The 72,089-nt window shown below is 36.7% G+C and overlaps 1 pseudogene; it reads left to right on the forward strand.

Moving 5' to 3' along the window:
• Positions 1-26,328: 26,328 nt before the first annotated feature.
• LOC144368620 (autophagy-related protein 16-1-like) lies at positions 26,329-54,567 on the forward strand (annotated as a pseudogene).
• The last annotated feature ends 17,522 nt before the right edge of the window (positions 54,568-72,089 follow it).

Consider the following 72,089-nt stretch of genomic DNA (forward strand, 5'->3'; position numbering starts at 1 on the left):
GATCTGTAGACCTTCCTTGAGGAAAGATCTTTTGTGCTACTGATCAAACAGAATAATTTCTATTAAAAGAAGTGGAGTGTGTCAGGGTTCAGTCCCGGCCTTAAGGAATAATTCTAACACATTCATGAGGGACCATACAAACAATATCTCCCATGATACAATCAAGAGCACTAACTTATTTGTACACTCACCAATCCTCAAAGTAGACTTACTGTTCAGGATCAAAAATTAGCAAGGACATTATAGGAGAGATCACCTGTTACAGCTTGGAGGAACGAGACCATGTAGATCTCTGCTCCACACATGAATCAGTAGTGCCTGTGGGACTGTTGCAGTCTCCACAACCACCCCACTCTGGTTATTCTTGTGTTCACCATCCTGAATTTTCACTGAACCCCAACAGAAATCTGACTGATATCAGTATAATTCTCTTTTAATGAACTACTCCCAAGCTGCATCAAGAGAAGTGACTTCATACTCACTAAGAGGTCAACACTGGAGCAGGAAAGTTGGTGGATATCAGGCAGTTCACAGTAAATGGAGGATGTCTTATGGGTCTCATTAATGAGTCCTTCAGGGCTTCTTCCACTTCCTCCTTTTCCTCCTGTCCCTCTTTTTCAGTCCGGTGTGATGAAGTGTATGGTTAAATAAAGAAAGTCAGATGCAAGAGTCCCAGGTGATTCTCAAAGAGGCCTAAGGGAGTGGTCACAGAAGGTCAGGGGAACTACCTTCTAAAAGAAAGAAACTGGTCCACCTAGGATAATGGCAGAGTGCTGCTGCTTTCATGGCAGAACATAAAAGAAGATGCACTGACTAGAAAATGAGCTGAGGATGATGGATTCTCAATGCTCCCTATTTGATACAAGCATGGCCCACAGCACACACAGAGAACACAACAGTGGCTCCAACTTTTCTGTAAATTACACTGATTTTTACATACTTCAGAAGTCAATGCACTTGAGACACTGCAGAATCCAAGAGGTTTTGTGCATTCTAGAATTCTTTCTCTCTATATTGTGAATAGATATCATTTTTTCTGGTTCCTTGGCATGAAATCCCTGCCAATATGCTACAGCCAACCATGCATAAACTAGATATACATTTCATCCTCAATTTATCCACAGAGAGTATAGACATAGATTCTGAGTTTAAAAACTTTAGTAAAGCTGATTATTTCTACCCTCATAAAGCCCAGCATAGGAGAGTTCCCCCCTCAAAAAAATCTTCTCAAATAAATGGGTGAATTTAGTGTGTTACTTTAAAGCTGAAGAGGATAACTTGGGCTGTAGCCATAAAAAAGACTTGGCGAAACTAATAAGAGCAAAAAAATTACAGCAAATTGTTGGAAATTGGCTCTTAAATTAGAAGTAATAATGCAATACCTTTCTTCCATCAATCACTCAATCAATGTACCTATATTTATACATAGGTGCAAGTGTATACATACATATACACAAATACACAGGTATTATATTTTATATCATATTGTGTACTTAGTTTTCAAACATGAATTAAAGCCAAATTCTGTTTTATAGATTTTGTTGTTAAAAATGAAAGTGTATTCTTTATTTCTCATTTGAAAAAAACAAATAGAACTTAAATCATATTAGATAACACATTATCCTTTACTTACACTTATCCTTATCCTTTACTTACACTTATCCTTGTCCTCTACACCAAGTGAACTATTAGGTAGTAACCAAAACATCTCTATTACACTTAACTAATTTTTCAACAATTATCTGTAAGAAAGACATTACACCAAACATAGCTACAAAAAGGAAGTTATATAAGCGTAATCTTGAATAACTACATTAAGAATGAGATTTATTTATGTATACAGTTATTCAAAACAATTGTTTAATATTTTTTTCATTTTATATATGGTTGTCCTTGATGTGTACAGAATGGTTCCTGGAATTTTACTAATGTGAACTGATGCTCAAATCCCTTAAACCATATGGAATAGTATTTCCATATAATATACACACACACTTCCTGGTACTTTCAGTCATCTATGGATTCTTAATAAATCAAATACAATATAAATGGTATATAAATAGTTTTCATACTGTATTGTTTGAGGAATGACATATAAGCCTGTACATATTTTGTACAGCTGCAGCCATGAGAGGCCTGACTACATACATAGTAAATGATCTGCAGTTGATTGCAGCCACAGATGTAGAAACTGCAGATACAAAGGACTCAAATTGCTTTAAGACAATTTGGTTTCTGGCAGTTATATAATCTCTCATATTTCTTTGAAGGACTCACAGACATATACTACACAGTATTCACACCAAACTAGAATGCACTGAATGCAAAGATTATTGTTTTATGAAGAACTAAAAATTCAGTTTGTCAACAAAACATTGTTCTATGTGTGAATGCGTATTTTATCTATGAAAGTACACAGCACCACTTTTATTAAAACATGCCGCAAACTAATTAATCTACTTTAGTGCTCCATACCAATCTTATCAAAGTCTTTGTTTAACACTATCTTCTTTCCTTGGTAAAGTGACTAGATCAATTGGATTGAGTGTTCCAAATAATCAATTAACATTATGACAAATCAAATTTTTACAGTAATGTGAAAAGAATAAAGTGTGGACTGTATCCATTTTTGTATTTTTCTTTTTTTGGTCTTGTCTTGACAATGAGTCTCTGAATATTATTTAATGACATTAGCAATCATGTTATATCTAGAATGAAATAGTCTGGGCTTAAGCCACTTCATGAAGGTTAAAAAGACAATTTTAAAATAACAACTTGAATAAAATGGATACTAAGATAATTAAAAAATAGTGTAGGCAGATCTTAGAAAACTTATGGAATATTCATGAACTATATGCAATTATAGTTTATAAAACCAATTTACATGGCATAAAATTCAGGCCATGACAAACAGTAGGTAATATGATTGCTCCCCAAGGGAGAAATAGGAATGAAGTTTAGCATCATAATAATTGACTGAAACAGACTCATAATATTATTTCCATTGTGAAAATAGAATTGAACTATTTTATTGAGGGAGATTAATTAAGCATTGTGAAGTATATAGAGCACCTGTACTTAGTTTTAACTAAGTATTATTGATTTGAAGTTTACCTGGTGAACTTCCAAGTACAAACTCCAGGAAAATGAGGAATTTAGCAATACAATCTTAAACAACTTAGTGTATACAATGTGGGAGAAATGGTGAAATAAAATCTAATGGGCCAATTGAGAATTTTGGTTATTGCACTGATAAAATATATAGAAAATTTTTGGCTCAATTTAAAATGATTTGGCAAATAGTAGAGCAGAGGTCAAAACAAATTGCTTTACAAGTCCTCAATCAATGCTTGTGACTCTGAGACAATAGAAATCAGGGACATAAATGCTAAATAAATGTCAAAGATGACTTTTTAAGTTTGCCAGAAATTGTAATTGTAGGTCAAGAGTTTGGAACATTTTTCTTATGCCACACACAATTAATTAGATATCCTTAACAGTTTGCTATAAATGCTTTGGGCAGGGCATTATGCATAGGAGTAAAAAGAGGAGAATTAATGATGGTAAGTGATTTATATTTCAGACAGAAAACCTGTCACTTCTGTTGTTACTAAGAGATAAATAGCATAAAGTTTTTAAATTATGAATTTAGAATACACCTTAAGTTGCCAAACAGTAAGAAGAGTTTAGGCTTAACTGTTGCCCATTTTAGGAAACTGCCAAAAACTTTTGCTCCCTCTGAAACAAATATTTTTATAGTCCTATAAAAGTAAAAATGTGTAACTTGATGATTGATCAAATAGAACGTTAATCTGGTTTAATTTTACTGCTTTAAATACTAAAATGAAAACAAATAATTGTCATTCAGTCAGAGATATGCTCCTTTTTTAAATAATTGTTTTAATATGTAAATAGATGTGTATATGTGTGACAATATGTATATGTGTGTGTGTATATATATATGCATGCATGTAGGCATATAGAAATATGTACCTATATTATCACACTAGTAATATATTCACTTATAGATATTGTATCTGTGATGGCTCTGCACTGGCTCTGATCTGTCTTTCATCTTTCATTCACTGTTGTATTGAGATGTTCAGGATATCTGGGCAGGATTAGTCCAATGTTTGTCAGGAAGAGAGTCAAAGTAAACTCCCTGAATCACAAAGAACACAATCCTATGATCCTAGCTATTTTATCTTAATGCTGGAATGAAATAAGAGAAGAAACTTTACATATATTTATCAAGTACATAATATTTTGCCTTCAGTCCTTTATTGAATTAATTACAGCTTGTCTAACAATTTTATCTTTTGTTTAAACTATGAAATTTAGAAAGCCAAATTATTTTTCAGTAAAAATTATTGGCAATTTCCATTATATTTAGAAAAGAAAAAAATGTAGCTACCTGGAAATCCTTTCAGAGTCTGTATGTTATTCTAATAGCTTTCTTCAACTCTTAACATTCTAAGTTTTATGTCAAAAATTTGATAAAATTGAGAAAAAAGTTTGGGCTCCAATCATTCAGGTCAACTTAATGTTCAGAATTCATTAGTAACATAGATTGTATATCCATGTATTTGAAAGACTGAAAGCTCTTGAGAAAGATTTCACCTGTGATAACTTTAAATACTTTAGAAATGAGGTCACTTTCAATCATAATTTAAGAATTTCTAGTTGATAACAATACTGAGAAGCAATAATATGGAAAGAACAAAGAAGGAGCAGAATCAGAAAGTGGGAATTAAAATTTCTTTATATGATCATTCCAATTATATCTGTCAATTGAAAAGTGGTTTAATAAATTAATGACAAAGATTTCCTTTATATGGCATGAAATCCTAACTTTCTTAGTTCGAGGGGTACAACCTGGACTTGATTCAAATTATTCTTTCCCATCTAAGTCTTTCTGATGTGGAGGTTTGAAAAAAAAATGCAATCATTGAGTTACTGCTGAAATGGATAGCTACTAATCTGTGGAGAAATATACAATTTGTTCCTTTAGATGATGCAAAATTGATTTAGGGAATAATAAAACTTAGCAGGAGAGGCAAGCCTGGATGAGGGGTGAAAACAGACTGTAGACAAGAGAGCTTTAGGGCCGACTTTTTCTTCTATTAGATGCAGGGTCTCTGGTTTATTTCCTAGGTGCTTGATCCATTTTGAGTTGTGTTTTGTGCATGGTGAGAGATAGGGGTTTAATTTCACTTTGTTGCATATGGAGTTCCAGTTTTCCCAGCACCATTTGTTGAAGAGGCTATCTTTTCTCCAATGCATGTTTTTGGCACCTTTGTCTAATATAAAAATTATAATTGTGTGGGTTAGTTTCTGTGTCTTCTATTCTGTACCATTGGTCTACCAGCCTGTTTTGGTGCCAATACCGTGTTGTTGTTTTTTTAACTATTGTTCTGCAGTATAGTTTAAGTGGTCTGGTATAGTGATGCCACCTGCTTTACTCTTCCTGCTAAGGATTGCTTTAGCTATTCTCGGTCTGTTATTTTTCCAGATGAATTTTATGACTGCTATCTGTTTCTATGAGGAATGTCATTAGAGTTGTGGTTAGAATTGCATTAAATCTTTATAGTGCTTTTGGTTGTATGGTGATGTTGATAATATAAATTCTGCCTATCCAAGAGCAAGGTAGATCTTTTTATATTCTAAGTCTTTGATTTCTTTCTTTAGGGTTCTGCCATTTTTATTATATAGATCTTTTTCATCTTTCATTAGGTTGATTCCCAGGTATTTTATTTTTTTAGAGGCTATTGTAAGTGGAGTTCCCCTGACTAAATCCAATCCCTAGTAACTCCTCCCTGCCAAAAATAAAGTATTTAACTTGCATTTGGGCACAAAGTGTGATTATGGCTGATTTAGACATATGTTCCAGACACTGTTCTGAGCATAGAACTAAGAGGCTCCAAGAGGAGTGAGGGCACATGAGAAATGCATTTTATTAATGGAGCATTTTAACTTGCTGCTGCTCAAAGCAAAGTGATGTGGTATTAGCATTTTTTTTCAGGAATTAAATTAAGAAACCAAATTTTTGCTCTGGATGTTTCTCTTTATCCATTGCATTATTCTAGAAAAAGGTAATGATCAGTTGAGTGGTATAGGGAATAGAACTCTAGAAATTTAGCTAAATTCTTCATTTAAAAGTTAACCAGACTTTTAATTGGCCTTACATTTGCAATCATTATTTTAAAAAAAATCAGAAAGAGCTAAATGCATATCAAAAGAACCTGCTAGTTGATACCCATCAGGGTACAGGCAATAAGTGGAGTTTTCACTGAAACTGGTCTGAATGTGGCTTTGAAATAAGAATTTCAGCATACAAAAAATAAAAAGGTCAGAATATCAAGGTAAATAAACAAAATGGAGACATTAAGAAAAACAAAGAGAATATGTAAAACTAACAGATGAAAAGCGTTAACTTTTTTAAGATATGGAAAACTGAACAAGAATAAGGTAAATAAAAAACATATTCCTGCAATGATTACTTTTGGATTTGTAATCACAACCACTTTTGTAAAGTATCTTTTGATTTTTTTCTGAAAAACTATTTCTTAGACTTAATTCATATTTTTATGAATTCCATGAATTCTCAAACATTTTTCTTAAGTACTTTATAAAATTTCATATTGCTCACATTATACTGTAATAGTCTTCAAACTTGATATCTCAATAATTTTGTTTGTTTCCTATGGCCCTTTGGTTTTATGTATGTGAACAGGACAGAGGTAACATAAACATTAAAGCATATAATCATATACTAATAAGGGCTACAATGCATGACAAGTTGAATCACAGCATATATAGTGAATGCACTGGGGCAGAAAGAGACTTTGTTTCAATAAGCTAGTCAAGAACAGTCTCTTTTTAGAGGTAAATATTGAGCACAGCATACAGTAAATCAGGTAGCAAAAAAAAAAAAAACACTAGAGGAACTAGCAAGTTGAAAGCCACTGAAGTAGGAATATTCTGGAAGATTTGAGGCACATCCAAGTAGATAGCCTTACTAGAATGGAACAGGAAGGCGGAGAGGAAGAGATTGAGAATGTGATGGTAGGGCATTGTAGGTACACAGCATAATCTAATTGATGTTTTTAAAAGACACATAGAAAGAACGGAAAGAGAAAAGCTAGGAGATTCTCCCAGTAGTCCACTGATGTAAGATGAAGGCCTGCATGAGCTGGCCTGCAATGCAGACTTAGAAGGTGACTAGAGATATATTGGCAAACAAACTTGATGATGAATTGTGTTTGGAATGCAGGGGGAAGGGAAGAATCAGGGTTGAAAGTGAAGATTTTATAAGAACAGTGAAGTAAAAGGGATCCCAAATATAATGAGAGAGAAGTTTGGGGTAAAACAGGGTGGGGTGTGGAAAATTGAGAATTTTGTTCTAACATGCCTGCTGAATATCAAGAGTAGATGTTGTGTAATAATCAGTTTGAGATGTGAATCTGGACAGCAAGAGATGTTTGGGACTCACTGATATATTGATTGTATTTTTCCATATGGGAGAAAACATCTAAGGATTATCTAATTTTTATTCTTTCTTGTACATTATTTATGAAATATTTTCTCCTGTCTTGCAATTTGACTTCAGACTATATTATTCTCTCTGAAAAAATACAATTTTATTCCTTGGACATTAGGCACATATCTGATTATTGTACATGATTGAACACATGTGATATATAACATTTCTACATATATAGAAATGAATAAGTTACAACATGCCTTTTCCAGTTCCACAAAGTTTGTTTCCTTTTACTATATTCTACTTCTTCCTTCCCAAAAATAAAAACAGGAGATTAAAAAAAAATAGCTACTCTGAGCAAATATTATAATATGAAAAGTTATTTTACTTAGTCTATAGTTTCCTGGAAAATACCATTTTAAGGAAAATAATGTTATATGTAATGCAAATTTATTATTTGCCTGGTTCTGCTAAGGTTGGTAGAAGTAACACATATTTCAAAGGAGCACAAGTTTGCACAGAAAATATGATAAATACATACAAAACAATGAGAAAAAGAAAACAACATAACTATATATTCAAGCACCATGATTGGTTAAAAAAAGATATTATGGTGGTTCTGGGTTTTCAAAGAGGAAACTGTATGAAGATGTGTGCAGAGAAAACCTACTGTGCAATCTGAAAGTGAACATGGTTTACTGAGTGGTTGATCCTGGATGATCCTGGCATTTTCCCCAGCCACTGCAGCTCTTGCATGCTGCACCCTCCTCATGTACTGTACAAATGCATAACCTCTGTGAACTGAGCATCCAACTATTTTCCCATACTTTGAAAAAAATGGCTTCAATGTAAAATTTCTTGACAATGGCTGAATTTAAATTGCCAATGAAAACACCGGAATTGATGGACCTGAGGTCATTATTGTTGGTGATGCTACTAGCCTGTGTGTTGCCAGTCATGGTTAGCTCACCTAGTTTTAATCCTTAAACAAAGAAACAAAAGAACACAGTCATAAAGGAAACAAGTAGATACACAGGTATCACTGGCTTTTTTAGCTTTTCAATATTATACTTAGGAAAGCTCAAATCCCAAATTTAGTAATATAAAAGGTATACATTGCATGGCTCAATGTAACAAAAAATACTCAACATATAAGTTTGAATAAATAACTGATTCACTTATCCAAAATTTATTTCTGAAAAAATGACCAATTTTTTTTCTTTTTCAGTTAGCCCATTCTTTGATCACTTATTCTATATTTAATTCTATATTTAATTGACTTTAAATTGTTTTCATAGGTAGAAAACAATAAAGCTCTGTGCACCTTCTTTTGCAATTTCCAATCATTATCAAATGCAGAAAATGGTGAATAGAATACAAAGCAAGATGTACATGTACAAACAACTTGACAATTCACTTGAAAAATTACCCAAGCTTTTGGTTTTACTTTGATACGTAAATTAATACAGGATTTTTTTCTTCTTTCCTACTGTAGGATACATTGCTATGTAGGTAAAATAGACATAACATAGAGAATAAGAAAGAATGGAGGAAAAGAGGAAGAGAAAGAAATTTCATTAATTTGAAATTACATATGGAAATTGTCATCTATTTATTTTTTTCTTCCAAACAAGTAATAATACTTCCATTGTTGTAGATATTTACCAACTAAAAATATATATCCTCAGAACTTGCAGAGAATGAGTACAATCTTTCCAAGCTTGAGAAAACATAGCCAGTTTTTCTTCTACATTTGCCATCATGTAATTAATATTATGAAGAGGTGGTCAAACATAAAGATGGTGGAATGAGATGGACATCATTACCCTAAGTACATGTATGAAGACATGAATGGTGTGACTTTTCTTTCTATACAACCAGAGTAATGAAAAATGTGCTCTGTATATGTAGAATATGAATCATAATGAATTCTGCTGTCATATAAACAAATTAAAATTTAAAAATATTTTTTAAAGAATGTGAAAGTATAAAAAAGAAAATACTACTGTAAGATTAGGCTCCACTTAAGGGTCTTTGTTTTCAAGTAGAAATTTGTATGGCATAATCCTACCTGAAAGTGTCAATGGTGCCAATCATTTATTACACTCTTCCTTTAACTTGCATGTTTACAAAGAGTTTCCTTTTTCTATAAATTTAGGGGCTAATGGAAAGGTTCAGTGATATACAGACAGATAATTATTATAGTCCTTATGGGCAAGGAGAATATCTCTACTACAAATCTTCTACTATAATTTGCCTAGGCATTTCCTTCTGGTAAGAGTACACAATTTATCCAGCATTTTTCTTCTATCACAACTTTTAGTCTCATTTCAGAGCCACTTCAGTCTATAACATAGATACCTCCACTTTAGATCCACATTGATTTACTTATAAACACAAGAGGTCTTGTATCCTAAGAAATATGGTAGGTATTTTCCTTTGTCAGGATGCCAAAGCAAATTTAGCCCATATTTGCTACAAGAATTTCAGGAATAAACTGCCTTTTTGTGTGAATGAAAAACAACTTCCATAACAGATAAAATCTGATGAAATATGGAACATAGCAATGTAACCTCCAATTACTCCTTGAGAACATGCATTTTTATTTCTCCATTTTCTAAAACAGGTATACATGTTATCTATTTCAATATCAAAACCTATTATCAGAATCCAACAGTTAATTACATTAAAGGCTCTGGAAGCAAAAAAATAAATAAATAAAAGGTATTAAAATCAGAAGTTCAATTAGAAAGTTTAACATAAAAACAATAATTTTGAGAATAAGAGATTTAATTAGAATTAATTCTGTACATGTTATTTAATTAAACCAATAGCATATGTCAATTACAAAAAGGCATATGTAGTCAGTGTCCATAATAATCAGCAAATTAACAGACTTGGTAACTGTTGAAATTTTATTCTCAACCTCACTTTTTATTCCTTAAATAAGAGGCCTCTATGTTGCCTGAGGACTGCTAATATTTTTAAAGATTGTTTTCTGAGCTTGGGAGAAGGCTTAATTGTGTTTAATCAAACTCAATTAAACTTCTATTTCAAAGTACTGTAGCACTTAAAGTTTTAGTTTTAAGGTCTTAAAAGCTCATTTAACTCCTATATTTATTAAGCACATATATTCTGCCAGACATCTTCTATAGTACCTACTGATTTAAAGAAATCCTTATGGTAAATATGAAATGTTGACAAACACACTCTCTGACACTGATGATCACTGTTGAACATTAGCTAATTGATATACTTAATCAGCAATGAATACATATTTATATGAAGATTCTTAAAATATCACAGCTACCAAATTAATAAGTGCATTTGATCTATAAGAACCATTTTAAATGACATTTCTAAATTAATCATTAAGGTAGAAGAAGTCTTAAAAGCATGTAAATTGGATATGCCTAAAAACTTATCTACTATGCATTTAAACCAGGTACTCCCAAATCAAAAGCAAACAACCTGAAAATGTTTTGAATAAAACTGTTAATTATTATTTCTGTGGTTATTAAAGCTTTACGTCAAACTACGCCCCTCAACATTATGTTTGTCTATAATGAAGGCCTATTTACTAAACAAAATATTAAGCCATTTACATAAAAATTAAGAGTAAGTCACCATTAGAATCAAAAAGTATTCCACAGCCTTGTATTGTTTCGATTTAGCTACATTTAAATGGCTTCTTTTAAACTAATCAAGCTAGGACTAAAGAAAGAAAAGGTAATAATTTTTTGAAATTTTGGAGTTTGAGCTATTGTAATCCTCAAGAGAAATGATCCAAGAATCAAGTGAAACAACAACAAAAATCAAAATATGGGTATATAACAATGTTAGCTGTGTCACCTAGTGTCAGGTTCCATTTCTTACCAGTAGAGGTCAAAGTTAGTAAGATAATCCATGGATATCATATTACTTTCTTTTTCCTGATATTCGATAAATATTTTTTTAAATATCATAGTCATTTTCTAGACTAAATATTTTTTATGGTTGACATTTTATTTCCTGGAAAGCGATATAGGGTTAAAATGCAAACACAAGAAATGTTAGATTAGGTTGGACCCGTGGTTTACACAGCCCCCTGTTCTGGATTAGACAGTGATCCTCATTCAGATTTATTAAGAAGGTACATTGGTACTTTAGAGTTCTTACTTTAAATGTCAACATGTGACCTTTGACAGGATCCTTTTACCATATGAGTATGACTCCCTCGTGAACTCTCAACTGTAGATTGTATAATTGTAATCAATGACTACTAGGTACCCTAAAGTCTATATGCATATAATCTCTCTCACAAAGACTCACTTGCAAGTTTCTGTCAGCATTGAGGAGAATGAATGATTTGTTTTGGTGTTGTGTAAATTGGATATGCCTGAAAACTTATCCACTATGCATTTAAACCAAGTACTCCCAAATCAAAAGCAAACAACCTGAAAATGTTTTAAATAAAACTGTTAATTATTAATTCTGTGGTTATTAAACATTCTCTGAAAATCAAGCCTCAAGTCTGTTACTATTGTGCAAATACTTGATTATTAGTGTACTGGTTGGCTTGTACATTGAATCAATATGAATGAATTTTCAATTAGGTGAGGAAGGACTTCCACTTTCAGTCATGATAAAATGACAGGGACTAAACTAACCCATCTGACTCAAACAACTAGACAACCCAGGCAAACACAGATGAAGCAACGGTTTTTCAGACATTAAACTACAAGCAGTACAAAGCCAAGACATCTAAGAGAATACAAATTAAGTCCTAGGGTAGCCCCAGCTTTCTGCCTAGAAAGCATATTTTAGATCACAGAAAATAAAGAGGGGCTGGGGGAGGTTTTACAAATACAGACAGTGACCTGAGTTGAGGAGCTAAAGAACAGAGCTCAGAGTGCCTAAGAAGGCAGGACTTTGTGAGGCTGTGTGTGTGTGTGTGTGTGTGTGTGTGTGTGTGTGCGCGCGCACACACGTGCACACGACGGAGGACTGAACCCAGTGCCTTGTGCATGTTAGGTAAGCACTCTACTAACTGAGCTATATGCTCATCCCTTTGAGGCAGTTTTCATGAGAGAAAAGAGCTATGGAGAAGAGGAACTCCAGAAATCTGCTTCAGGGTGTCCCTTGAATCAGTGCTGATCTCTGACATGCATACAATGAGGAAAATTGCATGTGTCTGCTTAAAAAGCTATTGGAAAGCTGTGAACTATTTATCACAAGATCCACAGTGGGCCTATGAGAAAAATTGGAGAGTCCTAACTGATTCCTGAGAGCATCAAATTTAGACATCAGAAGAAGTGGACCTTAGTTAATGGGGATATATGATACCTAGGCCAATCCTGGTAAAACACGAAAACCAGATGATCAAACTGAAGAAATTAAAATGACTATCAGAAAAAAGCATAATATTTCTTTTTAAAAATAGCAACAGGACACACACCATCTCCAGCATCTGGTTGAAACTTCCTAGTCATCTGAGGCATTTGAAAAATATGACCATGACCAAGAGGGAAATGAAAGATACACAAATGAATCAAATGAAACTTTTAAAGAAAAAAAGTTAAATATATAAAAGTTTCTTTTTTTAAATCACTGGAGAGATAACACAGGAGATAAAACTTTGCAGAACAGGTAAGAAAATCTGAAGCTGTACCAATAGAGAATAACCAAAAATGTAAATGAAAAGCAAACAGCCTCACGCATCAGTGAAGAGTAAAATGCCTCTAGAGTCCCAGAGAAGCCAATGCAAAAATATTCAGAAACAGAATGCAAAAAACTTCTAACTATGACAAAAATGATAATCCTAGAATCTCAATTAATAAATACAAGCAGAGTAAATACTCAGAAAACCATACGAGATACATCAGAATCAAATTATTGAAAAGCAGTGATAAAGAGGAAAATTGGGGCTGATAGGCATTAACAATGTTAGGCATTAGGAAAATTTTTCTGACAGAAAAATGGGAGTAAGAGTCAAATGCTGCAACTACAAAACAAATGACAAGGGAAATATGATTTTTTTCAGTAAAAACAGCTTATATTTAATTCAGAAGGTTGGGTGAGCTAAATTGTCCATATGAAAGCTACCATAACAGACAAGCTGTAAACTACTGTTGCCCCAAGGAATTTTCTGTGATGATGTGAATATTCTATATCTGTAGTATCAAGAAAGTATTTAATATTCATGCATGGTTTTTGAAATGCAGCTAATACTATAGCTAAGGAACTGATTTTTAAATTTTATTTAATTAAAATAAGATCATTTTCTAAGGGCTTGCTGTATCCAAAAGGTTAACAGGGTTTTAGCCCCCTAAAATACAGTCAATCAGAAAAATATCTATTTCTATCTAATAGAGAATATATACATTTTTGGTCCTGAAAACTTAGCAAAGATACAATTGTGTTAGTTATGTTTAAGAACCATAAATAAGTTTAAGTAGCTGCCATATGAGAACTAATTTTAAAGATTAAGGTTTTTATTCTGAAAAATATCAGCAGAGATAGTGAACCCTCTGTAATATCATACAGAATGTGTTTAGAATGAATAAACCTTTTCATTTTTACTCAAGGGAGATTTTTATCCTTGAATCCCAATAGGATATATTAACTATGAATTAAAGGCAGCTCTAAAGTGTACTTCAGAGGAAATATTTTGTGGAACACATAAAATTAACAGAGAGTAATTTCCAGCCTTATCCCAGATTTGGTGGTCCTGAATTTCCAATGTAAATATTAGAGGCATTCAGACTCAAATAAAGAATAAATGACAGAATAAAGAGTAAACAGAAAGAATAAAATGCCCAGGTATTCCAGAGAACCATCCAACAATATTGTTACATACCATATTTAAGAACTCAGAATAATAATTAAAAGAATACAGAAAAACATATATTATATCCTGAAAGCAGTATTCAAATAAAGATCATAATGTTAATTAAAAACATAGCAAATATGCTAAGATATAAAAGATGCAAGATATAAAGTCTAAAGTTGTTGTCTCTGAGAGAGCATGCACATAATGGAGTGAGATGACATTCAGTTGAGAAGACCACAGAAACCTTCTTAAAACAGGTAATATTTAAATTAATTACTGAAAAATGTAGGAATTCAACGGACATAGAGTAGTTTTCCAAATATTTTTAATTCACCTCCATGTAACAAAATAATTTTCTTAAACAGGTTATGGGCACATATATGCATAATTACAAGAAGGGGAAACCAAAGACAAACTAATGTGTTTAAGTCTCTTTTCTTGGAAAAAGTAAGTCAAAAGAATCCCATAAAAAGTCTGAATTTATTCTTCAAAAAGCATCAATAATTTAGAAAAATATAACTTATATCAACCACAACAGTGACAAATTTTCAATAAATTTTAAGAAAAAACTACCTGTCAAAAATTTTAAAAATTGGGGCTGGGATTGCGGCTAAGCAGTAAAGCACTCCCCTAGCATAGGCAGGATCCGGGTTTGATCCCCAGCGCCACATAAAAATAAAAGGCATTGTGTTGTGTCCATCTACACCTAAAAAATAAATATTAAAAAATTAAAAATCCATTTGTAGAACTATTTTGTGAAAAAAATGTAATTTTCATTTTGTAATGGAAAAATCACTACAGTATATTTGTTATTATCCCACTTATTTAAAATTATGATAAAGATTGAAGTCTTGAGCATTGAACTGCTTTCTGAAATAAACTAAATGTAAGCTTTTGAAAGTTAAAATTAAGGAAATATGTAAATTTGAAAAATCTGAAGGGTCATATATACACATGTAAGAAAAAATATAATCCCATCCTGAAGACATTTTGCAATTAAAATTATATTTTTTCATCCTTTTTTAATACTTACAAACTAAGTTATAATTTAGAAACAAAAAAATTATCAAAATCTACACACCAAGCATCATTACTTATTGTTTGAACACCCGTTTTATTATATTGTTAAATAACTTGCTTCACACAATTTAAATTCATTCATACTAATAAAGTCACACCATCATATTCTTTGTGTGCTTGATGCACATTTGTCTTATTTCTAATTTTATTAGGTCATAAATTACCTTGAGATGAACTCTGAAAATTTATTAATGACAAGTCCCAGCATTGAAATTCCTTGTTCAAACAAGATGGGGAATATTAGTTATCAATGCTCAACTATATTCCTGAAAGACTGAACATTTTCCAATTAGCACCAGCAGGGTAGAAACTACCTCTTTGAAAAGCATGCTCAATGCAGATTTCTCACCTGCCAGCTGTTCCCTAAGACAAATTTCAGATTCATTAGGTTGAGTAGGAGGAATGGACGGATCATAACAGATCTTAACAGGGCTTGGAGCTTCCCAGGCATATATTCAGTCATTATTATTTATAAATGTAAAAAAAGTTATTTGGGTTTTGTTTGTTCAATGTGTGCTTTGTTAAAACTGCAGATTACCTTTTCAATAAGTTGGTTTTACAATAGAATGTGTAAATGATTACTGAACAATTCAATACCTGATTACGAAGAAAGAAAAACACAGCTGGAAAAAAATAAGAATAATTGAAAAAAAAATTCACAACTAAATAATACAATCAACAATTTGTACTAAATAGAAATATATGGAATATTTCATCCATCAATGAGTAAATATACTTTCTTAACAACAATAAAATTCAAAGAGCTAAAACCACATTATAGTGACTATCAGAAGTATTCATTTCAAAAAGTTTAAAGAACATTCATATTCTCTGTAATATAATCAAACTGTATACTTCTAGGAAGTTTAGTGCATGTGATAGTCTTGAACAATTTCTCCTCTGCAAATGAAACTTTCTGTAGCAAATCAGCTGTCAAAGATACTAATTATAATTATGTCTTTATGATAACTTTCCATTGCTTAACATGACCTAGTCAGAAAAGTGTTTTGAGTTATATAAAGAAGTCTAACCAACAATCATGAGACTCTCTTACTTGACTGGGGGAAATGGGTCATTCAGGGTCAGTATCCACTTGTGATAAAGGGGTCTTAGAAAATGGAACTAGTAAAACACAAGCTTCCTCTGAATCATTGAAGATTTTGTGATTGGTACTATACCTACACTATCAGGGATTGTGCATTAAGAGCAGACACAACCCTATGGCACTGACTATTGTTTGAACATTTATTTGTCTGAGAGTCATGAACCATGAGACACCATTATCTCAGTTTGTGACTGTCAACAACATCCAGTAGAAATCACAACCTGGTGAAAAGCCCCTTTCCTGGGCTGGGAATAGGCAGTCAGCAGAAGTGCAGAAGAAGTAATCAATGGTACATTGATTCTTTGTTCATATCACATTTTTAAATGCCTGTTTTAGAAAATGCTTGAAATTGTTTCAAGTAGAAGACTATGAATTTTAAAAGACTATCTATAAGTCATTAAGTCTATATTTAAAAAGTTGTACGACAATTTCTATTTAATAACCAGAGAGCACTTATGCTTGAAATTGTTTCAAGTAGAAGACTATGAATTTTAAAAGACTATCTATAAGTCATTAAGTCTATATTTAAAAAGTTGTACGACAATTTCTATTTAATAACCAGAGAGCACTTATTATTACCCACCATTGAGCTAGGTACTTATTAAGTATTCATTTGCTGACACTAGTTTTTCCTTTTTCCCCACTTATTTCCTCTGGGAACTGGAGTATTTCTAGGTAGGTGTTCCAAGTTGCTTAATGAAGGTATCAATCACTATAATGCACAAGAACTACACATTGAGAGGCCTTGTCACCACCATGACTAATGTCACCTTGAGGGAAATAGCCACAAGCTGCCAGGACACACTTTATAATTTATATTGAAACAAATGCCTGATAAAGTATCTACAGAATTCCCAGAGATTGTTCTTCTGATTTTTCTTAATAAATTATAAGACCCACTGAACAGTAGACTCCTGAAATCATATAAAATGAAGTAGAAATCACGTAAGTTTGTATTCAACTTTTTCTGAGTCACCTGATAATGAATACTATGACATAGTTCACCTTAACAAAGTTCAATAAGACAAATATGGGGAATCAAGGCAGACACATGATTGTCATTTCTAAGTGCACATTATAAGTAAGAAGATTACCCTTGTGTACACACTGAAATAAAATCTGCTTTATCTACTACATTCACTCACTGAATAAAACATCTTTCTCTTTTTAAAACTCTTAGGTCACTTAAAACTAAAATTCCAAAGGTAAACTTTACTATGTCCACAGGAGAAATTCACTCTGAGTTAACAGGTGCATTCCATTCTTGTTCACCTTTTCAAACTGGAATTAAATTTAGACCACTAAGTGATTTCATGTAGGCTACTAAATGGCCCACAGAGACAAATAACTGTCAATCATGATTGATGTGGCTTTGGCAGGCTAGTTCTGGAGTGAAAGGTCTTAAATCCCACAACCACTGCTCTGAAATTTCCTGTTCTCCCCTAAAATATAAATAAAATAAATGTCCACAAGAGGTGCTGTGGTGAATTTCCTTCAGCAAACTGAAATGTCTGAGGTTGCATTAAGTAGCAAAGAAAAATGGTATAGTGAAAATTCCTTTGTATGTATACATCAGATAAAGTCCCTATTTACAAATTTCTTAAATTCAACTGCTACAAATGTAGATATGGTTTCATATATGATACCTTCTAGCAATGCAGGTGATGCAAATAACTGACACAGAGCATAATGTCTCAGTGGAAAATATCCTATCTTTGTGGATGCAATAGTCCATTATGAAATAAAGACTTTCCACATCTTTCAGAGCCTTAGCTACCACATAAGATAGACTCTGTAAAATACTGGAAAATTCTAAGAAATGAAGAAATTAAAGATTGCATATGCCCTCTTCTGGATAATAACTACAGAGTTGCAATTAATGTTTATACCTTCCTTTGCTTAGTCAAGTTTAAGAACTGAAAAGATTGTACTCCAGAAATAATAGCAAGGGGAGTGACTACAGGTATGAGATAATTAAGCCATTTAAGTGTCTTCATTCACTGGACATTTGTAGTCCCCACACAGACTTTGCAATCATTTTAACATCAGCATAACTAATATAACATAGGAGATTTTCCAACTTGGAGACAAAAATCTACTTTCCTATTTTTTTTAAAGAGAGAGAGAGAGAAAAATTTTTAATATTTATTTATTTATTTTTAGTTTTCAGCAGACACAACATCTTTGTTTGTATGTGGTGCTGAGGATCGAACTGGGGCCACATGCATGCCAGGTGAGTGCACTACCACTTGAGCCACATCCCCAGCCCTCTACTTTCATTTTTAAAAAGGGATGTCAATAAAGGTTATGCAAATAAGGATTCCAATTCCAGCTCTGCCTCTTGCTGAGTAACTTTGCGCACTTATGTAGCCTCTCTGATTCTGTTTTCTATATATAATTTAGAAATGGCAATAGAAACTGCTGATATGACTTTGAGAGGTTTAAATGAGATGTAGTATAACATTATGCACAGTATTTGGCATATAGGAAGTGATTGAAACTCTTAGTTATTATTTAGAATATATGCACAAGTAAGAAATTCATGCCCTAGATTATTTTTCTTCAACAAAAATGATATTTACCCACTTTCAGGAATACTGAGTCAATTCAAGTATGATTCACATTTCTCCATTGACAATTTCCACATTCTCAGGCAGTTATCTGATAATCTGATGACTTTTATGAAACTAGATTTAGATAATGATTCTTATTGTTTTACATCTATTTCCTTCTAAAAGGATTAGCAGAGTTCTTTGGAGATGTGGCACGCAACCTTCAATAATATTTTGTCTGAGGTCACTGCAATACTGAAGTTAGCACATTAATCTCAACAGAAATTTTTGTAAATCAACATTACCAGAGGGTGTTTTAATTTACGGACATGTATCACAGCACATTTGTGTCTCTGAGAATGACCAGTAACCTAGATCTCCACTCAGAAGAGTTCCCCCATCTGCACAGAATATCTTATATGTACTTGAAAACCAGAGACATTTATTTACCTCAGTGAAGTAGAGAAAGGTGTTGAGTCTCCTACTTTCTGTTGGAGTCTTCTTTCTTCACATTTAAAGAGGATTATAACTTTACCTTGACTTATTGACATCAATTTTGGTTTAATTCAGTTGTCTCTGAGAGTTTCAAAATGAACTTTACATATAAATTAATCTCAGAGTATATTATTTAAAATGCTGAAAATTGGAATGCTGAGATTGATCATGCAGTTTCAAAACAGAAGCAAGAAAATAGCTCCTCCGACCAAGCCTGCACTTAGGAAGTTTAAATATGTGGTCAATGAGCTCTACAAATCTTGCAAATAGGGATAAACTGATTATACATTTGATTTATTCAGAAGATAAATAAGCAGGAGGATAGATGTCTAGCATTCTTTTTAGTTCTCACTGATATTAATAACTGAATTCAATGGATACCTCCATATCAGCACTGCCAACCAACCTCCACCCCTACCAATCAAGAAGATAGGAATAAAATTTTCTTTTCAGATTTTTGAAATAATTTTATAACAGCATTCATTGGCAAATCCATTGCTTTTAATGATAATATGATGAATTTTGTTGAGAGTCAAACTCTTGACAAGAAGTAGTCAGATTCTGCTACAGGAGAAAATCTTTCTGGTAAGTTAACCTTTGTAAGAGGCTTTGTCATACCATATGAGTAGGAAATAGATTTTTTCCCCCTTGTGTCAATTCAAAATTTATTCCATCTTATAGACTGTATATGGAGAATTTTTCTTGTCCTTTATGTGCAGAGTGATTGTTACCCTTTCTGTCATGACCTAACAATCTAAACCAAATAGAAGGATCTATGTACATTAAGTAGGCTGGATTATACAATATGGCAGAGATTATCACATTTACAAAAGGAAGAGAAGCACAAATTTGAGAAACACAGATACTCAGTAAATAATTTGAATTACATAGTTGATAATGGTATGCTTCAAATCTCTCATAATCTTTAAGAACAATGTTAAAAGGAATATAAACTCAATAACAAATTAAGGGTTATGTAATTCTTATTTCAAATGGAATTCAGTATTTTATGATGGCCTATAAAAACATTCCTTTAGGGCTGGAGTTGTACCTCAGTGGTATAGCACTTACCTTGCAAGTTTGAGGAACTGAGTTTGATCCTAGCACTACATAATAACAAATAAAGACATTGAGTCCATATACAACTAAAAATTTAAAAAATATATATATATGGTAGCACTACTATACATGATAGATTCAAACATAAAAGTAAAGCTATGGACAAGGAGTGGTTTCTACTGTATGAGGAAAAAGCCAGTTTTTTACTAAAGTATATTTAGAAATAATAGCTATCACTATGTAGGTATTGTTTAGTTGATAGCTGTGGCTTATTCAGTAAGACAAAACTGAATAACATTTTGGATTATAAACACAAACACTAATGCCCTCAATTTTCCCCAAGATTTATACAAAAAAACATAGGTATTAAAATATATATAAATAGGTTTTGTGGGCATGAAAGTGCAGAACCCCAAATGATTTTTAAAGAGTGCTAATACTCTCTTACCTACTGCATATTCAGCAAGCATTATTTATAGTATTGTCTGATTGTCCCCAAGGTTCTGTAAAATATTTACATATAACAAGTACTTCTAGGGAACCATCAGTAGAACTACAAGGACTCCCTAGAGGACTTTCTCATCTATAATAACACCTCCACTTGCAAAACCATGTCTTCAATGTAGTCCACACCTGCAGGCCACAATCTACACACAACACAAAGCCTATTCAGAATCTGGACTAAAGTCATGCAATGCCTATTATCAGACTGAGGCAAAACTGGTGCTACTCTGGTTTTAAAGTATGCGTCCCTCCAAAATGCCTATGCTGGAACTTATGCCCCAATGTGACAGCATTAAGAAGTGGAAGCTTTCAGAGGTGATTAAATCACAAAGGCAGAGCACTCATGAATGGGATTAGTGACCTTAGAAAAGACCTAGAAGGAAGTAGCTCAGCCCCTCAGGTTCTCCAGCCTGCCCTCCCTGTCAAACCTGCTGTCTTGGAAGCAGAACCAGGTCCTTACCAGAAATCAAACCTGCCAGTACCTTGACTTGGACTTCCCAGACTCGAGAAATAAATTTCTGTTCTTTATAAATTACCTGATCTCTAGGATTGCTGTATGTATACACATGGATGTATAACCAATGTGACCCTGCAATCTGTACAGGTGGAAAAATGAGAATTCATACCCTATTTGAATCAAATGTATGATATGTCAAGATCATTGTACTGTCTTGAGCAATAAATAAATAAATTAATTAATTAATTACCTGATCTCAGATATTTTGTTATAGCAGAGGAAATGGTCCAAGGCAGATACCTACTGTTACATTTTAAACACAGTGCAGGTCAAATGAAATGTAGCATTTAAAGACCTTAACGCATTGAAAATTCTTGTGATACTTTAATCAAAGCAGAATCCTAAGTCCTAAATCAGAATGGTATAATGAAAGTAGTAGCCTGAGAATCATGATCTAAGGCAAAATGTGTAGCATTCTTGATTTCCTCCAAGTAGAATGGATTGCCCTTTTAATTGGACCAAATAATAAAGCAAACTTTGAAAATTTCTTTTTGTGTCAAAAAACAAATTATAGATAGCTTTCACAGTACTTGACATATGGTAATCATGCAATAAATGTTAATTATAAGCATATATCTCATACTGTGGTTCCTTTTAAGTTTTTTTATATAAATAACATTTTATATTTACATAGGAATTTGAAGTTCACAAAATGCTTCATTATTATTATCTCTTTGATTCTTATATAAACCTTGTGAAGAAGATGGGACTTATTATACTGGTTTTGGTTTACACAGAAAGCAACTAAGCTGAAAGTCTGGTGACACTGATCATACATCTACAGTGCAAAATCCAAGATCAGTAACATTTAACTCACCACTAAATGTAACTCTATCTGTGTTTCATCTTACTACAAAACAACTGAGTTAACTTTATCATTGTATTAGTGTTACCTTATTAATTAGAGGGTCTTATTTTCTTCTCAAGGTGTGTTAACTTGAACATCACATGATATTCTAATTCCTGTGGGAATAATAATCTCTGAAAAATAGTGTTTGGGAAGTACTGAAGGACCTTTTCATCTATCTAACACAACTTTCCTCCATTTTTCCTCTGAATCATTTCCCTTTACAATGATAGCAACAAGAGTATATTGATTTTAATGCATCAGGTTAACAAGTTTTTATTTTAATTCATCAACACAGACTCTTAGAAATGTCAGTCATCAATCTATTGCCAGGTACCAACTGGTGAAATATATATCCCAAATTTTCCTCCTTCAGAAAAGATTAGAAATGCATATAAGGCCTACCAAAGAGGAAAATCAACAGCACAGTTCAGTTAACTGAAATATACTGTCCTCGGGATCTAATAATTATTGAGCAAAACATAAACTCAAATAAGCTGCTTGCAATTGCCTACAACAATGTCCAGAACCACAGCTGTGAGCTATCCACTATGGATGCAGGGTGAGACCTTCTCTGTGCTAAACATCTCCCCTGCTGTTGGAGAAAAAATAAACTTCTGGGAGCTATAACGTCACTCAGGCTTATCTCCCATGTCACAGAGCAACAAGGGGCAAACAAAAACCTTATGCAATTAATGAGACTTGACAATCCATCCTTGATAGCAAATTAATATACTTCATAGTTTCATTTCCTTCTGATTGCAAGATGCTAACCATATGCCACGGTCTGAATTCTAGACTGACAGCCTAATAGTATATCTTACCCAGCCACAGTTTCTATGCATTGTTTCCTTGGAGAGCTGCACACTTAGAGAATGCATAATTAGACTTTGGTAGTTGATACTTCAACAATTAAACAGATTAAATAGGGTCCTGCATGGGACAATAATAGCTGCATTTAATGAGCTGATAATGATTATTAATACAATTATGCGCACCTGCAGTCAATAAGGAAAAATCTAAGCAAAACTGTACATTCAAATAATCATCATATATAAATGATGGATGAATGAGCTCTGGGAATAGTCTCCTGATCACTGTAGAATTTGTTGCAGTTGCTTACTTTAAGAAAAGGAGATGGGGCAGGGAAAGGCAGAATAGAAACATAATGAGCAATGGAAACTCCCCATCATTAACTTACCAGGTGATGAAAAATTAACCTAATTCTATAATATGTTCTAGGTATTTTGTCAAAGTACAGGTAGCACTTTCAAGGTAAATACCAGCTAGGTGACAACCCTACTCGGATTGCATAAGTATGTACAATTGAGGGTTACGTTGAGCTCTGCTGTGTGACAGATTTCACATATAGAAACTTAAACTGGTTTTTGGTTCCTTGAGAAGAGAATAAAATATCCATTATCCTGAAAATTTAAAAAGCAGATTGGTTTAGGCTAAACAAATTTTATCCAAAAATGATATTTCAACTAGGAAAAATTCAACTAGACTATTTAAAAGTAAAATTGCATAAATGTGGAATTTATAAAATCTGCTAAATAAGATGCATTTTAAATAAAATACAAAGTCCATTGTGACCCAATATAACATACGTATTTTTCTTAAATTTGAAAATTGGTTTTTATACTAATGATAATTGTGAAAACTAACCATAAAGTTCCTTTTCCTAAAAAAAGTTATTTCACTTAAAATAACTAAGTATATTTATAGAATATCAAATATATAATAACTGGTATTTCACAAAATGTTTAAATTATTAGTATTATAAAAAATAACAATTTGAATTATACACTTCATCTGGACAATGAAAATTGAGGCCGATCATACTTAGAAACACATCAGAAAACCCAGAGAATGGTGTCATTCTAATGTCATGGTGCATTTGTCAGTGCTACCATTACAAAAGTAATTATGGAGTTGTACATCTCAATATGCTAGTAAATACAGAGAAGATTTAAAACACAGAAAAACAAACACTGTAGCTCAGAGGTAGAGTGCTTGCCTAGCACATTTGGAGCCCTGAGTTTGATTCTCAGCACTGCATATAAATAAATAAAATAAATAAATAAAAGCTTAAAACACATTGTAATTACATGAGTAAAAAAATTAACATAAATAAAATATACAAAACATGGCTGTATTTTCTTAATTCAGAAAAGAGTATATCACTGCAGTGTTTTGTACAAACACTAGTTTTTCCTATACTTCCACACATAAAGCAACCTTCAATGACAATAAATATACTGTGGATGGCACTAGTGATAATGATTTCTATGCTACATTCAAAGTTAGTAACATGAAACGCAAAAGTACTAAAAAAATGATCTGAGCTGGTTTGACAGCCAGAATCAAAGATTATTATCTTATATCTTCTTGTTATTCTTTTGAATAATTATAATATATGTGTGTGAGGTTGTATATTCTGAACTTAGTCCTATCAACAAAATTAATTATTTGACAGAACTAATTATTTTGAGATTAATAATCCACAGGTAGGAATAGAAACATTTTTATATGCAGACCTGGCTTCCAGGCCATGTGTCAGAACACCCAGCATCACATTTAATTCCCATTAGTGAGTCCAGTCATTATTTTAATATGATTATACAGTCTTGTAAAATGTCCTTTTTTATGAAAAGCAATCAGTTTTCATCTAATAACATTTTAGATGCCAAGTATTTAGAAGTGACTCTGAAGAACAAAGTTATTTCCTGAAAATGTTCATACTAACATACAAATTAGCATCAGACTGAAGACAAGGACAAAACAAAATCAAATATAAAGACTGGATTTAAAATGCCACTACTAATACCAGATTAATTTTGAATATTCCTTTTGTACTGGAGTATTTATCACAAAAAGAACATTTCTAGTTTAACATCTACAGAATAAATTTTTAAATAGCAATCCTTAAAATAGTTCATTTGAAAATATATAGAGAAATGTAATAAGCATGCATAAATGTTTTTCATCAGATTTGATTACAAACTGATTGTAGATATTTATAAGTTATTCACTCTTGATTATCAGTAAAGTTTGCTAGATGTCATGAAGTAAAAGACCAGAAAAAAGATTCTAGAATAAACACTGCCACTGGAAAAGACACTGAAAGGTAGCCGTTTGCAACATTTTGAAAATCTGCTTTCATATTTAAGTTTTATAAGAAGCAGTTTTAAGTATTACATACATGATGATAAATTTATACTTGTCTCCTGTAGTCCTGAATTTGGTACAAAAAAAACTACTTTAAAATCACATCAAGGGCTGGGGATGTGGCTCAAGCAGTAGCGCGCTCACCTGGCATGTGTGCGGCCAGGGTTCGATCCTCAGCACCACATACAAACAAAGATGTTGCGTCCGCCGAAAAATAAAAATAAATAAATAAATATTAAAAAAGATTCTCTGTCTGTCTCTCTCTTTTAAAAAAAATCACCTCAAATTGAGAACAGTGATTTTGTTTTGTTTTTTCCTTTTGATAAATGAGCATGTGTTTTGCAATCTCTCAATTCACAGGAGTACAAAGTTAGACCCTGAATATGACTTGTGGCTGTCTTTGCCTTCCTTCAGAGGTCCCAAATCACAATGAAGAAGTACATCGTAACACAGTACTGTAACACAGTTCAACTCAATAGTTGAACACTTACAAAATATGACTCCTTAACTGGTTAAAATGTAATCATATTCGTCAATATTATTTAAGATTAAAAATAATTCTCATATCTTACTACTGATTTTTAATTATCACCCATCATTTTGTTTCTTTAATACTTGGTATATTTCTCTTAAAAAAACATTGGGAAAGGACAGTTTCATTGAGATAAGGACAAGAACAAAAATTATTGAGCTCTATGGAAACTATGACGATTAAACAGACAGCAGTTCAAACACCTCTTACTTTCTTAGCTAAAGGTACTATTGATGGGCACATCAAGTACTAGGAAGGTAAAAGTGCATTGTGCTAACAGACATGAGAGTTGTATTTAAAGTAGTGTGTTAATAAGCACTGAAGAGATCCATTAGTAACTGCAATGAGGTTGTTTTAGTCAAAGGGAGTAATTAATAGAATTATGAATAATCGTTGTTATTCAATTCAACCCCAGAAAATGATATTGAATATGAAAAGACAGACTTGATATTATCCAATAAAGTAATGTTTGGCAAGTATTAATGTCAGACTAAAAAGGAGTTGATTGTGTATATCTCTAAGTTAAATACTACTGCATAATTGTTGAGTAACTTCTACAAGTGTTTTATTTGTAAGAAGGTTTTTTTTTTCTTTAAAGGTGGGAAGACACAAATTGCTATTTGCTTACAGTATTTCAAACTTTCACAAATAGTGAGGATGGAGGTTAAGAACATAATGTTGAATCAAATGTTCTAATAAAGACAAAAAATGTAAAGAAATCTACAAGTGCTGCAAGACTACTTATTTCTCAGTTCAGAAATTGATTTATGACATTAATGACAGCTCATTGTTAAAAAAAATTAAGACTAACTCTGATAGTAGGAATTTTTGATAAGATACTGAAATTGATCTTTTCTTTCACTTAATAAAATTAATTCACTTTCTGCATTCCCTTCTGCTTTCTATCTCCCTTTTCACCTTCCTTCAAATACATTAATAGATTAAATATATTAACAGAATTTTCCATGAAATATATTAGCAGATTTGTCCATTCTCATTGACTTTCTATACTCATTTGACAGCCCCCCAGCCTTCAGTGCCAAAAGGGAGAACTAAAATAACAAAATGCTTGGCTCCAGAAATTACTCTAGGCAACAACTTCTGTCTTCTGTCCATTCTTTTTCAGTTCATCTCCTATTGACCCATGAGCAGTCTATCCTCCTTTCCTTTGGCACCTTGGAGAGTTCCCTGGCTTTGAGTCAGCTTATACTGAGGTGGAAGCTATAAAATTGCCCCAGTAAGCAGAGAGGACTGTGTAAAGGCAAATTCAAAACCTTTTTCATGGTGAGAAAGAGATGAAAGGCTTAGAACCCTCATAAATTAATAAATTCTTCTAATCACAATTCTGAAATAGTATTCTTCGTTTATATTCATATTTATCTTTCCAGAGCTCAGATCTTCAACAATTATTATAATAGTATAATTATTATTCATTTCCTCCTCAATTCACTTAACTACATATACACACATACAATAAAGGACTCTAATAACTCTATCAATGCAATTTCACAGAAAGTATACCTGACTGCATTATTGTCATTAAAATCATTCAATATCACTCTTTGTTTTTAGAAAAATTCTATTTGGGGGGTTGGCGTTTCATGACTTGGATCCTTTTCCCTAATTTGACCTGCTTCTTTGCATTTTAAAACAAAAATGCTAATTCTAGTGTTGCAAACCACTTTGGGTTCTCTAGATGGTCAAGCTTGGGTATTTCTGTGTACCTTCAGTCCCTTACTCCTTAATATGGCATTTCCATTGCCTTATAATTCCTGCCTCATACCATGTCATCACCTGATTCCTACCTAGCTTTCTAAAGTGAGTCTATCAATGGGATTTTCTGATAACTGGTACTTACAATTCCCTCAGCTGATCTTTCTAGGTGATTCTATGGCACTCTGCTAATTCCTATCCAACAGATACGAAAGTGCACAAATTCATTTTCTGCTTGCCACTTTATGCAACTATACCACACACCACCTGAGGGTCTTACATCTTGTATGTTTGAATTCCAAGCACTTTGTCACAGTAAATGCACAAAAAATGTTTGCCAACTGCATGCCATAAACTTCAGATACTAAAATATTAAAAATTTCATGTATGAAATTTCAAACTTAAGTTTGAAAATATGAATATTTATAATGTTAGGAAAAAGTTTCCCTTTTAGAGTCTTTCTATTTGACTAACTGGATTCTAAACTGGATATCAGAGCTCTTAGAACATGAGGCAACAACAAAAGCCAGGGACACTTAATACAGGAACTTTTCTCTACATACTGGACTTCCATAATACATCTCTGTGTTCTATAGATCAAAGAAAGCTCCCAAATACATAGCAATTCTGGATGTTGAGAAACTTTAAAAAAGGAATGTCCAAAAGAATATCATTTCAATAAAACACAGAAGTCAAGGGGAAGAGAAAAGGACGAATAGCCAATAGTAGTGAGTGACATCTAATATTATGATGATAAGATGGAGACAAAATAGTCTTTATGCTCATTTATAATATGAAAATACTACAGTTTATATAGCATAAGAATGAGAGATTAAATAGAATATCAAGCATAATAGACAGAAGAACCAATTTAAAATCATGACTACACAAGGTATTTGTGACTAAATTATTAAATATATCTTATTCAGCTTTACATGGTTTCCTTTATTTTGGTAATTTAGCTCAATGTCAGTATTTCCCTTCAAATTACTGAAAATAACTTAAAAACACTTTGGAAGATATTAAACAGTTAAAAGCATACACTACTTATAATTCTTACTAATTCCACACTTAAATGTATGACTTGTAAAGTTGTTAGTACATATTATTTTAGAAACAAAAAGTTGTCACCCACATCTTTCTCTAGCTGGGCCCAGTTTTACCTTAGAAATTGTATTATTTTAGGAAGTCAACTGAGTGGTCTCCCAATTATGCAACAGTGTGACGAAAAATCACCCTTCTGTGAATGGGGACAGAGATATTTGACCTTCAGTGTTTTGACTGAAGCTTCCCTGACCATTAGTTCCTTTCTGTGTAGAAATGATTGTAGCAAAAGGACAAGGAGCCTGCTGGGAAGAAAAGGAAGATAGTTCAGAGGTCAACATCCAGAGCCTGCAGAGACTCTAAATTCCAAAGCCACTTCCAGCACCAGGGGACAGGAGCATTGGAACATGGAAACTTGTGTGCAGCATATTTTGAGCTCATCAACTTACATTTGTGTATTCTTTAGAATGAAAAAAACTCCAAACTAATAAAATTCTGCAAGTTGTGAGGGTCCCAAACAGTTGATATTAGACTTCTTGGCAAAAAGGAGAGAACTCATGCCATTAATTGGACAAGTACAATATTCAAATGTATTTGTACTACCAAACTTGTGAAGCAGTTCATACAGCTTATGCTGAAGAAGAAAAATAGCATTTGTAAAACTCATTTCCAGATATGAAATATTTTTACTACAAAGACATCTGTCTCTGTATAACAAAGTTATAAATTATCTGGGGAAAAATTATTTCCTGTAACTCTACCTTGTATGGATACTAAAGCATCAATCATATTTCTTCTACAAAATGCTATTTTGGTTCCAATATTAATAAATATAAACCTATTTCCTCTGTTGACCTGTCAGTCATGTTAAAACAACTGCTGCCTTAGTAATGCTTTTCTCAGACAGCATGTACATCCTAGCCAAGCTAGATTAATTTTATCTGCTTTCCTGTTTCTCTCTAACACAGTACAATAAATTAATTCAATATGAAGTAAACTTTAACATATCCAAATTTTTGTACATGTAACAGATATGGTATTTGTAAACTTTTTTTTTTTTGAGGGAAAAGGTAGCTTAAATTTTAGGTTTTTCAGTCACTTAATCTGTATTAATTACTACATTCTTGCTTTGAAGCTTAAAAGCAGCCATAGGCAATATGTACATGAATGATCATGGTTATTCTAACAAAAGTTTATTTACAAAAACACTCATAACACGTCAGATTTGAAATGTGGGACCACGGTTTTTTTTGATCCCTTTCATGTATTAAAATACTGGGAAATAATACATAAAAGAACGTGCAGTAAAGCAAACCATGACTAATAGAAGTAAATACAAAGAATTTCTAGGACATAAAGTATATTTACCTCAGATTTGTTATTATTATCTCATAATTAAGTGGCCTACAAATGGTTGAATAATGGAAATACTCTACCAGCATGCAGGCAATTCTAACCTAGGTCAGCGAAAACCACATTGCCTCTCAAAAATTCTTTGTTGGGGCTGGGGATGTGGCTCAAGCAGTAGCACACTTGCCTGGCATGCATGGGGCACTGGGTTTGATCCTCAGCTCCACATAAAAATAAAATAAAGATGTTGTGTCCACTGAAAACTAAAAAATGAATATTAAAAAATTCTCTCTCTCTCTCAAAAAAATTTCTTTATCAAAGGTCTGAACAATTGCTTTGATAATTGTTGAATTTTAATAGTATACCTGCAATTTTCAGATTATCATCTTTTTACTAGTGATCCTTAAGTTGAGGAGTAAAAAAAAAAAACTGTATTGAATGTGGGTCTTAATTGAGACACCTTCATTACACAGTCAAGAGTGTGTTCATGAAGTTTTGATGTCCTCTGCACCACTTCAGGCAGAGTTCATATCCACAGACCATGTGATACTACCTATCCCTGCATTAAAACTACAGATTACATGAGCTATTCCTCACTGGGCATACAGTGTGAATAATGCAAGATGAACACATTCTAGACATCTGCTGGACAAATTTGTTCTTCTTAACCACACTGTCTTCTATACCTAAATGTTTGTTTGGAGATACATCTTATGTTAAGTGCTCTTACCACAATAAAATAAAATTTAAAATCATAATAGATTAAATATAAAACAGACATTATATTATTATAAACAGAAAGAAACAGAATTTGAGTTACTTCACTTCTGTCATTCAATATAACAACTTGATTTTTTTACACTTTCTGGAATTTATTGTGAAATAAGGTTTTTAATGTATCTTTCAAAATCGATTTTTCTTTTTAAAATGTTCTGTTTGTTATTCATGTTTGAGAGAACCTGCCCTTTACTAGTGTTCTACTACAGCAAGTCCTTCCAGTTCACCCCGACATGTCACACCTCCCTGCCTTTGCTTAGGTTCTTCCCCTGCCAGGATCCTTCCACTTGATGAGCTCTTTCTCCTCTGAAAAACACATTCAGAATTATTCTCACTCTCTTTGGATACCCTATAGCATTTTCTCTTTCAAATATTTTGTTTTAGTTGTAGTTGGACATAATACCTTCATTTTATTTTTATATGGTGCTGAGAATCAAACCCAGCTGAGCCACAACCCCAGCCCACCCTACAGCATTTTAAAAGTATCTGCATTATTCTGCAGTGATAATTTACTAGATTATAGACTAAGGTTTTGGTTTTACATATTTATTTTACTTTCAAAAACTCTTAAAATGATTAGGACCTTGTCTCCTTGCACTGGATTTCCTATCGCCTAGTCTTATCTCTCATAGAAGAGAAACATAAGTAAATATTTGTTAAATGAATGAGTTTATTGGAAGGTCTATCTATTTTGATTTCTAAGGTGCTATCTATTGTAACACTGTCTTTCAAGTCGACAAAAGTTCTTCAGAAAAGAAAAACTACATTAAACATTTACCAATTTAAAAAGGCGCCTTAATTTAGGGAATATGAAAATGGAAAAATATTTACATATCTGAATTTATGTAATCCAATAATGTCTAGAAAAGAGACTAAATATATTAAAATAAAGCATGTGCACACAAAAAAATTAGTGGAAAACAAAATATTCCACAATAAAACTGCATCTTCTGTTTTAGAAAATAGTATTGCATGGAAATGTTGCTTTTGTTTAGAAAAAGTTTTTAGTTCTAACCCAGTATGTTTTCTCTCTAAGCAGTTTTTTGCAAAAATACAACTGCTTTCGTTTCTCCCTTCTTTCTTGATAGTTACTTCATTCCCAAGTAATTATCTCATCCTTTCATCAATTATTACATTTCCCACCTTTCATTCAGTTAATGATGCCTTTGCTTGGTTGCCTATATGTAGAACTAAGATTAAGGATAAAGGCATATTATTTAAGTGAATTGCAATCATTTATGTTATTATTAAATGGAGAGCAAAAGACTGTTAAGGTGAAGTTGGAATTTCTGGATTATTACCATCGTGTGGAAGTTATTAATCAGCTACATCACAATGGCCTGATAGACCATAATAACTCAGAAGACTTCAATTATGTCACAAGGTCTACACTGCTGCAACAACTAACACTCTATGTCTCCAGAGGGTGAAAGAGGAAAGTATGTACCTAGTCTGGTGTTCGAAAATTTATGTCTAATCTGCAGAGAAAAAAAGTAATTTAAGATCACTGTTTTTAGAGTATTAACTTCATACCATAGCCCTGTAAATTAGGAAAAAAATAAAATTACATTTAATGATAAGAAACTAGAAATTGAAATAATTTTATATTTATTTTAAATGCTAAATGTTCACACATACTTAATTTCATTTTGATGAAATTCTAATTCTCCAATTTTTAAATCTTGAAAATATGTTCAAAGTATACTATAAGAAATCAAAATCATTATCTTTAACATTAAGATGTTCATTTAGACACAATATAGAATAATATAGCTCATATTAATTATCCTCCAACTCTAGGCACAAAATCAATATGCTATTTTCACTGTGTGGCTAGTAAGGGCAACAATTAGTCAACAGTGAATCAGTTACCTATAAGAGTGTTATCAGTATTATAACAGTACACAAACTATTATATTTATGCTATAGTACAATAAATTATTTGGTTAGTTTGTAATTCTTTCAAGGATGAGTATATTAGCGGAGATCATTTTATACCTATAAGAACAAGATTAGATACATAGTTCCCTATAGCAATTTAAAAACAAAACCCAAAGCACATTTTTAAGAAAACGTGCTCCAAGATACTCAGTTCCTTACTGAGTGTGTCTGCTTCCTGTGGGTCTTGCTTCATGACCATTTTGTGCAGCTTGTGTGTGTCTAGTTACAGACAGAGATTTTTAAGGTTGCTAAATGTTGAATGGAATTTCAGTGGCTGCTTGACTGCAGAAGAGCATAGATAAAGGGTGTGATTATTTCACAGCTAAAAGAACACAAAGATATTACTTAAGCATAAATCGGCACAAAAAAATATCAAAAATGAAATTGATGATGTTCAATATTCAATATAACTATACAAGCAAAGGCCGTTTACTACAGACTCATATGATTAATATGAAAATAACCTTATTACACAGGACACTTTTTCAATAGAAATACCTATCACGAGATTCCATACTTAACATCATTTGAAAAATTAAAACAAGGGAAAAAACTATTATTTCTTTGTTCTCAATAATGTGATTCTATCACAAAGATTATTATTTTAAATTTTTTCTGGTTTGCTTAAGTATTAATGTAAAGCATAAGCTTATTAATTGAAGAAAAATTCACTATGCAATAACAATTGCTTGAAATAAATTTGCATATAACAATGCAGAAAGATATTAGGATCACATGGTCATGCAAAAGTGCCTCTCTTTTTTTTGGTGGGGAGGGAGGGGGGCATACAATGGACTTAACTCAGGGGCACTTGACCAGTGAACCACATCCCTAGCCCTATTTTGTATTTTACTAGAGACAAAATCTCACTGAGTTGCTTAGCACCTCTCTAAATTGCTGAGGCTGGCTTTGAATTAGAGATCCTCCTGCCTCCACCTCCAGAGCCACTGCAATTACAGGAGGGCGCCCCCATGCCTGGCCAAAAGTTCCTTTCTTAATTTTCAGGATTTTTTCTCCTTTTAAAAAACAATTTACCAAAACTACACTGTTTTATCTCGCTCCAGTTTGAATGCCAACCATCAAGAGTACAAATAGTAAGAAATGCTGACAAGGATGCAGGGAAAAGGGAACAGGGACCCTCAGTGGAATCCTGTATTGATACAACCACTATGGAAATCAATATGAAGGTTCTTCAATGGTGTAGTCATATTACCACCATATGCCCCAGCTACACCACTCCACAGTATTTATCCAGAAGAACTCTTAGTTAGCACATACAGAGCATACACAATAATGTTTATAAACATGCACAATTCATGTTTATAGTAAAACAATTAAGGATAGCCAAGTCATACAAGCAGCTTAGGTGTCTGTCAACAGATGAAAAGACAAAAGACATTGTGATACATATAGACACAACGGAGTTTTACTGAGCCCTGGAAAACAAAACAAAATTATGTCATTAGTAGGAAAAATGAATGAATCTAGAGAACATCGTGTAACTTGAAATAAGCCAGACTCAGAGACTGAGAGTCATCTGTTTCCATTCTATGAGGAAGGTAGAGAAAAGGGGGGAAATGCAATATCTCATAAAGAGAAGAGAGAAGAGTAAGTAGTGTAGGATGGGGTCCAGGGGCGGGAGGATGGGAGAGAAAGCGGAAGTACTGGGGAATGAAATTGACCAAACTGTGTTATGTGCAGGTATAAATATATCCCAATGAAGAGGAGGAAGGGTCCGCAGAGGCGGCAGCGCTCGGAGGAGCAGAGTCTATCTGCGAGCAGAAGTCCGCGCCCCGGTCGCCCAGCTTGATGCACGTGGGATGCTGGAGCTTGGTGTCGCTGCTGCAGCCGTCCATCTCGCACACCTGCGTGTCCACCACCGCTGTGCTGCCCGCCTGCCCGCCTGCTGCCGGCGGAGGCGCGGTTCACCGGGGAAGAGGTGAAAGGGAAGGGGGACCGACAGGGCGAAGGGGAGGAGGTGGCAACGGAGTCTAACAAGGAGTCCCGCCCCCTGCGGATCCAGAAACTAAAGAGGGAAAAGCGGAATCCCGGAGGCAACCACGCTGTGCGCACTGCCCTCGTCCAGGAGCGCAGCTGGCGCCCCGCCTCCGCCTTCCCGAGTCTTCCGGACAGAGCGCAAGCGGGGGCAGCTGGGGAGTCTCGCTTTGCGCTGGTTGGACGCAGTTCACTGTCTGCACTCAACTCTTGCCAGCTCTGGGCGGTGAAGGCCAATCAGAGTCAGCGAGGAGAACGGGGTATGCCATACCAACTCTGTGCCTTGGAAGACACATGCCCAGACGTCCTTACTGACCAAGGCTGTAGAGCTCTGCAGGTTCCCACGTCCTGCACGTCAGGCAGATGGAAAGGGCTCTCCGCTCTTCTGCTTTGCCTCCACTGGCCGCTCAGGGCAAAGTAATTTCTTTTCCTTTTCTCACTTATAATATTTCTTCTGAGGCCTAAGGACCAACGCTTATCACAAAAAGGAGAATCAGAGCAGTCATGGGGAAGACAGCTGGGGTTTGCATCTGTTTCTCTCTCTCTCTCTCTCTCTCTCTCTCTCTCTCTCTCTCTCTCAACTTTTGCACACACCACCTCCACTGCTGGTTTATCTCTTGCAAGAGAAAACATACCTTATACATATTTACATATATGTAGCCAGGGATATAGTAAATTCTAAATAAATAATAAAAGAATGAAAGGTAAATGAAGTATTAAGAGAGTTCTTTTTTTCAAGTGACAAGAATTTTTGGCTAGCAGATTAGCAGTGGAAGAGAAATTAACCAAATCAGGGTAAACTGAGTATTTATACAAAAAAGACAAAATTGAAGTGCCAATCATATAGTTAGAAAACTTTCTACTGAGAAGTTTGCAATTTTATTAAATAGATATTAAATGGACATGTAAGTCATGTCCAAAGTATTGTGTCTCAGTGTACTGTCAAGATTACAAAATTCACTTCTTTTACATGGGAGAAAAACAGTGTTTTTATATGTCTGTCAAACATGATGAGACTTCCCTGCAGGTACTGAAAGATATACACTTAGCTTAGAAAAACAAAGAACACAAAATCAGATATCTTTATGTTTCATCAATTATTTTTTTCACTTTTTTGAAAAAGAAGGAATATTACATGATTACACAGGCCTCTCCCTAACCTCTTAAAGATTGAGTTAGGATGGGTGTCATAGGCATCACGTTCCTGGTCTTTTCAAAGCCTGCAAGATGGTACCCCTATTTTGCATGAATTAGGCACAAATAGAACTTGCCTTCTTGGGTTTTCTATCTCTGTCCTTGATCTTCTTTGCCAAAATTTGGGTATGTAGAAATATTTGTGCATATTCCAATCTATGATAGTTTTATCATCTGTATAGTTTGTATTCAATTAGAGACCTTTCCTATGGAAATGTTACTAATTTTTATTAAAAGATTGCTATTGTTCATGTGAAACATGAAAAAAAATTCAGTGAATCTGATAGTGTGAACTTGGGGGACTAGATACTCAGAGCTATGACCAAGCAGAGGGATTCATGCAAAAAAGTATGTGCTTTCCTCTCCTGGGCTCAGTTCTGTTTCACACCCTCTTGCACTCCAGATGATCAGTGATGTCTCTCCAGCAAGAGCCTGTGCCTCCTGGGCATGCCAGTCTTGGCATCTGGCCTGCAGCACCTGGCTCCACATCCGGCTCCAGCTCACAAGCACTGCTGTGCAGTATTAGTGGGAATTGTTTTGTGTTGTTGGAAGGTTTCTTGGATACTCAGCAAGCATCAGCCTTTTAATTTTGGAGCCTTATTGTCATTCAGATGTGTACCTCTGCAGGTGTACAAAGTATCAGATTTTACTGCCAGTGGGTTGTACTTGAGAGACATGTCTTAAATTGTATGATTTTTGGAGAAGTTTATATACTTCCTTGGAGACAGGATAGCCTTTTCTTTAATATCCATTTAAAATCTATTCATTTCATTTAGTGGAAGTGTTAACTTGTCACCAAACAGGACTCTACTCAAAAGAAAATTTAAAACTCCTTGGCTTATATGTGTAGGCTGGGTATGGTGGTACATGTCTGCAATCCCAGCAGTGCAAGAGGTTGAAGCAGGAGGATGGTGAGTTCCAGCCAGCCTCAGCAAGGGCAAGGTACTAAGCAACTCACTGAGACCCTGTCTCTAAATAAAATACAACATAGGGCTGAAGATGTGGCTTAGTGGTCAAATGCCCCTGAATTCAATCCCAGACATACCCCCCCCACTCCCCACCAAATTGCTTCTACACCCTGATGCTCCTTGACTATGGGATGAGAAAGTCCTGCTTCTGAACAATGCAGAGAGTGTGCAGACCAAAGTACAAATACTGGACAACTTCCTGGACATTGGGATGGCCTGCAGTTGGCTTAGGGGTGGATCTGATAACAGTAGCAAGGACCCCATTGATGTCAACTATAAGAAGCTCAAAAGTGACATTAAGGTAGTTGACAAAGACTCTGAAGAATCAGAGATCATCAGGAAGTATGTTAGGAACACAGGCAAACATGCACAATGCCTACGACCTGTAAGTTTGGATATCTCTAAGGTAGAGTGCAAAGGGGAGAGCCAACAGTACAAACCCTTTAAGAAGCTTCACAATCAAAGGTTGCTGTGGCACAGGTGCAGGACTGCTGCAGGCTGGACGGCGGGGGCCACGTGAGCCTTGGCTCCGCTCCTGCCCGCTGCTGTTTTCACCTGCCGCCTTCCTGCTGGGCGCTTTCGCGGGTCGCTGTCAGTGCACGCCGGCTTGCGATCCTGCAACCCGGCTGAGCACAAAAACACAAGCCAGATGGAACTGAAACAAAGTTTTATTTTGTGAGAGGCCGTGTGCGTCCCCCTTACAAGCCGGTCCACACACACGTGTGTCCCTACCGGACACGGAGGGCTCCACTTCCCCCGGAACACCCTCCTACCATCCTTCCCCAACCAATGGGAACTCTCCGGGAGTCTTGTAACTTGAGTCCCCAAATGGGCCTAAGTGAACAGTAGGAGCCCAATTTCCATATGAATGTAATACTTTTGCAGTGGCTCCTAGCACAGGACCACCAACTTTGCTGGGATCCTGTTCCCCTGTCTAGGCATAGCCCTGCCTGAAGCACCTGTGGCAGGCTACATGTTTGGCAAAGGGATATTTTTTGCTGATATAGTCTCAAAGAGTACCTACTACTTCTGCACATCTCAGGGAGACAAGATAGGTTAAATCCTGTTGGGAGAAGTTGTCCTGGGGATCATGTATGAACTGAATCATGCTTCACATATCAACCAATTGCCACAGGGCAAGTAGAGTGTCAAAAGATTTGGGCAAAACTATCCCTGATCCTTTGGCTAGTATTACTCTGGAGAGTATAAATTACTGGGATATCATCAGGTGTTATCCACACCTGCCTACTATACAATGAATACATTGTCTTTGATATTGCTTAGGTAAATAAGAAGTATGTACTGAAACTTAAGTTAAACTTTAACAACATCTCTGTTACCACAGAGATGTGAGTTGCACCCTGGTGACTCTAATTTGAATTAACTGTGTGTTCATGCACCAACACACCCAACAGAAACCTCAACTAAGCTGCCAATGGATGTTACCTTTACTAAATCTCCTTAGAAAGGGTTTTTACATGAACAGGCTAAAAGGTTTTTCTCAATTTTTCAAATCCCTTTTATGTTTAATGTTGCATTGGAGGGTTTGGGGGTTCTATTTAGCCAGGCACAGTCCTGACAGATACATCTGACAGTAGAGGGAAAGTAGGGGAGAGGTTTTTGGTTTGTTTTGTTTGCTTAGACTAGTCCTTTAAAAAAAAAAAAAAAAGCCAAATTACAGCACTTGCCTTATTAGTTTCCCAAGAGATGGAAACAATGTGTTTTCACCCTTTTCTCTCTAAGTTTTCATCTTTACTTTTAATTCTGGCAATGTATGATGCATTTATTTTGAGCTAAACATAAAAACTAATTTCATACTAGAAATGTTACCATTAACAATATTTGTCAATATCATCAGTGATAATTTGCCTATTAAGTTTCTCAAACCAGAACTCTAAAACCACAAATAGTTTTTGGAAGTTACATACATTTTCTTTCTCTTTTCCTTTTTTGTATTTTTATTTAGAGACAGGGTGTTGCTTAGTTGCTGAGGCCAACTTTGAACTTGTGATCTTAGACTCCTGATCTGCTGGGATTGCAGATGTGCACCACTGTGCACAGCTAGAAAAAAAATCTTGTCTGGTCTTCTGGTGGTGATATGGACAGAAGCTAATTGAGCCATGTAAGAAATGCTAGCTTGTGCATCAGTCCTATGATGAACCTGTCACCTAAATTTACATGACCCAAGAATGGAGGAAGCATTATTCCCCAGGGACAATCAAGGTGCTATTACCAGCAGAAGGGGAAACAGAGGCTGGAAAGCCCAAAATAGAGTGGCAGGTATTGCCACCATTCCACCCAGGCTCCTTGGAAGCCTGGACACCTCATCAAACACAGTACCCACCATAGCTTTCCAAACTTCCTGAGTTTGAAATAAGCTGAAGAAGCTTGGTAGATTCCTTCTTGCCCTCTTCCTTGATTTTCTCTGGTCCAAGTATTTCTAACAATTTTAGGATACCTCTGACCTCAAGAAATTCTCTCAAGTACCAATTACTGTCCAGGGAGTAGAAGATTTGACAAATTCCTTGACACTGACCTCCTAAGGGAGTCTAAGTTTATTTCCTCACATATTTTGCCTCCTATCCTAGAAACGTCCATAGGTAAAGTGATATGATACTTTGGATATTCTTCCTTCTAGCAGGAAGTGGACATCTCTTTATTTGGGGCTTTCCAGCCTCTGTTTCCCCTTCTGCTGGTAATAGCACCTTGATTGTCCCTTGAGGAATCATGCTTCCTCCATTCTTGGGTCATGTGAATTTAGTGGGGTAAACAGGTGACAGGTATGTCATCCTTCTGGCTATGAAATTGGTGCGGGGCCAGGCTGTGACCTAAGCTGATCCAATGAGGCTCAAAAGCCAGAATGTTCTTGGGACCCATGTAAAAGATTGATTTCTTTTCAGCATAGCTGAGCTATAAGATGCATGTCTGGAGCTCCTGGGAACCCCAGCTCACAGAGCCTCTGAATATAGAGAACCGATGGAGACCTTAAGGGGAAAGAGGGAGGGTGGGGCCAAATACTGATGATATTGTTTGAGCCCCTGAGTTTAGTAAGGTCTGAAATATGTATTTCCACCTCTGGGTTGTTCAGTTAAGCAATCCAATAAATCTCTTCTTCCTGGGTGTAGCAGGAATTACTTTTCTGTAATTATCAATCAAAAGGATACTAACTAGTAAAGGGCCAATGAGGAATATGGGATGGAGGAGTCATTGGAGCAGACTTCTGGGAGACACTACATCTGGGCCCATCTTGAAGGTTAGGGGGCACCTACAGATACCTAGAATCCCATGTGATATGAATGCCCAGGATACCACGAGAGACTGGAATTTCTCTAGAGTGGATCTTACCTGCCCACAGCAGATAAGAAGATGCCAATTGACCTGAAAAGCTTTTCTAAACATAGGTAAAGTGATATAGCTGAACCACAAGTCAAAGAATGCTTTTCAGGGTGGTTTTCCCTAGAGAAATAGATTCTGTGCCTGATTCTGGGTAACCCTTCAGGTCCAGGATAACAAAGCAGCTGGAGTGCACCCTTTACTCTGAGAGGAGCTAAAGGGGAAGGGGCAACACACAGAGGATAGGTGCTGGGTCATTCCTTGTTGTCCAGGAAGTTCCTCCAGGGTAGTTTAGCCACTTGGCTCTGACAGGTTCCCTAGGGAGCAAGGATGCTTGCATCAATCAAAGGTGCATGGAAAAAGCTAAGGTTCAATTTCTCAAGTCTCTCTAAGCCATGATCATTGTACTCTTGCGTCTCAGTATAGTTCATTATTTTGGGCCCAATCCTAGATTTCAACTTCCTAATTAATTATCAATTGTGTACTTGCTCGAAGTTTTACACTGGAGGTTGCTGTCCTTATGAAGAATTGTATGGCTTCCTAATAAGAATAATAAGAGATGGTAGAAAAATTAAACTTTGATTTAAAACAGCCTCAATATTTAATGTTTATTTTTAAAAATCAGCCTTTGCAAAAAGTCTCATCATAATATAGCACCCAAAGCATGTGTCAGCTTGGATACAAGGTATAAAATCAAGCCACAATAGAAAGGGAACCAGTCAACAATTACTAGGATCATAACATATCACAGGCTCTTTGAACACTTTATGAAATTATTACAGCTCATGGAGGATGACTGAGAGCTTCCAAGACTGATAAGAGCTAATGTAATGGGTTGGAGCTAATAATGCTTTGTTGGGGGAAGGGTGGGGGAATGAGTCAAATTATCTCTGCTGCACCCTGGTTCCCAGGATGCCAATAGAAGTAAATACAGATTGGTTCATTAGGAAAGGCTCTTTACTGCAAAAACATCATTTGCTCTAGAGCTAGGCTCCCCTGCATGTTGCCACCATAGCTGGGGGCCAAGTTATCAGCCACATGGAAGTCTCTTTATCCCTACCTTATCCCCTCCCTGTTTCCCCATCCTCTGCCCTGTTCCTGACTCAGTGCATTCTCCTTTTCTTCAGTGACCAGCTAGGCCAACCAACTTTTGTCACCATCTTTTCTCTCTGTACTAGACTGGTCTTCTTTTCATAGTCACTTGCTATACATATTTTGGGTCTATTATTTTCATTATTTAGTTCTAGAAGGTTGCCATAGTATCAGCAGTAGATAACAAGTACCAGGCAGTGTGCTAACTGCTTTGCTTGAATTGTCTCATATAATCCTCACTATAGCTCTCTGGTGCTCACTGTCAGTATTCCCATTTACTCCATGAGTATAACATGAAGTTACCAAAGGGAACTGGTGGAACTGGGATTTGAACCTGAGCAGGCTATCCCAGGTTCTTCCTGCCAGGCCTTTCTACCTGTAGACATAGGGAGTGTGTGAGGCTGCTGATATGGGTGGTCTCCCTGTATGGTGTTGCAGGTGGAGTTGTGGATTTGCACTGCCTACCTAGTGGGAGATCCTGGAGTACAATAGATGGCCCATGGGCTTTGGGTCAGACAGATCCATTCCTATTTACTAGTAAATTACTCAATCTTTCCAAGTTCATTTTTTCTTACCTATAATAAATGTCAGTCCTCAGTACTCCCCCCATCTCCCAAAGTTAGGAAATAATACATAATTCTGGCTATAGAAAGTGAATCTACAGCTGTACCTTTAAGGCCTGGTTCATCCAGTCATTGCATAAGCATTAGCTGAATATCCACTAAATGTAAGGCATGATTACTAGCACCTGAGGTATGGGGAAGAATAAAGATGCCTAGCACAAGTGCAATGACTGAGTAAGAAAGGAAGTGGGCTGGACACAGAATCCTTGGAAACACTAACATTTAGGAGTGGGAGGAAATTCTGCAGCTGAGACAGAGAAATAGCAATAGAAGAAGGACAAGAAGAAGAGAGCTGAGAAGGGGCAGAGGCCATCAGGCTAGACTAGATGAGGTGAAGGAGGCACAGCACTTGCCTTGGATCTCGAATTTAAAGGGGCACCAAAGTTGTGTGCAATAGCAGACACCTATGATCCCAGTGACTTGGGCAGTTGAGACAGGAGAACTGTAAACCTGAGGCTTGTCCTTGCAACCCAGCAAGACCCACCCAAAAGAAGGTGTGGTAAATCATCTCTGTAAAGGCACCAAAATAAAAAAAAAACACCTCAGCAATAAAATCATATTTCAATGCAACATTTAAAATAATCAAATTAATTTAAAATTCATGATGAATCAAATATCAACATTTTACATAAAAACAGGATCTGACTCTGCACCTGAGATCCTGCCTCACTTACCTCACCCTGTGTTCAAGTGGAAAATGTTAAGTAAGACAAGGAAAGAAAACTGGAAATCTAAATTTGGGTGCACAGAGGTTGCTGATAACCATGGTGAGCTTAGTTTCATGATTTGAGGGTTGAGAAGCCAGATTACAGGTACTGACATTTCTCAAAGCATGATCCGTGAACCATAGCATCAGAGTTATTGGGAGCACTTGTTAAAAAAATGTCAGGGCCCTATACTTAATCTGTTAAATCAGAACCCTAGGGGTGGGGTGGGCATAGGGAGGTAGACTAGTAATTTGTACGTGTTATTTTTAATTTTTTGCTGAGCTGGATTAAAACCTAGGGTTTCATGATGTTAGGGAAGCACTCTACCATGGAGCTATGTCCCCAACCTTAACCTTTATTTTAAACCTCTTTGCTAAGAGCCATAGCCAACTAGGAATGATGCATGGCATTTTTGGTTGAAAGGTGATGCCAGCAAGCCATTGAGATGATAATGATTATGTTAAGATGTGCATTCAATTGGATATTGGACCCCTGCTGTCCTCCTCTGCCTGTTATTTTGGAGCTCCCCAGGGACTCCTGGAGAGTTCCCATTGTTTGGGGAAGTGTGGTAGGAAGGATTTCTGGAGGAGGGATTTTCCTGTTGGTGTCCTGTGTCCTGGGAGAAGGCCGCATGCGTGATGTCCACAGGAGTTTTGGAAATAAAGTTTGTTCCTGCTTGAGTGGCTTGTGATTTTGTGCCCAGCCAGACTGTGGCAACTCTTTTATGTACACCAAAGGACAGCATTAGGGTGAACCTAGAGACATATTCTGATATTCCCTTTGGTCTGTGTTCTAGGTCTGAATCTGATCAATAATTAAAAAAAAAAAAGTAGGTGCCCTTTCTCACTGAGTTATATCCTCAGCCCTTTTTACTTTTTAAAAAGTTTATTTTGGTGGTATCAAATCCAGGGCCTCATGCATGTCAGGCAAGCATTCTACCATGGAGCTCCATCCCCACATCGCCAGAAGCCCCTACTTTCCATTTTGAGAACAGGTCACACCAAGCCACCCAGGTGGCCCAGAATTTGTGATCTTTCCACCCCAGCACACCCATAGCTGGGATTACAGTCATGTGCCACTACACCAGGCTGTTTAATAATTTTATCAGTAACTTAAATGGAAGGAAAAAACAGCTCTGTTTAATTAAGTCTTCAGTCCTGCCCAGCTGCAGACTCTCTGGTTCATTCTTTCCTTTATTGAGCAAACAAGTGCCAGCCCTCCTAGATAATAGAAATGCAGAACTGAACAATGAAGGAGACAGATGCAGCTCCTGGTCTCTCAGTGGGGGTGAAAGAGATATTGACCAGGTAGTAACAATCAAATGTTATGACTATCAGGACAGAGGGAGGGACTGTGAGTACAGGTAATGGGAACCTCAGGTTCTCAAGCAGTCTGGGCCTCAGTGAAGGGCTTTCTAAAAACTGATGTTTAATTTGAGGTCTTAATATAGGAGTATGAATTAGTTAAATAAGGAGCGGGGTTTCAGAAGAAAAGGGGGTTCAGGCTAGGGGAAAACTCTATAATAAAAGTGTCTGAGTTGGGTGTAGTGGTGTACACCTATAAGCCAGTTACCAGAAAGACTGAGGCAGGAGGATTACAGTCCAAGGGCAAGCTCTGGCAATTTAATGAGATCCTTTTTCAAAACAAAAAATACAAAGGACTCGGGTTATATCTCAGTAGTACGGTGACCCTGGGTTCAATCCTTTGTTCTGCCAAACAAAACAAAATAAATGAAATGGTCTGAGATGATCCACAGGCAGACAGACCAAGAATACTCCCAGATCTTACCATGCTACAAACCACCTCAAAGATGTCCAAATCTGCTTTCAGTCCTTCTCTGCTTACAGGGCTCCTGAACACAGGAACCTCAAACTCAGCATGTCCCAAATCAAACTTAACTACACCTAAACTTGCTTCCTTTTTATGTTATCTTCCCATTCACCTCGTTTTTCAAGCCAGAAATATGAGAGTCATCCTGAGGCATGAGTGGAGAGAGTAGCTGGGTATATAAATATGGAGCCCAGATTCCAGAAGGAAATTATCATGAAAATGGATGAGACCACTGAGGGAGAATTTGATAGTGTGAGTAGAGAAGAGGTAAAATATATGGAGTCTCAAGAAACAACTACATTTAAGGGAAAGTATTCCTTTAAAGAAGAAAAAAGGGAGAAACAAAGAGTCTTGGCATCACAGAAACCCAGGGAAGAGTGTTTTGAGAAGTGGGAAAGTTTGATTGAAAAATGCCACTCGGGTCATGTATAAGGAATGAGGATGTAGTCACTGGGCTCCACAATTAGAAAACCATTGGTAATCTTGACCAGACCAGCATCAATGGAGTCAGGGCAACAGGGATTAGACTGCAGTAGGCAGAGGAGGAACCAGGAGAGCATGTGGAGACAGGGAGAGTAACTAGCCTTTTCAACAAGCTTCACTACGAAGGGCAGGATCTGGGTGCAACTTATGTTTGAGGCATGGATTTAATGTTATTTTTAAGGCAAAAGAGATTCCAGCATACAAAATACTGATGAAAAAAGCTGGTAATGAGGCAAAGGGGAACACTACTGGAGAGAAAAAATAAAGTCCTTGAGGAGATGGGAAGGGATATAAATGTTGAACAAATGAGAATTAGTCCTAAGGAAGAATACCAAGTTCCACCGGATAGGAGAAAAAAGAGATAGAGGTCAGACTGGGGACACACCTCCAAGTTGGGAATATGGAAGTTAATGGAATCCTTGACTTTGGGGATATGCCTGTAATCCCAGCAACTGGGGAGGCTGAGGCAGAAGGATCATGAGCTCAAAGCCAGCCTCAGCAACTGAGTGAGACCCTGTCTCTAAATAAAATACAAAATGGGGCTAAGGACATGGCTTTTTTTTTTAATCATCAAATGTCCTGTTCTAAAATATTAGAGAATATCAAGAGAAAAGCTTCCTTAAAACTGTTCTCTTTTTCTTTTGAAATTTTCTATTGTTTCGACCACTCAGCAAAGGCTACCTGCTTCTAAGGCAGGATCAAGCTTAAAAGGAACAAGCTGAATCCTTGGGAAAACTCCTGCTTCAATTCAGGGGAAGTCATGCCTTGGTCGGTTTGAATGAAATTGTTGAGGATGTGATTCCTTGCGACTTTGCCAACATTGTCCCACTCTTGTAAAAAGCTTAAGAGCCTGCTAATTACTGCCTATTCTTTTATAAAAGTCATGATCAAGTCCTGAGGTTGGCACACTACCCCCAAAGGACACTCCATATGTGATTCCAGGAAGGGTGTCCACTTAGCCTAGGCAAGCAAGACAACTGGGTGGACAACTGTGAATCAATCTCTAGCCCTGGAACTGTAGCTGGTAGTGGATAGTGGAGGCAGCTGGACAATGAAACCAAAGGGCACTGTCTTCACAGGATACTAATAGATACAATATGGAGAGGAGAGACCCTCTGGGTTGGCAGAATAGGACACTCCAGGCTTCCTACCTTCACAGCTGTGTGAGGGGGTACATTTTCCATTTATGGCTCAGTTTAAGCTTTTTGATGTTCCATAAACAAGACAAACATATATTTTGGGCAAATCTGGTGTCTCAAACCCAGCAACTGCCAGGAGTGGTGGCTCCTGCCTATAATCCCAGCAACTGGGGAGGCTGAGGCAGAAGGATCAGGAGTTCAAAGCCAGCCTCAGCAACTGAGAGAGACCCTGTCTCTAAAGAAAATACAAAATGCGGCTGAGGACATGGCTTGGTGGTCGAGTGCCCCTGAATTCAATCCCTGATACTCACCCCCTACACCCACCCACCCCCCAAAAAAAGAAAAACCAAACCCAGCAACTGAAAACTACCATTTTGGCTCCTTGCTAGTAGACCCTCTTCTTTCTCCTTTCTGTTGCTATCCCCTCCCTACACGACCATCCAAGGCTCCCAATTCTTTCTTTTCAGATTCTCCCAAGTGCGTCCCTCAAAAAAGCAACTATTTTCCACGGAAATTAAAAAAAAAAAATCAAAGAAAAGCCTGTCTAGCGCCAGGTGGGGAACATTTAACTAGACAGGAAGCTCCTTTCAAATCCTCTTCTAAATTTCTCCATGAAGAGGAGGAAATCGCAATAACTTTTCATGGTCTCCAAGGGCGCCTTCACAGAGCAGAGCATGGCAGAAGCAAGGAGCAACCCTACGATGCTGGGGGCGCCCCTGAGCTGCTCAGGCTCCTCTCGCCTTCTCCCAGGACGAACTCCGCTGGGATTCCCTACACTGAGGCGCAAGACCCTGGGCACCTGCGCCTCCTACTGGCCTCAATAGACACTCGGAAGCGCGCAGTTCTTCAGGTCAAACGTGGGTGACAGTTAAGAATCTAAGTAACTGACTGAACTGCTCCCAACCGCTTGAACCCAGGACTGGAAACTGAGTCTGATCATCCCACCACTGAGCTAAATAACACCTTTTCCTATTTCAAGTATTTTCTACTTGAATGGAAATAGGACAATAGGTCTAAATAGAAGCAGGTGTCCTGGCGAAGGATTTGGTCGTCAGTGGCTTAGGGTCACCTGAGGACAGAGGGGGGGGTCTTGCAGGGTCATGGGGCCCATTGGCCACAGGGTGGAGACCTCCAGTGCCAGCAAGCATGGAGCCCTCAGAGTCACTGGGGACAGGATGTCCCAAGCTTGGACACCCAGATTTGATGTATCCAGTTTCCCAGTGGTTGTGGCCTCAGGCCCCTGAATTAATGAGGAGCCAGGGGACATCACTGGGGGACAAGGCTGAATGGACAAGCAGCAGGGTACCATGGAGGACTCAGGGAGCAGCCACTGTCTTGAGCAGCCTCTTTCCCTGTCCTGAATCCTGCCTCTCCCCTCAAATAGAACTTGGAGGGGAAACCAAGTCTCACTTAAGGAGTGAGAGAAAATGGGCTTTACCCCAACTAGACAAAAGTTTCCACCTAGAATTAAACTCTGATTGTTGGACTTAAAGTTTCCAGAGTGCTCACCATTACTGCATGGAACCACAGTAATGAACAAGTCCCAACTCGCCCTAGATTTTCAAGCCCTTTCTCAGGCTCCATCAAGCCCCAGCTTTTCTTCCTCTGGTGAGTACAGATATCACTCAGCTATTACTCTGTGGGTCTTCTAACCCATAAACACATTATATCTCCTAATTTAGGTGTTCGTTTATCCTTTTAAAATTCTTTGCCACTTATACACTCTTATATGTTTTTTTTTTTTTTTGAAGTATTTCATTTTGGGAAAACCATTTTAAATTGGTCTTGATTTCAAAAGTTTGCTTTCTAGTTATATATATTTCTATTAATAGAAATACATTTGAATTTTGTTTGTGTACATTGCACCCTACAATTTAGCTAATCCCGCTCATTAGTTTTAATATTTTGGGGAGTTTTTTACCCAGAATCTTTGGGATATTCTATATGGACAATCATATCATCTGTGATAGAAATAGTTTTATCTCTGTCTTTCCAAGAAAGGATGCCTTTCTTCTTCTGCACTATCTCGTTGGTTAGGACTGACATAGAATGCTCATGTGACTGGTGAGGGTGGCCACTTTGCCTTTTTACCAGTGTGAGGGGAGGGCATTTGGTTTTCCCCAGAAAATATGATGACTGTGATGTTAGCTATTCCATTTCATAGATACCCTTTATCAGTTTGATAAGTTTTTCTTCTATTCCTAATATGCTATTTTTTTATCACCAATAGATGTTCTCACTGAATTGCCTTTGCCCCTTTGTCAATAATCAATTGATCATACTGATGGGGCCCTCTTTGTGTAGATTAATCATTTTGTTATTTTCATTTATGTGTTTATCCCTTTGCCCATAGTACAATATCTTGTTAACTGTGGCTTTATAGTGAGTCTTAAAATTGAGTAGTGCAATACATATTGTCAAATACAGTTTCTATGCCAACTGATATTATTATGTAGTTTTAGTATTTAACTATCAACATAGTGAATTACAACAATTGATTATTTTACAGAGAGCCAGTCAGGCATCCCTGGGTTTAACCCAGCAATTAGGGAGTTTCTCCCCCCACAAAGAGAACCAATAAGATATATAGATATAAAAAGATGCATTATGAGATTTGTCCCACAATTGTAAAGGCCAGGAAGTCCCATGATATGTCATCAAAGCTGGAGAACCATAAGTAATTCAGTCTGAGTCCACAGGCTTAAGAAGCAGGGGAGCTTTCACTGCAGAGTTGAAGTGATGACTGTCCCAGCTCCAGAAGACAAAGTGAATTAGTTATTCCTCCATCTTGATTATTATTGCTGTTATTATCCTTTGCAGTACTAGAAAATGACTCCAGAGCCTTTTACATACTAGGCAAGCAATCTGCCACCTAGGAACATTCCAGCCATTTTTATTTTATTTTATTTTGTGACAGGGTCTCACTGAGTTTTCCAGGCTGGCCTTGAACTTGAGATCTTCTTGCCTTAGCTTCTCAAGAAGTGGGAGTACAGGTGTGAGCCATCATGCTCAGTTCTCTATCTTTATTTTTTATGGGACTGTGGATGAATTGAATAATATGTACCCACTTCAGTGAAGATGGATCTTCTTTCCCAGTCCTGGGTCAAATACTAATCTTTACACAGGCAGAAAAAAAAATATCTCACCAGTTATTGGTGTGTACTTTAATGCAGTTGAATTCACATTAGAAAAAAGAATCACACCCACTTATTGTATTGCTCATTTTTTTTCCAAGTCCCCTTGTTCTTTTTTTTTTTTTTTTTTGGTTGTTCACAACATTACAAAGCTCTTGACATATCATATTTCATACTACCCCAAATGCAGATTGCAGAATCACGTCGGTTACACATCCACAATTTTACATAATGCCCAATTAGTAATTGTTGTATTCTGCTACCTTTCCTATCCCCTACTATCCCCCCTCCCCTTCCCTCCCATCTTCTCTCTCTACCCCATCTACTGTAATTCATTTCTCTATTGCTCATTTTTACATTGCTGGAATTAAATTTTAATATTTTATTACAAACTTGCATGTATGTTCACGAGGGTTATTGATATGTAGGTTTTGGGGTTCTTTGGTTAAGTTTCTTTTAGAAAGCAGGGATCTCTTTAGTATTGTATTAAGGTCATGCTGACTTCACAAAATAAATCATGAAATATTTCCTCCTTTTCTATTTTCTGAAAAAAAAATTCTGTAACTTTTATAATATTTCTTCTTTAGTTGTTAACAAAATTACCCAGTAAATTAATATGGACATAAAGATTATTTTTTATTATTAATATGGTTTCATTTTGAGTTAGTTTAGTAGCTTGGGGTTTTCAAGAAATGAATGCACATTTGAATTTATATGATAGTGTAGTTAATAATGTTATAAAATTTCCATATTATGCTCTTGATATTTTTAGAATCTTTAATGATATTACATGCCATTCTTGATAATACTAATGTGTGTTTTCCTTCTTTTTTCATAAATACCAGTTAGAATATTACATTTTTTACTTTCTCAGAAAATAACATTTTCAAAAATTAAAGGAAGAATTGTGGGAGAGGATCTAAACAGTGGAGTTGGAGAGTCAGAAGAACCACTGAGAAGGTAATGAAGGTAATGCATAGAGCTGATATGTCCATTAACTCAAGTGTGACCTCAAGGAAAGAAGTGCTGGACTCACCTAGGGAGTTATTCCTTTGTGGTTCTGCACACAGATATCTGGGTATGGGCTTCATGCCACTGTGGGTCTATGCTGGCAGCAGTCATGAAGGAGAGCTCTGTGGAAATGGAGGAGAGCAAGGGAAAGCTGGAACCCACCAGTTCCTCTCCATCTGTTCATCATCACATTAAACCAGAAGAGTCCTAAATTTATAATCTAGACTAAAATTATAATTGATATTTTAAGAAAACATGCAATTCATAAATGTGTGTGGACCTAATATAAGAGTTTCAAAATACATGTAGAGAAAAATGACAAGAATTAAAGGAAATCTACCATCACATATAGAGTTATAAACATTTGTTGTCTGTAAAAGGTAGAACAAGTACAAGAAAAGGAAAAAAGTGTGTATGGTTATAAAAGATTTAAATACTACAAGGGTATTTCGATTATTATATCTAGCAGATAGAGAAGAAACATTCATTTCAGGATTACATGGAACATTCACCAAAGTAAACTGTGAGGTACATCGTGGTTATAGTTTTAATCTTGTATTTTCCACACATACTTATGTGCTGAATGTTGGGTCCCTCACCGATGTCACTATTAGGAGTGGTGGAAACTTTGGGAACTGGGACCTATTTTGAGGGAGTAAAGTCATTGGAGGCATGTCCTGGAAGGAGGCAATAAGGACTTGGACCTCTTCTGCTCTCTCACTTCCCACACACCATGATGTGAACACCTTTGATCCACCACATGACCCCAACCAAAGTATTTGGCTTCACCACAGGTCAAAGAAAAGGAGCAAAGAATCCATGGATTTAACCTTTTAAAACATTTGCTTAAACACATTTTTCCTTCTTTTAAGTTGTTTATCTTAGGTATTTTGTCACAGTGTTGGCAAGTTAACTCATACAATAATAAAGTGAGTCTCAAGATTTTCTTAAGAATTGTTTTCAGTGTATATTATTTGACAACAGAATTAAATTATGTGTCAACACTGTAAGTATCTGAAAGATAACCAAACCTTTTGGAATTGAGTAGTGTATTACTTTTAAAAATACATGTGTGTTAAAAAAATTACAAGGAAAATTGGAAATTATTTTGAGCTGAAGGATAACTGAGATTCAACCAAGCAAAAGCAATAGTAGGTAGATGAAGAAGATCTTAAAAGAGCATTTCTACGTCCACCTGCTTACATTAGAAAAAGACATATAAAATCAAGGATGTCTTGAGCTTCCACCTTGGAAGCTACAAATAAAGAAAGGAAATAAGCCAAAGTAAATGGATGAAGGAAAATAATAAAGATAGGAGGAAAAATAAAATAGAAAATAATGACACCATAAAGAAAAACAATAAAATGGAAAATGATTCTTCAAAAAGCTGAGAGCAAGACCAAGCAAGAGAGAGAAGCACAATAAGCAATACCAAATACAAAAAGCATCTCAATAGATCCTAATGTACTACAATAATGTAGTATTGTGTATCTTCCTGTAAGGTTCTATTATATAAAAAACTTTTAATTCAATGACAACATATTTTTTTAAAAAAAAAAAACAGAAAAAAGTGAAAAATCTGAATAAGTATATATACATGTGATAGTAACCAAATTTATAAAAACATATCAAAAAACTCTAAAACCATGACTTCATTGGTGATTATGTCAAATATTTACGAAAGAAATAATACTATCCTTATCCAAAGTTTTTCTGATAACATGCCCTGGATATACGATACAGCCAAACCCATAATATGAGGTCAGAAGAATCCTGGTCACAAAATGCCCAAACAACACTTAAATGTTTTATTAAAACTTATAACTAGTATTACTTTTTTTCAGTGCTGGTGATCAAACCCAGGGCCTTGTGAACCCTAGTCAAGGATTTTACTGCTGAGCAAGAACTTCAGTCATCCCAAGGACATTTTGAGATAAGAAAATGATGAACTAATATTCTTCATGAACAGAGACACAATAAACATCACCAAATGTTAGAAAAGTAAATCTTAAACAATTACAAAATGGACATGGCATTTGGAGCACCTGTGTGTGGAGCTGATCTCTGGGGCTGCTCTCCTTCCTGTCTCCTTTGGTCCCCTTATGCTGTGGTCACAGGCCTCCACTAGGATAGGAGTCCCTTAGGTGCTGTGGCAACATGCCACTTCTTCAGGCTTAAGTGTTGCTGGCATCTCCAGCAGACATGCCACCTTGCAGAGGAGCTGAGGTGCTGTAACTGGATGCAGAGAGAGTCTTTGGGGAAATAATCCCACAGTTCCTGGACACAGTGGCACATGGAATGTTGACATATCCAACCAGACCTTGAAAGACAAATATGATACCATGAAGGTCACTTCTACTGTCTTGGAGGAGAACCTGAGGAAAACTACTGCAGAGAACCAGGAGCCAGTCACTAGGCAGATGGCCAAGAAGGCCCAGGAAGCCAGCTGCCTCAATGCAGAGAAGGAAAAGGACTCCAGGAGACAGCAAGCCTGGCTGCAGAAAGAGCTTGCCGAAGCCACAAAGGAACTGCTGCCCATTGAACAGGATGATGACACTGAAGTCATTGTGGATGGGACAGAGCACACAGAGGAGATCTCTCCTGTGCAAGCTATCAGCAGAGCAGCTGCTAAGTGACTCTCACAGCCTGCTGGAGGTCTTCAGGATTCTATCACTAATACCTTTAGGAGATGCTCTGTCTCTCCGTTTCCAGTCCCCCAAGACAATGTGAGCATTCATCCTGGCTCTGGTAAACATATGAGGGTACCAACTACTACTGCCTTATGTGTCTTTGATGCACATGATGGGGAAGTTAATTCTGTGCAGTTCATGGCAGGTTCCTTTTACTGGCCACAGGTGAATGGAAATGTTAAGTTATGGGAAGTATTTGGAGACAAATATGAGTTCAAAGGCTCCCTATCTGGTAGTAATGCTGGAATTACAAGCATTGAATTTTTTTTTGAGAGAGAGAGAGAGAGAGAATTTTTAAATATTTTTTTTGTTTGTTTTTGGTGGACATAACATCTTTATTTTATTTTTATGTGGTGCTGAGGATCGAACCCAGTGCCCCATGCATGCCAGGTGAGCATGTTACCACTTGAGCCACATCCCCAGCCCCAAGCACTGAATTTTCATTTTTTTCTTTTTCTATTTTTATTGGTTCTTTTTGGTTATATATAACATTAGGATTCATTTGATAGTACTGGGGCTTACAACTTCAAATAATTTTGGAAGCTGAATCTGGACTGTGGATGATTATTGATTATAGCACATGCTCACAGGACATAGTGGGAAAGTGTTCCCTGCTGATTTCCTGCTGGACAATGCATGGATGTCTCAGGAAGTCATGACCTGTCCCTTGAACTCTGGAATCTATGCAAGAAAGCATAAAGAGAGCATTTGCAGGATTCAGTTACAATGATGTTGTTTGCACAGAGCAATGTGTGATGAGTGGACTTTTTGACAAGAAAAGTCATTTCAGGGACATCTGATCAGAGTGTGGTGTGAGAAATGGAGCTGTTGGGGAAGATTTTTGCTTTGGATCTAAACCCAGAAAGGACTGAACTTCTGAGCTCTTCCCATGATGACTTGCTGAAAATCATTGATTTCCAGACAAATTCTCTCAAGCAGAGGTTCAGTGCACCTGGATTCAAGTGCAGCTCTGACTGTACCAGAGTCTTCAGGCCTGATTGCAGTTATGTGGCAGCAGTCTTGGCCAAGGGCTCTCTCTGTTCTCTCTCTATGTCTGGATTGTGCTCACAGGGAAAGAGGAGAAGGTTCTTTAAAAACAGCACAGCTGCTCCCTTAGGCTGGATTCAGTGAGGCCCGACTGCTAAGTGAGCCAGACTTACAGTGCATGGAGAATTTCTCTAGAATTCTTTTGCTGTCAACGAGTCTCTGCCTGGGCAGGTACAGCTGGATTTGGAATGCACTGGGTATGGTTTACAGTCTTGACTCCAGTGCTCTTCTGGTCTCTCCCAGAAGCTCTTCTGTCAACACTGTGGTGTGGTCTCCCTCCAGTTTGCATGTTGTCAGTGTGAACAAAAGCAGCAAATCTATGCTAAGGGCACAGAATTGATGACCTTCAGGAGAGTAGCAGGGATACACACAGTCCTGTCCTGTGGGCACAGGTCCTTCCAGAGAAGAGCCCAAGTCATGCAACATGGTGTACAAATCCTTTGTACAGGATTTCTGAGAATTTTGACTAAGCTCTCTAATGGCTCGGAGGAAAAAATACTGAAACAGCCTGACCCTGCAAGTCATCTGGCAAAGGATCAGGCTCTTGTCTCAGTTGGTGTGGGAAACACTAGTATTTCTGATCTTCCATACCTCATTGGGGAGCCACAGGGTCCCCTCTAGCTCTTCTCACTGGATGACAGTGCCAGTGACACCCACATGTCCAGGTTTGTTTGCAGCTGTGCTGCTCCCATCCAGTTCTACCAGATGCACAGCTATGGGAGGCCATCCTTGCATGTGATTTTAGTTACCTCCCTGGCTGGGTGAGAGACGCTTAGAAACAACTGTGTTAGAGCCTTCCCCACCCTTTTCCAGGTCTGAGGGCTTGTTCTTGCAGAGGCATGTCTGGCCACTGCCCTGAAGACCCAAGCATCACCCCTGACCTTGGGATACTGCCCCCCTTCATCTTCATTGGATGAGATTTTCCCTGGAAGTTTTTGTTCCCCAATAAAAGCCCACTCCCTGACATGTTCTCTCTCCCTCTCTCTCTCTCGCTAGCCTCTTCTGTAAACCTCACCACCACTTTAGGTGGCTGGAGGCAGGAGCTAGGAGAAGCCATTTCAGAGCTGGTATTAAAGGTAATGAGAGTCTTGTCTCTTTAATTTTAAACTCCCTAGCAATTACTTATGAACCAAACCTTCTTTCATGAAGTCAGCGCTGGTCACATGGCAGACACAGCCCTTCAACTGGAGGTCCTTTGCCTAGTGGACTTGCTCTAAGCATTGAATTAGAAGAAATCCCAAACACAGGGCCAGGGCTGATCATTGGGCTCTCATGAACTCATTATTGCTGAAACCTGAGGTCTTTTGAGTGGTCTTAAAAACTTTGACTCCATCTAGCTCAGTTCTTCTACATATCTACTTCTTGGTCAAGAAATGCATATTGATTTGGTTAAAAAAATTTTTGAGACAGGCAAGGACATGTGCCAGCCTTTTCAAGTGAGGTGGGTTTGTGACAGAGTTGAAAATTGGGCTCCTGAATCATTTTGCAAATGCATGGAGGGTGTGTGCTTGCCACATTCCTACTGATGACAAAGGATTTGAGGTATCTGATGTATTTTCTCCAGAGCTGGTAGTGGTGATTCCAGCCACTGACCCTCTCCAGTCCTCATGCACTGACCTTGGAGTTCAGCGAAGGAAGCCCAATCCAAGGAGCATGGTGGTGTTGTGTTTCCTGTTGGGCTGTGATGAAGGCTTTGAAAACATTTATCCTTATCCGTTGACCTATGTAAGACTTTAATTCTGTGTCGGTGTCCATAACATCATGTTTTTATCACATTTTCATTTGCACTTTTTTCTTCCACACTTGTTCTCTGGACATGAGGGACATGGGTGCCAGAAAAGGAGAAAGGAATGAGGCATCTTTGCTCTGACAGGGACATCATCTTCATTTTCCATCATTTCCCTGCTTGCATCTTCTTTTTTGTTTTGCCATTCAAAGAACTTGTATTGAGGGGATTGGAAATTCACAGCCAGGGCACATCTTTAATTTATTTAACTATGTATGTTGCCCAACAGAACTTGATCATAAATTTAAAATGAATCAAGAATCAAGAAAGGCAGTCTTCAAAAATGCAGGGTGGGTCAAGCCCATAGAGACATTTTTATTTATTTATTTTTATAATCTTTCTTACATCACTGCATAATAATAAACTTGCCAGAAGACAAACTTTGTCTTCACTGATAAGTGAGCTATTCAAGACAAATAGTATAAACATGAAAAGTTTTCTGGATAGAAAAGGCACAGACAAGTAAAAGAATGTGTACAGGGCAATGACCCAGACAGAGCAATATGACAACTCTGACAAGAAGAAGAATGAGAAGAAAAGAAGCCACAGAAGACTCAATGAACAGGACTGAAGGCTTTGTTGCGCACAGAAAATTTTCTAAATTCACATGACACACAGAGGACCAACAGTTATTTGCATTAATAATTTTCCTTCATTGTGTCCAAGTCCTTTAGTTTGTCCTGGTGACAATGACAGTACCTGAGCCAGGAGAAGAAAAAGAAGAGATGTGGAAGACCAGAGTTAGAGAACCCAGCCAACACCCCAAACTACAGAGAAAATAACTGAATCTAGGGAGTAAAAACAACCAGTGTTTAGGACACCACAAACAGCCTGCACCCCAAATCATGCACAGTTTAGCCTTTACCACAGAAAGTTCCAGGACTTCCCTCTCATTAGCATGCATATGCCACATAAAAAAACAAAAGTCATCAGATAGATATGTTTCTATTATTTAGAACAACAACAAAAAAAAAAACATTTGATGGACAAGTATTCCAAATGAATTTAACTTCCAATTTAAAACTTGTTAGGTATAAATTTATAAACCAATTTTGAGTATAATTTTTATGTGCTACTAGTACAATGCTTTGCAATGAAACTTAAATATGTACAGAATCACACATATATAATACACATATGAATATATGTGATATATGTATATGTTAAAATATTGATCAAAGGCTGGGGTGCAGTTCAGTGGTAGAATGCTTACTTAGCACACAGAAGGACTTGAGCTCAAATTTCCTGTATTATGAAAGTTGATCAAAATGTTATGTATCACAAAAAAAGTAGTCTGGTAAGAGGAGAGTGGGTCAGAGCCAGGTTCTAGTTCAGGAATCTGGGCTCTATGAACAAGAAAAGCTGGGACTGAGCGATGGTGTTACATCTTAGTTGGTACATGGGAAAACAGTGATGGGGAAGACTGTGTTAGAAGGAAATGAAGATGTGGCTCAACACCACACCCACCATGGCAGCTCCAAAAGGGGAAGGCAACAACCTGATGTATGCTTAGCAGTTCCTGCCAGCTGGGTACTGTGCTTAGCACTTCACAGATGTTTCTTACTTAAAGGCCACAATTAAAAATCCATGAAATTGTCCATTTTTATTTGACAATTGAGGTCATCATTTGAGAAATAAGTATTCAGGGCAACCAGAGAAAATAAGGACTAACATGACCCGAGAATATCTGGCATGAGAATTTGGCATGAGAATTTCAAGGTTCAGACTTAGAGAAACCTGAGCAGAAGTGATTGAGGATATGGCCATGCAGGTGATTGGAGAAGGCGAATCAAATGGTGCTCCCAAAAGGCAAAACAGAAGACACAGAGTGGAATGATGTGTCAAGAGGTTGAGGAGTGGGGCCTCTGTTAACACTCGAATTAACCTAGGGAAGCAACATAGAGGCTGAATATTGAAGAGAGCCAGAGAAAGTTGGTGAACATGCTTATCTGAAGAGGCAGGCAAGAGATTGTGGCAGGACTGAAAGTCAACCATGTGAAATAAATGTGCCTTCCACCCAGTGCTTTCCTCACAGTCCTGGTTTCCTTAGAATCAGGAGCATTTTGCCACATACTGAGGTCCCCCAAGGTGAAGAAAAGGAAGCCACTCTAGAGAGTGTCGAAAGTCTATAATAATGAGACAGAGCCTAGTGAAGTGGAAGGAAGACCAACTAAAAAGCAAAGCACTTTATTAGGTCTCTAAACCGTGTAAACCCCAGCTTGTCTATTAAAGTCTCAGTTCCACACTTTGCCAGTTGGGTCATGTAAAATATAAAAATATAGTAAAACCTGTCCTACTATAAATGAAATTGGAAAAAACAGGCCAGTATATGTCTCCCACTTATAGCCAAACTTCCATAGAATTTTGTTTTTGCCTTTTTATATTTTACAGTAATTTTCTTACATTTTTTTAACTTTAGAAGTTTATAGTCATGTAGCAGTGGATTCATACATCTATGCAATTTCAGTTCATGATTTGCCCCTTTCCCTCTCTCTTTTTCCTCCCATCCTCCTTAACTTCTCCCAAATATCCTTCATCTACTCTACTAGACTTCGTTTTCCTAATATATTAATTTATATTTGATTGGTTCTTTCTACCAATGTATAAAGGTGGAGTTCCCTGTGGTATATTTATATGTGCATATAACAACTTTTTCAGAATTCATTTTGGGGCTGGGGTTGTGGCTCAGTGAAGAGCACTTGCCTCTCATGCCCAAGTCCCTGGGTTTTATCCTCAGCACCCAGTAAAAATAAATAAAGATATTGTGTCCATCTACAACTAAAAAAAAAAAAAAAGAAATCATTTGTCACTGCCTCCCCTTACCCATCCCTGCACTCTGCCTCATGATCTTCTCCATTACTGTTCTTTCCTTTATGTGTAAAATATCCTATCCTGCCCTCCCCATTTCCTTTGTTTTACTCTAGTTTCAGCATGAGAATAAACATTCAAGCTTCAAGTTTTTGTGTTTGCCTTAGTTCACATAGCATGATATTCTCATTTCTATCCATTTATTTGCAAACACCATAATTTCATCCTCTTTTATGGCTTTGTAGAACTCCAGTGTGCATCTCTCTCCCCTCTCTCTCTCTGTCTCTCTCTCTCTGTCTCTCTCTCTCTCTCACACACACATTTATATATATATGTATATATATATGATCAAAATTTTTAAATTTATTTATCTATTGTGAGGAATATTGAGGTTGATTTCATAATTTAGCTATTGCAAAATGTGCTGCTGTAAATATTGAGGAAGCTGTCACTGTAGTATGCTGATTTTAGAAGTTTTGGAAAAATACCTAGGAATGGGAAGATGCTCATAGGATGGTTACATCTCTAGTTTTTTGGTGAATCTCAATTCTGCTTATGGAATGGTACTAGTCTGCAGTTACAATGTACAAGTGCACCTTTCCCCCACAACCTTGCCCACATTTTTTGTTTGTGTATCCTTGAGAACTGCCATTTCAGGGTGAGGTGAAATTTCAGTTTTGTTTTCATTTTGTATTTTTCTGATTGCTAGTGAGGTTGAACATTTTATCATATATTTGACTATTTGTATTTCTTTTGTTAAGAAGTTTCCAGGGCTGGGGATGTGGCTCAAGCGGTAGTGAGCTCGCCTGGCATGCGTGCACCCCAGGTTCGATCCTCAGCACCACATAAAAAGATGCTGTGTCCGCCAAATACTGAAAAATAAATATTAAAGTTCTCTCTCTCTCCCTCTTTCTCACTCTCTCTCACTCTTTCTTTAAAAAAAAAAAAGTTTCCATTTAGCTATATTGCCCATTTATTGATTGGGTTATTTGAAATATTTTTGTGTGAAGTGTTTTGAGTTATTTGTATATTCTGGATATTAATTCCTTATCAGATGAGTAGCTAGTCAAGATTTTTTTTTCCATTCTGTAGGCTCTCTGTTCACACACTTATTTCTTTCCTTTGCTGGAAAGAAGCTTTCTAGTTTGATGGCATCCCACTTATTTATTCTTAATTTCAATTCATGCACTTTTTTTTCTTTTTTATTAGTTGTTAAAAACATTACAAAGCTCTTGAAATATGATATTTCATACATTTGATTCAAGTGGGTTATGAACTCCCATTTTTACCCTGTATACAGATTGCAGAATCACATTGGTTACACATCCACATTTTTACATACTGCCATACTAGTGTCTGTTGTATTCTGCCTTTCCTATCCTCTACTATCCCCCCTCCCCTCCTCTCCCATCTTCTCTCTCTACCCCATCTACTGTAATTCATTTCTCTCTCTTGTTTTTTTCCCTTTCCCCTCACTTCCTCTTATGTATAATTTTGTATAAAAATGAGGGTATTTCATGCACTTTTGAGTATCCTGTTAAGGAGGTTGGTGCCAGCAATTTTATGATGGAATGTTAGCCCTATGTTCTCTTCTAGCAGTTGTAAAGTTTCTGGTCTAATTCTTAAGTGTTTGATCCATTTTGATTTGAGTTTTGTGCAGGGTGCAAAATAGGGTTTTAGTGTTATTTTTCTACATATCGCTATCCAGTTGTCTTAGCACCATTTATTTAAAATGTTTTTCCTCCAATGTATATTTTTTTGCACCTTTGTTAAGTATCAGATGGCTCTAAGTATGTGGATTTGTTTCTGTCTTCTACTCTGTCCTATTGGTCTTTGGGTCTATGTTGGTGCCAATATCATGCTGTTTTTGTTATTACAGCTCTGCAGCATTATTTATTGTCTGGAGCTACAATATTATATAGAGTTAAAAGGAGTCAAGTGCATTCCAGAGCCAACATACCTGAAGCTTGAAGGTCAGGGAATCTGCATGCACTTTCTCAACAGAATTTTTCTTCTGATTATCTTCTGTTTCCAGACACCTCTGGCAACATTAAGGACATGCTCTTGAAAACCATGTGTGTTGTCAGATGATCCTTTAAGAGCATCATCCTCCATCTTGGCATGATTTTTTATTGGAATGGAAGCATCTAAATTCAGCTCTGAAAATAAAACCAGAGACAACAGGATCCTTTATTATCTATGATCTCACTGTGACACACTCTTCTACTAAGAGGGTCACCAAATGAAGAAAGCAGCTTTGGACAAGGAAGCCCATGAGTTGATATGCAGCTTATAATGACTCTGATATTTTATTTTTCCTTTCTTTTACTCTTATGCTTACTTTTATGTGTAGAGCACTACACAGACTCTGACTGATTCTACCCTTAAATATGTCCACTGTACTGGGCACAGTGCTCAGGACTATAATCCCAGTGGCCTAGGAGGCTAAGACAGGAGAATCATGAATTCAAATCCAGCTTCAGCAACAATAAGATGCTCCTACCTCCTAAGTGCAAACAATATGCAAATATATGGCTGGCATAGCAAAGGCACAATGAAAGAAAACTGACCAGAACATACGAAAATAGCAAAGCTTAAGATCCACCTGACCTCTGTACCTACTCTGAAACAAAATGGGTCTCCTGCCTTTGTACGCATATATCTTAGCCTACACAGTGGAGTTGAGTGCAGAGAATTTGTGCTTTACCAAGGAGACAAGTTGGACTCATCTGAATTATGATAGGAGTACTCACTGGCTTCATCCACAGCAGAGCTGACTTTAGGCTCATCCATGGGAAGACAGAGCTTCTGAGAAGTTCTTGTGAGTCAGGTGAATCAAGTTGATCAGAGGGTACAAAATATTTTTTGTCCAGCAGGAGGTCATTCTCTTTCTCCTCCTGCAGTTCACCATTGAGACTTTTGAGACAGTAAAGAATAACAGATGAAATCAAGGTTGTTTAGAAGCTAGAGCCTCCCAGCTGGTCCTGCTTCAAAGATGAAGGTTGGAGTCCCCAGACAGGTCCCTCCCTTCAAATATGATCGAGGAAACCATTTTTTTTTTAAATTTCATGGACATAGTTTAGTTACCACTGTATGAGAGTGGGAGAGCCACTAGTGCCCAGTGTACTAGCCAGATAAAAAGCTAATGAGGAAGAAGGCTCCACTCCATCTCTAAGGTATGGCCTCAGAGGAGCACACAATGAGAAACAAAGCTCTAGTTGAACCTCCTGCATGACTATATTGACACTTACATATAGATGGCCAGCAAATACATCCCGGTATATAACAGAGTGCCAGAGAACTTGGGCCTTCTGGAAATTTATCTATCCATTTTTGACATAATATTTTTTGGGGGGGGCATAGAGGGTGTCTTTCTGCTTTTCTTGCCATTGCATACCTGTCCATACTCTAAGACCATTAGTGTAGAAAGACATTATGCCTCTAATCCTGATTTTATAACTTAAAAGTTAATAAGTGATTTCTTTAAAAGCAAGAAATGTTCAAGACTGACTGCACAGTTCTTCTTAGCCAGGGTATAGGTGGTACATTTACATAAGAATTTTTTTCTCCAAATCTCAGAAACTCTGTTTGTGTTCTTCTAATTCATATTGTAATTCCCATATGATTTCTTTAAGATTCATTCCAGGCCCTCCTTCATGGTTCATTTCATCCCCGAAAAATACTGCCATTATGGTGTTTGTAGCAGTACACAACATCCAGGGCCTGCAAAGAAGGAACCCAAACATGTTATGGGTTAAAAACAAGTGAACCTGAGAGCAGGCTTCAGTGGTGCACACCTGTAATGCCAGAGGCTCAGGAGACTGAGACAAGAGGATCTGGAGTTCAAAGTCAGCTTGAGCAACTGCAAGATGCTAAGCCACTCAGTGAAACCCTGTCTCTTAATAAAATACAAACAAGGCTGGGAATATGGCTCAGTGGTTGAGTGCCTCTGACCCCCCCCACACAAATTAACCCAAGTAGAATTCATCAGGACTAACGATGACAATAGCTGTCATGATTAACTTACTGTTGAGAAATGAGTACTCAGCACTTCAAATTCCTTCACCTTCAAAACAAAGATTCAGATACGTGAGTCTATAGCTCAGACACAAAACAGGAGTGAGGAGGTAGGGATGAGTGTGCTAGGTAACAGTCTAACAGAATGAGAAAGTAGGAGATGTCATGGAATGTGGAGAGCCCCTGCCGTCCAATGTCCTCATGCTGCCTGATCCACTGTTTTTTTCAGAAGGTCACCACAGACGTAGACCACCACTCATTGGGCAGTGTCAGTAGATGTATACCCTCATGCCAATTTTACCAACTTCTCTTTGTTCCCTTCTCCAAATTTACCACATTTCACTTTTCTCCTATGGGTGGATGTTGAGAATCCTCAAAGTAAAAATGGTTTCCCACCAAGGTAAAATTATCTGCAGGAATTCTCAGTAATCAATTCATTATTTCCTTAATATTAAAGTGGTCATAAGACTTTTTCTTAAAATGCAAAATTGATAATCTAAAACAGTCATAATGTTCTTCCCTGACTATCCAGCCATTATTTCCAAATCCATTAAAAATACTGAACAACTAGGATTCTATAACACTAAAAAGTAAACCATGAGTGTTTGAAATTGTTTTCTGCCCTTTCTCAATGTTTTTTTTTTTTTTTGGTCATACTCCATTTTTATTGTAGCCTCTTTTCTCTCACTGGGATATCTGTTGGTGTATAGGACTCTGAAGGAATTCCTCACTTCCATTACAAAAGTTCCTATTGGCTCAGACAAATACATAATGAAATTGGTAGAGAATGGCTGCAGATCATAGACTACATATTTAGCATCCACTGGGTCCAACGTTTTGCTGTACTTTTCTAAGAAATAATGCAAATCTGAGCCAGCTAATGTGCTCTTTTCAAAGCCCTTGGGATGCCTTTCCTTTCTTGGCCCTAGAGTCACAATTATTTTTCCAGCTTGTTTAAGTGCAAGAGGGGCCTCAGGTTACTGTGAGGTCCAGGGAAGTCTTTGCCATTTGGCATAGGGCCACCAATTATATTACATGGAAATGTATTTTCTCCTGAAGTCATTAAGAGTTCTAAGTGCAGTGAATATTCTCACAAAAGGACAGCTAACCCCCCTAATGCATTGAATTCCTCTGGCTTCACTTTCTGGGCACAATCTTGACCTTGTTGGAGAATCACAAAGTCATATATATCAGGCTTATCCACTTCCTCTCTGTGAGGATCTCTTGATTTTTCTACTATCTAAATATGATCAGTTAATAGAAACATGGAGGGAAACCATTCTAAGTATTTGTGAACCTTCAACTGTGGGACACTCACTGGAAGAGGTTTCCAGATCCCTCTTACTATGTCCCCAGCAGATAAAGTCCAGTGCTGACTCTGCTCTTCATGGCAATCTTTCCTTCAGCAGGTCGGTCTACTGGTGTCTGCTATGAATGTTCTCACCTACTGGGAACCATGGCTGCATTTGGAGCAGATATTTTAATCTCCTTTCAGTAAGGTTTGGATACCCTTCCTAGCATGCCTCCAGTGAAACAAGCACAATGCTTTACCTGTAGAAACTCAGCAAATGCATTCATTGAGCTTAACTCATTTATAATGCAAGTTCTCTAGATACAGGTAGATTTTACATTTTATAAATATAATAGGGTAAATTGAGTAACGAAACTGAGAATTTATTTTATTCTGCTTCTTTGGACATGAGTCATTGACTCTCATCCACTTGAACTTCAGAAAGCCAGGCTTTTATTTCCACCTTCCTCCCTTTGGACTGCAAACCTGAAAATTACTTCAATTCTTTCTCTGCATTTGAAAAGAAGTTTGAGTAAAAACAAGAGCTACACTTTGAGGAGTGACCAATAATTAGTTTGTTTTTAAGTGGATAGAGAATGCTGAGGTCTAGAAAAAACATCTCAATAATTTTTGCAAGGATGAACTTATGTGTCTTACTTAATTTGCCTCTTTCTCTAGTTGGCCAGAAAATACTTAGTAGCTACTGCTGTCATCAGAATCCCCTTTAGACCTTGAGAGTATGAATTTCTATGAGTCAACCTGGAGAGCATGTGTTGACAGTAATCTGAGAATTCATTCATCATGATTCTGGGATCTGTTGGAAACAACCAGTAGGGGGATCAACCTGACTACTAACATTAGTTGATAGAGCACTAGCTACTCCAATCAATTATCCCACTACCAATTCTTTGACTTGCTGTTCACCAGATTGACAGTTCTGTGAAATCTAAAATAATGTTCTACCCATCTCTGTCTTCATAGTTTCCAGTGAGGTCCAAGAACTTAGGCACCCGGCAAGGTAGACTCAATGAATGCATAAAAGTTGTTCCATACCACTGTTATAAGAATGAAGAATGAAATCCATTAACCATATTATCTAATGTCTTCTAGTTAGTGTTCCCTTCAATGAGTTCATGAGTACCACATACAGAGTCCTGCACATAACTCTGCAGATGTGATGAAGAGACAACTGTCTTAAGAATAATTTGTTTTCTACCTATAATCCACCTTGCACTTTAGGGTTTGTAATTGGGGCTCTTGTCAATTTAAAATTTTTAATTTGTATAAAAGTTAAATATTGACTGAAAAAAAAGGCCTACATGTTTACTTACTATTGTTTTAAAAGCTAGGTGTTTGAAAAGCATCCATTTGCCAATGATTTATGAACATCATGCCTCCTAGTAAAAACAGGCAGTGGAGCTGAGGGAGCTGGGGAGAAAAGGCAAAACAGCCTACAAAGTGTGGGATTTCAGGGACAGTATATTGTGTTTAAAAGACAATTTTCATAATATTTGGACACTGAGTTGGCTCTGCTTCAATGTGGCAGTTATAGAGAATAGCAGGACAGCAGCTTTGGGAAAAGAAAATTTCAGAGTGAAAAACATAAGAGAGGGTCAACCTTATGCATAACCAAAGTTGAGTTTTATACTCTTCTATTCAGTGAATATAGCTTCCTGCATGTGGAAAGTTCTAGAGAGCTTGTGCCTTCTATGCCTCTTTCTCTACAACATTTTGACATGTTGTTGTTTGTGTAGCTGCTGTTTTTTTCTATGGCAGAACTATCCATGATATTGGGATAACACTGAAGAAAAGAGCTATTCATGTCATTCTCATTTTAGTTCCTTCAAGGGAACAAGTGAAATTTTTAAGGGAAAAAGTCTCCCAGACTCCTTGGATGAAAAAAAAATACCCAACAGAAAATAGGCAATACAGACTGGTTAAACAAAGTAAACCAGAGACACCAGCAGATGGTTTTTACCCTTGCAGCTATTTTGGCCTGTTTGTGTACTCCTTTTTGTCTGATAATTACCCTCCTGTGAAGTTTCCCTGGGGACAAGTGATTTGACTTGTGCTTTTTCTTCATCATCATGCTCTTTACTATTACCTTTACAACCAAATTTATATAAGTTCCTTTAGATTTTAGGCAGTTTTACCTCATCCATTAAAAACACAGTGACCTATCATGGCACAGAGAGATTATTAATATGAACTTAGAAAGGTCTCATGCATTTCTTTAAACAAATACTCTACCTAGGTATTCTTATCCATGAAACCAATTGTCCCCTGCCAAAAGGATATCCTTAGCAGCATGCTAGTTGCTTAACTGGGTAGAGGGATAAATGTCGTTTTATTCCCACATGAACAGAGACTGGAGATAACCAGTGAACATTGGAAAGCTCCAGTAGTACTTACCTCCTGTCACATGGCTGCTTCCTAGGCTCCCAATATGACTTTCATAGAAAATGTACTCACTCCTCTTCAGGGAAAAAAGACAACCCTGTCCCATGACACTTCATATATCTAGGAACTACACAGGACCCTCCAGGCCTGCTTCTATCACTTAATAAGTGAAAATTCTCTCCATGCCACTTCTTAAGTATTCCAGTGTACCCTATGTCCCACCCTCAGATTTTACTACTTCAACTCCCTAAACCAAATCTTAGGAGTGACTTTAGAAAGTACACTCATAAACACTCTCTGTTTGAATGCTACAGCTATCATGCAATGTGCATTTTAAGCAATATTTTTGAAAATAGAAAACATAAACTAGAAAGGATAAATCTCCCATGGCCCACACTTAAATCAGCCTGCAAATTTCATAAAGTTTTCTTTCTTAGGACACACTCTTTTCAATCTCACACACTTGCACCTGTAACACCCTCCTTCCTGAAAGTAAGTTAGGTAGTTGCTGCCTGCCATCTAAAGGACACATGCCTAGTTCAGGTAGGAACATGTTGGGATAGTATGACCTCTACCTAGTGGATGAATCTACTATCCTCCCACTGAGACAGTCTCCATCATTCAAGACTACAAATAAAATGCAGATACCAGGAGAGCAGGTACAAATATCACTTTCCTAATGGAATCTCTCATGAGCTGTGCACCTTGGAGCAGCTTCATGTGAGCAGGGCCTCTGAGCAACTTACAAAGTGCTCTGCCAGTTTGTGTCCCTCAGCCAGTTATTCTCAATGGCCCTCAGGGTCATGCTGGATGAGGAGTTTTTGATATGCCTATTGAGAAGAAAAAAGCATCTTCCCCTTCCTGAAGCTTCTGCCTTCAGTGAGCCAATTCTGGTGCCTGAACCTCAGTCAGAAAATTAAAAAACCTAAGGTAAGATAAAAGGAAAAATTTATAACAAGAACTCAATGAATGATGGGATAGTAGGATTTGGACAGGGATTTCTATGACAATATCCCTTTGAAGCATTCAAACCAATATCCTGGTACTCTTTGATCAATTGTTCAACATTTTTGCACTTGCCAGTTTACTTTCTGTGGACTAGTAAACACCCAATGTTGGTAATTTGTATACTTTCTTGGTCCTATTCTTTGGATAATATGAAAAAAATACATTTATGCATGTGTGTTTATCTATAGATTTAATCATATGTATGTATATGTATACATATGTATAGGTAAAAACATATGTAAGTACAGATATATATCTAACTGTATTCTTTACTGTGAGATCCCTACTACAAAAGATGAAATATGTGGAAGAAGGTCTGAATTTAACTCTTCCTTTAGACCATATATGAGAAGGTGGATGGGACCTGAGTGTACAGGAAATCCTGAGAGTGGTTCATTCAGAGTAACTCTACAAGTACCAAAAAACAAACAAACAAACAAATAAAAACAAGAATACAAAACAAAACAAAAACAACAAAAGACATACAAACTTATATGGGCAATGGCATTGTTGTTAGAGTGAATGAAATTGGTAAAAATCAGCAGCTTGTGTGTGTGTGGTCATGTTTCTCTGTGTTCTTCCACCTGGGTTAAGCTTGTAGAAAAAAAAAGTGTTGTGCCAGCCTGCTTTCATCAGCAATTTGCTCTCTGAGTACCTGTGCCAGGGGACTGTCAGTGTCTTTCTTGGTAAGGAAGTCCTTGAGATGCTGACTGAGAGAAAATTAGGCATCTTTTTCTTCTTGTGACTGCTGGAGTAATTAGGTGACAGCTCTCTAGCTCAAGCATGACTTAGAACAAAGAATTTCCTGATGCAGGCAGAAGGGAATGCATCAGAATGAATGCAGTATTGAGAAGAGATAAGAATTTAAGAGAGGTGTTTCTGAAGGTATCATGGGGAGTCCTTCAGTGCAATTCAGACTCATTTAATGCCAGAAGTCAATGAGAATTTATAGTTTACTTGAACTCTATTTCAGTAAGTTCAGAAACTAATAAGTTTGGGCATTTAATACAGGAATATTGAAGAAATCAAGTGACATCCTTTCAAAACACACTTTAAAACTGTGAACAATAGGTACATAAATACAGCAGACCAATTTTTCCCTGAAATTGGAGGAAAGATGATATACAATCAACATATCACATTAGTTAGCTTAGCAGACTTCAATGATCAGAATTACCTGGGGGAATTTGACTCTTGTTCTTCATCCTTACTGTCTTGTTTGTTTTTTGCCAATAAAATCAGACTGTACCAGCCACATTATACCACTCCTGCTTTAGACACTGCAAACACAAACATATAAATGTTTCTCTAGATACAATGGGACATCGTGGGGAAAACACTGAAGGAGAACTTAAATGTAGGTACCCTGAACTTATGATAAAATATGGCCTTGTTTTGGAGACCAAGTGAGTATGCAGTCTTGTTCTGATAAATTATTCACCCAGATTCACTGTCTGAACTCAGGGCAAAAGTGGAGCATTCACTTTTTCTCTCCCAGAGATCCTGTTAAAAGTGCCTAGCTGCCTTCTAAAACACATGGGTAACTGGATTCAGCAGACACTTTGCTTGATGTTGGTTCAGATTAGAAAAGACAATAAAAGTAGATTTAGATGGAATATGGGAAAGAATTATTGGTGCTCCATGGACACAAGATGCTTGACCATTCATGGGTTTTGCAGGTGACAGGGTGAAGAATTCCCTTCAGAGAAAATGTAATATATGGGCAATGAGAATTTGGAACTGGAGCTTAGAGCTAAGCAAACATACCATATCTAAAAATATAAACTATTTTGCCATCCTTGTATAGCCACAAATGCTCAAACAGCACTGTTGAGAATCTTTATAAGAGGAAACATGGGAAAAGAATTCTGTATAAATGAGGCATCTGAATGTTGAAGTACTGTCTAAGTTTCTTTGGATACATTCACTCTCCTCACCCATGCCTTCAATGTTCCATAACTTGCAATTGCCAGTGAATGCCAGTTGGGACAAGTGGGGCTAAAAGTAGGAAGAGTGCAAACTACCTTACCCACCCAATGTCTGTTCTTCAGACCATATCCTAGTGTTTGACTTAAACCAATGAGTAACTATGGAACCTTCCTGCAGGGAGATCTCTCTACCCATGTAGATGACTTAAATTAAGAATAGGGAAGCTACCTGAGATTTCCTCAGGAGCTGCAATTTTCTTTTCTTTATATTTTTTTAACAGTTGTAGATGGACAGCTTTATTTGTTAATTTCTTATACCTTTATTTGTTAATTTCTTATACCTTTATTTGTTTAGTTTTTTTTAATGCAGTGCAAAAAATTGAACCCAGTGCCTTACACATGCAATGCAAGCATTCTGCCACTAAGCTACAGCCCCACTCCACCACCTTTTTCTTGTAAGCATGGTGTACTCACTAGCCACATGCAGAGTAGAATACACCACATGTTCCTCAGAGACGGAGGCTGAACTCTTGCTTGGGAGGCCAGCTGAGTGAGACAAGTCATGGCAACTGAAATGAGCAAAAGCACCTCATTCAATGATTTCATCAGCACTTCATGCATGTCCTACTCTACTTGCAGCTCCATGCTGAGACCTGGAATATAAAAAGAGCAGAATGCTCTAATTGAAATATTGGACTTTACAACTACTCACCTGGTCTTGGTTAAAACATTCAAGGAAAAGCTCCAGAAAGCAGAATGTTTATCCCTTCAAAGCAGAGGAACAAATAAAATCTCCTGATTATAGAGTTTGACTTTCCTGGAAGTTTGAGAAGGAGGGTGGAATGTGAGAGAGGGCTTCAGGTGCTCAGTTCACTGGTTAGGTAACATTGCTGATGAGAAAGAAGACTCTTCTTCCACAACCACTCCACTCTGTTTATTCCTGGGTTCACCATCCTAAATTTTCATTGACCCCCTCCCCCCAGAAAAATGACTGATATGATTTTAATTCTCTTTTAATGGACTACTCCTAAGCTGCACTCAGAGAAGAGACTTCATACTCACCCAACAGGTCAACACTGGAGCAGGGTAGTTGGTGGATTTTAGGCAGTTCATAGTAAGTGGAGGATGTCTTATGGCCTTCATCTTCAGGGCTTTTTCTACTTCTTCCTTTTCCTCCTGTCCCCCTTTGTTCAGCCTTGTGTGATGAAGTGTATGATTAAACCAAGAAATATTGGATGCAAGAGTTCCAGGTGGTCCTAAAAGAAGTCTAAGGGAGTGGTCAAAGTAGGTCAGGGGGACTACCTTCTAAGAGAAAGAAATTTGTTCATCTAGGATAATGGCAGAGTGCTGCTGCTTTCATGGCAGGACATAAAAGAAGGTGTACTGACTGAAAATGTTCTGAGGTGCTGCAGTCCAGCTGCAGCAAAATAACCGGGGGTGGGGGGTGGCGGGGTGATGAACAACTTGTGTAGATTGATACAGCAGGAGTGGAAGCCGTTTATTGTAGGACAGGAATGGTATTTATACATTCCACAAAGCTTATCTAGTTAACATAAACTAAATACATCAGTCAACCAATAAGGAATCTCCACACTTAATGGCTCCCTGCTAGTGTTACTTCACAAACCACTCCCTCTGTCATTTTGCCAGGTGCCATCCAGACTTGTTTACAAACTCTAACATTTCACTGGCAAAATGCCAGGCACCATCCTGACTTGTTTACAGACTCTAACACTGAGGATGATGGATTCTCAACATTCCCTGTTTGATATAAGCATGGCCCACAGCACACACAGAGAACACAACAGTGCCTCCAACTTTTTTATAAATTGCATCAATTTTTACATACATTGGAAGTCAATGCTGTTGAGACATTGCAGAATTCAAGAGATTTTTGGCATTCTAGGATTATTTCTCTACATATTGTGAATACATATTGTTTTTTTTTCTGGTTCCTTGGAATGAAATCCCTGCTATTATGCTACAGCCAACCATGCATAAACCAGATATACATCTCATCCTGAGTTTCTCCATACAAGAGTGTATGGATTCTGAGTTTAAAAACTTTAACAAAGTTTATTATTTCTACCCTCATGAGGCCCAGCAAAGGACAGTTCCCAAAAAGAAACCCTTGTCAAATAAATAAGTGAATTTAGTATTTGTGTTACCTTAAAGTTGAAGAGAATAACATGGGCTATAGATATAAAAAAGACTTGGTAAAATTTATAGAATCAGCAAAAATATAGTAAATTGTTGGAAATTTCCTATTATATTAAAAGTAAATATATGGTATCTTTCCTCTGTCAATCAGTCAATCAGCATATATACACCCATAAATACACAAGTATTATATTTTATTTAATTTTGTATAATTTGTTTTCAAAAATGAATTGAAGCCATGTTCTGTTTCATAGATTTTGTTGTTAAAAATGTGATTGTTCTCTTTCTCATTTGATAGAACAAATAGAATTTAAATCATATTAGTTTACAAATTATTCTTTACTTACAATCTTCCAACACCATGTTAACTATTAGGCAGTAACCAAAATATCTCTATTACACTTTACTAATTTTTCAACCATTATCTGTAAGAAAGATATTACACAAAACATAGCTACAAAAGG

Source organism: Ictidomys tridecemlineatus, chromosome 11, assembly GCF_052094955.1.
Source record: "Ictidomys tridecemlineatus isolate mIctTri1 chromosome 11, mIctTri1.hap1, whole genome shotgun sequence".
NCBI lineage: Eukaryota > Metazoa > Chordata > Mammalia > Rodentia > Sciuridae > Ictidomys > Ictidomys tridecemlineatus.